The 72,089-nt window shown below is 45.7% G+C and overlaps 2 protein-coding genes and 1 long non-coding RNA gene across 4 annotated transcripts in view; all 3 read left to right on the top strand.

Moving 5' to 3' along the window:
• Nucleotides 1–3,860, top strand: part of LOC123395472 (LRR receptor-like serine/threonine-protein kinase FEI 1) — a 3,901-nt gene extending 41 nt beyond the window's left edge. The window contains exons 1-13 of the mRNA XM_045090477.1: nucleotides 1–147; nucleotides 271–412; nucleotides 642–713; nucleotides 836–907; nucleotides 1,056–1,127; nucleotides 1,215–1,286; nucleotides 1,382–1,453; nucleotides 1,652–1,758; nucleotides 1,880–2,062; nucleotides 2,138–2,470; nucleotides 2,583–2,837; nucleotides 3,069–3,202; nucleotides 3,336–3,860. The exon at nucleotides 1–147 is cut by the window's left edge and continues 41 nt beyond it. Coding sequence (XP_044946412.1) covers nucleotides 39–147; nucleotides 271–412; nucleotides 642–713; nucleotides 836–907; nucleotides 1,056–1,127; nucleotides 1,215–1,286; nucleotides 1,382–1,453; nucleotides 1,652–1,758; nucleotides 1,880–2,062; nucleotides 2,138–2,470; nucleotides 2,583–2,837; nucleotides 3,069–3,202; nucleotides 3,336–3,560 — 1,848 coding nt within the window. The 5' untranslated portion in view covers nucleotides 1–38 and the 3' untranslated portion in view covers nucleotides 3,561–3,860. The remainder of the gene's footprint in view (nucleotides 148–270; nucleotides 413–641; nucleotides 714–835; nucleotides 908–1,055; nucleotides 1,128–1,214; nucleotides 1,287–1,381; nucleotides 1,454–1,651; nucleotides 1,759–1,879; nucleotides 2,063–2,137; nucleotides 2,471–2,582; nucleotides 2,838–3,068; nucleotides 3,203–3,335) is intronic.
• Nucleotides 3,861–33,907: 30,047 nt separating this feature from the next.
• Nucleotides 33,908–34,959, top strand: LOC123452651. The gene is made up of 3 exons (XM_045129352.1): nucleotides 33,908–33,923; nucleotides 34,166–34,470; nucleotides 34,599–34,959. The coding sequence occupies exons 1-3, from the start codon at nucleotides 33,908–33,910 to the stop codon at nucleotides 34,707–34,709; spliced, it is 432 nt and encodes a 143-aa protein (XP_044985287.1). The 3' UTR covers nucleotides 34,710–34,959.
• A 2,524-nt stretch (nucleotides 34,960–37,483) lies between these two features.
• Nucleotides 37,484–41,842, top strand: LOC123396074. 2 transcript variants are annotated; one of them, XR_006609893.1, is made up of 4 exons: nucleotides 38,775–38,905; nucleotides 38,999–39,161; nucleotides 39,985–40,049; nucleotides 41,754–41,842. It is a non-coding gene; the product is annotated as an uncharacterized LOC123396074 (long non-coding RNA). The 2 variants fall into 2 exon arrangements; XR_006609892.1 differs by lacking the exons at nucleotides 38,775–38,905; nucleotides 38,999–39,161 and adding an exon at nucleotides 37,484–37,763.
• The last annotated feature ends 30,247 nt before the right edge of the window (nucleotides 41,843–72,089 follow it).

A 72,089-nucleotide genomic window follows, 5' to 3' on the forward strand; every position in this document is an offset into this window, starting at 1 on the left:
AAACCCCTCCATCCCATCCCAAACCCCAGCCACCCACCATGGCCGCCAACCCCGGGACCAAGAAGCATGGCAGCGGCGGCCATGCCGCCGGGGCCCTCCTCATCCTCCTCCTCTGCTCCACGGCGTCCATGGCGCTCACACCGGACGGTACGTGCATTCCGGCCCGGCCACGGCCAGTCCATCTGCTGAACAAATCTACATGGCTCATCGATGTTTGCTTCGTTTCCTTTCCTTCCTTGGCCGGCCGGCCGGTGTGTGTGTGTGTCGCAGGGGAGGCGCTGCTGGAGCTGAAGGTGGCATTCAACGCCACGGCGGGGCAGCAGCGGCTGGGGAGCTGGCGGGCCGCCGACGCCAACCCCTGCGCCTGGGAGGGCGTCTCCTGCTCCTTCCCCGACCTCAGGGTCCAGTCCATGTACTACGCTCCCCCCTCCTCCCTCTTCCCCCCTTCTGCATTCCACATCAGATTCATCACACACGCCTCCCTCCGCCCACCATTCTTCGTTCCTCTCCATTCGATTCGATTGGATTGTTGCTTGGGCTGCTGGCTTCTTGGATTCCTTCCTTCCTTGCTTGCTTGCTCGGACGAATGAACCAATGGATGAATAATCTCTCTCTCCCTCCCTCTCTTTTATGCGTGGCAGAAATCTGCCCTACATGCAGCTCGGCGGCATCATCTCCCCCAGCATCGGCAGGCTCGCCAAGCTGCAGAGGCTGTAAGTTCCCTTCATTCCTCTCACACCTTCACCACCAACAAAATCCACTCCGCCTAGATTTTCAGAGCACCGAAACACGCCTGTATTATCGGCCTCACGTACCCTGCTCCCTCTTCCTTCAGAGCTCTGCACCAGAACAGCCTGCACGGCCCCATCCCCGCCGAGATCAGGAACTGCACAGAGCTCAGAGCGATGTGAGTATACCATACAATCTCTCTGATTTGTACTACTACTAGTTCATTCGATTTCTTTGTTAGTTTCTTTGCTACGTTCTAGATTGGTGAATACCTGCTAAAATAAAATGTGGGCGTTCATTTCATTGTCTGCCTGTATCTTCTCCAGCTACCTGAGAGCCAACTACCTGCAAGGCGGCATCCCTCCGGGGATCGGCGACCTCACTCACCTCACCATCCTGTACGTTCCGCCATCCTCTCTGTTCCACGGCCTGGTGTGTTGTCGGGCCTCTGATGACGTATGTATGTGTGCCGGATAAAAATGCAGGGACCTGTCCAGCAACCTGCTGCGCGGCGCGATACCAGCGTCGATAGGGAGCCTAACTCACCTGCGGTTCCTGTACGTTGTTGCTCCTGTGATCTCCTTGGCGAATGTTTACAAGTTGGATTGGCAAGGATGACGCTGATGCAAAGCTTGAACCGTGACAAATGCAGGAACCTCTCCACCAACTTCTTCTCTGGAGAGATCCCGAACGTCGGCGTCCTCGGAACCTTCAAGAGCAGCTCGTAAGCTTAAGCCCAGCCCTGGCCTCGTCTCCTTCCAGTTTGTTGTGTGTCCTTCTTTCTTTATGATGTTGATGGTAGATGTTGCAAAATGTGAATGAATGAGTGGTATCTTTTAGTTTGTACCACATCTGTACTGTATCAGCTTCAGCTTCAGCTAGTGTGGCTTTAATGCGCTCTGGTGCGTTTCAAATGCTGCAGGTATGTCGGAAATCTGGAGCTTTGCGGGCTGCCCATACAGAAAGGTTGCCGCGGAACCCTCGGGTTCCCTGCGGTGCTGCCGCACTCCGACCCCCTCTCCTCTTCTGGCAAGTCTTAAATTCTAATGCTGCCTTTGCAATTGTGGGGTGGGGGACTGTTTTTTGAATTTTGGTAGGATCTGTGTGTGATCAACTGACTCGTGGTCATTTATTTCTGGTAACCATATAGGTGTTTCTCCAATCACCAGCAACAACAAAACCTCGCACTTCCTGAATGGCGTCGTGATCGGTTCAATGTCAACCATGGCCGTCGCGCTGGTCGCGGTGCTGGGCTTCCTCTGGGTATGCTTGCTGTCCAGGAAGAAGAATGGTGTGAACTATGTGAAAATGGACAAGCCAACTGTCCCGGATGGTAATGAAAAAAATCACACCAACCAAATACTCAGGCTCACTCACTAACTAACTGCGTGATGTCTTGACGACTTAGGTGCAACCCTCGTGACATACCAGTGGAACCTTCCGTATTCGTCGGGCGAGATCATTAGAAGGCTGGAGCTGCTCGACGAAGAGGATGTGGTTGGTTGTGGCGGGTTTGGTACGGTGTACAAGATGGTGATGGACGACGGCACGGCGTTTGCCGTCAAGAGGATTGACCTCAACCGGGAGAGGCGAGAAAAGACTTTCGAGAAGGAGCTCGAGATCCTGGGCAGCATTAGGCATATCAACCTTGTCAATCTGCGAGGATACTGCCGGCTCTCCACGGCCAAACTGCTCATATATGACTTCATGGAGCTGGGCAGCTTGGACAGCTACCTCCATGGTAGGACCCACTATATCCCTCTCTCGGCGCACTAACTAATACTATTGCATCATTGTGGTTGCAATGCCATCTTATGTTGACTGGTGCTTACTGTAACGTGTTACCAATGCAGGTGATGCGCAGGAGGATCAGCCATTGAACTGGAATGCACGTATGAAGATCGCCCTGGGCTCCGCCCGTGGTTTGGCGTATCTGCACCACGACTGCTCGCCGGGGATTGTCCACCGTGACATCAAAGCCAGCAACATCCTTCTAGACAGATGCTTGGAGCCGCGCGTGTCTGATTTCGGCCTCGCGAGGCTGCTGGTAGACAACGAGACCCACGTAACCACTGTCGTGGCGGGTACCTTCGGGTACCTAGCTCCAGGTACTCGTTCTCCCAATGCTATTTCACATTGTAACACATCTGTTAACTAATATGTATCCATTACTTTGAGGGAAGAGATGTGTCTTGTTAATTCCTGTAAATTACTTTGACGCCATGGAATTGTTGTGTAGCTTATTGTTGAGAAACTTGGCAAGTTCTGAACAATAAATACGCAGCTTACCTTTTCTTTGAAACTAATAAGTAAAGTTTATGTTAACTTCTTGGTGCCAGAGTACCTGCAAAATGGGCATTCGACCGAGAAATCGGACGTGTATAGCTTTGGGGTGCTTTTGCTGGAGCTGGTGACCGGAAAGAGGCCTACGGATTCCTGCTTCCTCAACAAGGGTCTCAACATCGTCGGCTGGGTAAGTATATATTAGTCTTGCTCCAAAGCTGTTGCTCCCAAAGCATGCAAGCAAGCAAGCAACTGCTCTGAAGAATAATCCAGTCTTGAGTCTGAACCACCTTTGCTTTGCTGTGGCATGCATGCACGTGCAGCTGAACACGCTGAGCGGGGAGCACCGTCTGGAGGAGATCCTGGATGAGAGGTCGGGCGACGCGGAGGTGGAGGCGGTGGAGGGGATCCTGGACATCGCGGCCATGTGCACGGACGCGGACCCGGGGCAGCGGCCGTCGATGGGGGCGGTGCTCAAGATGCTGGAGGAGGAGATCCTGTCGCCCTGCCTCAGCGAGCTCTACTACGAGCAGCACCTGGAGCTCTGAGCTCTCTCTGATGAGCAGGCGAGTGAGTGAGTGAGTGAACACTACCCCTTGTGCTGGTGCTGTGCCATGATCGATGATGATCTACCTGGATGGGAGAAGCTCAAGTTTTGTAGATACTTGATGATGAGATGAGATGAGATGAACCAGCTTTGGTAGGAGGAGCAGTTGTCATCTTTAAGTTGTGTTGTGTTGTGCCCAGGTTAGTGAGTGGTTCTTTGGTCAGAACCAGAACCAAATCAGTCAGGAATCGACTGTGCTTTTGTACATAGACATGGAGATCTTTGAGCTTTGTTTCTTTTATCCCTTTTCCATTTTTTTTGCTGTTGTTTCTCTGCCTAGTCGCTCCTTCCTTTCAGCATTTTCCTTTTTTCCTTTTTGGCATTTTGATTGCATGGCCAACTTCCTTTGAACCAAATCAGACAAGCAAGATAGGTAAAGTAAACTAGGTCAAATTTACCTTGAATGTTCATTTTTTTTTTTGCGAGACTTCTACACAAATACTACAACACAAGGTCAAATTTGTTTTCGAAAAAGTTTTAGATTTTTTCGACTTTTTTAAATTAGGCGCATATACACCGGAGAGCCAGCTAAAGGTTGTCATCAGACAATGGTGAAAAGGGGAGCACTATTATTCCATAACCGGCCAACTAGGAGTAGTCTCACCTTTGTCAACAGCTTAATGGCAGCTTAGGTGTAGGTATAGTGCACCATTAGACTTTATGATGATTAGTTTATGAGAGGCCGTGCGTGCATTAGGCTACTACACTAGTTTAGTTTATTATCAGAGAATCTGTTGCTGAGGGAGTGGCTCCAAATATCCCCTTCTTGGGCAGCATACACACTTGGAAAACCGAGCCCCTCCTATTCAAAATCGCCATCGATTTGGAGACAAAGGAGTGCGGCAGCTATAACTTGATGGGGAGTGAGATATGAATGAATGAACGAGGCCTTTTTGATTCGCAGGATTTTATAAACGCAGGAATAGAAAAAGTAGATGGTTGGAGTGGCATGTCCATTCGAACCCTACAGAATTATCAAGGAGTGTTTGATGACACAGGTAAAACAAAGGAACTGTAAAAACAGGTTGAAATGAATGTTTGATTTCCTATGAAATATAGTACAAATGATTTCATAGGAATTTTTATTCAAGTAGATGATTAAAGTTTCTTGGAACATATGTTTCTGTGTCTATACACATTGTAGGATTTCATATACACATGCAACATTTTTTGTACACATTTAAAACTATTTAAACGTATGATTATTTTCAAAAACTTGTTTTGATGACTATTTTTTCATACATATTTTTGTGTACATCAAAACTGTTTTTATACACGTTTAACATTTTTAAAATATATGACCAGCCTTTCTAGAAAGTGCGATGAATACTTTAAAAATCCTAAAACTGGTAACGGAAAATGAAAATGAAAATGAAAAACAAAACGGAAACTGATACAAAAGTAAAAACATAAAATATAAACCAAATAAAATAGAAATTGATACAAATAGAAGTTTTTAACCTACAAAATCAATGAAATTTTCAAACATGTCATCTTTGCGTTTAGGGTTGATGAATGCGACTATTACATTAAAAAAGAAGGTAATATATTTTTCAAAAAAAAAGGAAAGTAATATCGTCCCCCGGGAGAAAGTCAATTTGTTAAATACTTGGAGTAAAAGAAAGAAAGAAGGGGACTGCTTGGCATCCATCGATGGATTTGTAGTAACCATCCACCACCCTTTTAGCCGTCCAATGTATACGCGTGCATCCTCCGATCATCAGCTCGGTCGCCTCCGTCCACCACACAAAATCCTGAAACAATGCTCCAGTTGCGAAAACAAACACGCTGCTAGGTCGTCCGATTGACGGGTTAAAAAATGACTGACGGGTCTTTTGCAACATAGATCATGTTGCAATTTTGTTTGCAACAAAAGAGCATGTTGCGAAAACGTCAGTATATATATTTTTGAACCGGGCAACCCCTTTTCCATTACTCACATAACGGAAATACAAAGTTCAAAGTTTGAAAAAAGGAAACCAGAGAAAGGGGTGCGAGTTCAGAGCATTCTTGGAAAACCTACACATAGACACTCGTCATCGAGCAGCCTATCGCAGGGCAAAAACCCAAGAACACCCATACCACGCACAGACCATCTACAAAGTTTTAGGAGAACTGCAAGTAGATACTACACAGGTCATCGCCTGAAATCACTCCACGCAGGGAGGTCACCACCAAACCACTAAGAACCACCAGCTACAACCATCAACAACCCTCCTCTGGGGCCGCACAGATCCTTAGCATGTTCGACGGGTTCCTCTTCAGCATCTTCGCTCCCCGCTCCATCGCCAGTTTGTCTTCCTGTCACGCCCAAGATGCGACCCTATCCTCAATTTGGCACGAGGGCCTCGTCAGGGATAGAAGCGCATCTCGTCGTGTCGCAAGAATGGATATCGTTACAAGTACATGTACTGAAAAGAAGAGATATATGGAATTGGCTTACACTCGCCACAAGCTACATCAGAGTCACATCAGTACATTACATAATCATCAAGAGTAAGAGCAGGGTCCGACTACGGACGAAAATAAACGACAAAAGAAGAACGACGTCCATCCTTGCTATCCCAGGCTGCCGGCCTGGAACCCTTCCTAGATCGATGAAGAAGAAGAAGAAGCAACTCCAAATGAACAATCAACGCGCTCGCGTCAAGTAACATTTACCTGTACCTGCAACTGGTGTTGTAGTAATCTGTGAGCCACAGGGGGGACTCAGCAATCTCATTTCCAAAGGTATCAAGACTAGCAAAGCTTAATGGGTGAGGCATGGTTAAGTGGTGAGGTTGCAGCAGCGGCTAAGCATGTATTTGGTGGCTAAACCTACGAGTACAAGAATAAAAGGGGGAAGATCTATGCATAGCAGACGTGAACTACTGATGATCAAAAGAATGATCCTGAACACCTACCTACGTCAGACATAACCCCACCGTGTCCTCAATCGGAGAAGGAACTCACAAAAGAGATAGTCACGGTTACGCACACAGTTGGCAAGTTTTTAATTAAGTTAACTTCAAGTTATCTAGAACCAGTGTTAAACAAAGTTTCCACGTTGCCACATAACCGCGGGCACGGCTTTCCGAAAGATTTAACCCTGCAGGGGTGCTCCAAGTAGTCCATCACAAATTACCACAAGCCGCATAGAAATCCTCAATCACGAAGCTCGCGATCTCGTCGGATTCCCTAATGGAAAACCTCAACTCTGAGATTACCCAAAGCATCACCGGAATCCCAATGCACAAGATATCTCGTCAAAGGTAAAACTAATCCAGCAAGGCCGCCCGGCGTGTCGACGATCCCGATAGGAGCCGCGTATCTCGTTCTCAGGACACGACGGATGGAACTAGCTACGGGTGCCAAACCTCGAGTTACCCCGTGGTGGCCCCGCAGGCAGACCGTTTGGGACCAACACCATCAGCACTGGCCCCCCCTGTTTATGTAAAATTACTCCTCGGGTTCATGACGCCCTATGCATTTCAGTGTTAATAAAATTATTATGTTGGGCAATTGTAGAACCAATGTTGGGCCTTGCCGGACCAGCTTTAATCTAAAACGAATTATCAAGGGGGTCCCCATAACAACCCCGATCGTGTTAGGAGCGCTCATTTATGGAACATAACACCGGTAGCCGAAACTAAGGGGGCAAAGGTGGAACAAAACACCAGGCTAGAAAGGCCGAGCCTTCCACCTTTTACCAAGTATATAGGTGCATTAAATTAAATAGCATTAAATATGGTGATATGACAAGGAACCCATGTTATCACATGGAAGCAACTGCACCTGCAACTAGCAACGCTAACAACAGGGTTAAGCAAGCGGTAACATAGCCAATCAGTGGTTTGCTAGGTCAAACAGGTTGAAGATGATCATGGCATTGTTGAGAGGCTGGTATTTAACATGTGGTAGGCAACGAGACATAATCGGTAGAAGCGATAAATCTAGCATGGCAATGATAGTAATGATATCTGGGGAAATGGTCATCTTGCCTGAGATCCCGCTTGGAAGAAGAATGACTCGGCGAAGTCAGCAAACCAACGTAGTCGAACGGGTCCTCACATTCCGACACGCTTGCGGAACTCCATCGAGACGGAGGAAACCGGAAACAAACATCAACACAGATATTCACCACGGCAAATGCAAGACATGATGCACACCCTAATATGATGCATGATCAGTTCAATGATGCAAGGGATGGCATGGCAAAACACCTCACGCAAACACTACACATTAAATGAAGCTCGATATGCAACGGGTTGCATATCGACGAAACTCCTCATTGAATTATTTAGTTCATTCCCGTTAATTTACACGACAATATTTAAAATGTTGTTAACCTGGCAAGGGGGTGAAGCACAAATTAATCTACCTAGCTAGACATTTTAAATGATGTCGAAACGACATATAGCATCTCCGAAATGACCCCACGTGTTAAAACTTAATTCTGTCCAGATTTGTCCTAATCACATTTTAGGTTTGTTAAACGGAAAAACAACGTGGTTCACGTGATTCTACTCGTCGTTCTGGTCCATTTACATATATGGCACAACTCCAACGGAGCTACGGACAAATAGTTACGACCTAAACCGTTTTCAACACGTCGACATGTAAACCGATGCAAACATCACACTAAACAGTTCTAATTATGCATGAGAGTTGGAAAATATTACTCTACGTAAAATTCTACACGTTCTACATATATAACTCGTTCCGGTCCATTACACGGTTTAAAAGTTACGGACGGTTGAAGAACATGCTATTTCTGCAATCTAGCAAATTCGCCAGTTAATAGGACAAGCGTAGACAGCGAAAAAAAAATAGCTATGGACCGAATTCGAAGGCACAGTGCAGCCCAGTGATAGATCAGGCCCGAACGTGTGACAACAAAAATATAAAAAAAATACAAGGGAAAAATAAAATAAAATGGGGCAGCTGAGATTTGATCCCAGGACCCCTGGGTCTCACTAGAAGGCTCAAGCCAGTGTGCTAGCGCTATGGTTATGACTAACATGGTAGCACTGCGCCAGATAACAGGTCCTTAGCGAACATAAATCAACAAAAAAAACTAAAAGGGAAAATCGGGGAGCGTGGGATTCAAACCCCAGATCGCATGGGTCAAATACGTGGTGGTAACCAGCTCGGCTATCGCGGCACACTCGTCATTAAACAGATCCCTAATCTAGATGAACAAGAACCAGAGCGGACTGAACCTGAATAAAAACTGAATCGTAAGGATTTAACTGCACCTGAATAAAACTGCAGGTCGGCCTTGGCTCTGCTTGCGGCGGCGCGGCGCTGCAGGCAGCTCTCCGGTGCGGGTCTTAGGGGAAACGGCGGGGCTGACGGAGGCCGGGAATGGGCTGATCTACCAAGGGCCGACCGGATCCGTTGGGGAACGACGGCGGTCGGCGAGTTGCGAGGCGGCAAGGGCATCCATGGCGGGGCTGCAGCAGCCTTTGCTCAGTTCCTGACAGGGGAAAAACAGGAAGAGAGGAGAAGGATTAGATGAGGAAGGAGAGGGAAGGAGAGGTCGCAAGGAAGGAGCACGCGCGGGAACTCGATCTCACCGGCGTGGTTCGACATGAGGCGGAGCGGACGGGAGGCTGCCGGAGTTGACGGCCCTGACGGTTGCTGTTGCCTGAAGCAAACAAGACACACAAGAGGTTTCAGATAAGAAGGAAAGAGAGGGCAGGGAAGAATAAAGATAGAGAGAGGGCAGGGCACGACGCTCCCCTGCTAGACCGACGAGGCTGGGCAGCGGTGCTCGCCGGCGACAGTCCGGCGCTTGCACGGGCATCCACGGTGGCTAGCTCCAGCAGCTAGGGGAGGGAGCCAGGGAGGAGCTCGGAGACGAGCTCGTGCTCATGCGCGGGAGGCCGGCGCAGGGCTGCTGCAAGTGGATCAGGAGGGGCTCAATGGTTGGGGGATTGGATCTGGAGTGGATCCCGATGAAGACAGTGGCGGCGGACAACGGATGGATGGGACATTCGGCCTAGGATCTAGGGTTGACTGCTTAAATTAGGTAGGTGGGTTTGGATAGGGCTGATCTGGACCCTCCGATTCGATCGGACGGTCGAGAAATATAGGTTAGAGTATCCAAATGTAAAACCGGTGATGGTTTAGGGTAAAACGGGGTTGATCCGGATCCAACGGTCACATCCGCCCGGTTCGGGTCCCGGGAGGTTTTCAGACTAGGTTGCGTGTAGGGTCGGTGCACTGTGCAGAGGGGCTAGGCGGAGATGAGAGGGAAAACGGGCAGCCCAGCAACGAGATATAAAATACCGGAAAATGTCTGACGATAGACCGAATACGGTGCCGCTACGGTCGACCGTTCGGGTACCAGACGGACTCCGATCGCGACGAAATTCGACACGCGGCCTAGCTATAACTACTTACGACCGCATGCCAAGTTTCACCCTGATCAGAGAAAGCTTTGCGCACACTTTTAAAACAGGGTTCGAACGATGCCGCGGGCGCGTGCGTGTGCGGTCGGGCTCGGAACGGACAACGACGAGAACCGGCAACTACTAACGAATGCAAGTTTTGAAAACGGGCGGCAACGGGATGCTGATGATGCGCATGATGCGATGATGATGCGCATGATGCGATGATGATGCGATAAAAGAACACAGACACACGACGAAAACGGAAAGAAATGGGAATCTTCTGGAACGTCGGTCTCGGGCTGTCACAACTCTCCTACACTACAAGAGGATCTCGCCCCGAGATCCAAGAATGAAAGGGGGAGAGGATGAGAAAGAACAAGAGGTAAAAAACTTAGTCACTTCTTTGACAAACGAGTGAAACCAACGATCCTTGAAGGTTGCAAGGAGATGAGGAATGATATGGGAGAGAAGCAAGAATTCACGGAAAATTTCGGCAGCACTTCGGTAGGAAAATGGGACAAAAAAAATCGAAAAGGTAGGAGAATTAGACAATATTCACAACCAACAACTAAATATAACAAGGGAACACCATGATCTTGACAGAACAACATAATAGACCCAAAAGAGCAACATCACAATGCCTCCGGAACAATAGAATAGGAAGTAGCTCATACGGAAGAAGAGAATGAAGAGAGAATGACCACTACTAACTCAAATGAACTTGGCAAGCATCCTTGCAAGGAGAATTGAACGAAGTTGTTGGAAAACAACAACGAAAAGAACAAGATAGTAGTGGGCTTATGGAGACCTTTTCAAACAACGAGTTGACAACCAGCCACTGACAGAAACAAGGATTGATTGGGAGAAACAAGATATGAACAATTTCTTACACCAAGAGGATACATTGAGAACTCGGATTAATGACAAGCACCATGATAGCACAATCCATAGGAAAAGTTTTAGGTGAAATCCAAACCAAGATAGCTCAATGAAGAAATCATGGGTTGAAAATATCTCATGATCAAAGAATCGATGGATTTAATTATCTCATTCTTGAAAGGAAAACTCTTCGAGGCTCCTACACTAACAAGAATGCTATAATACCACCTCAAAGGATAAAGGAAGAACAGATGCACTGAAAATGGAAGAGAAAGAATACTTGAGGTATTCCAACAGGAATCTTGAAGAACACTTCAGAATGAATGAAATCTTGACGAACCACCAAGAAGGACCTCCGTATACAAATGAATGATGCAAAGATATGAAGGTAGAAAAGAATAAGAATATGACCTTGCCAAGATTTAGGTGAAGCCTCACAAAGAGATACTTAAAAGAACTTGGAACTCCGAAAAATAAAGATAAGCACACTTGAGAAAAGAATTGATATCATGAGTCCTCCGGAAGAAGAATTCAGATTACTATGAACATGAATAAGAATTATGTTATGCTTATCCTTCATCAAGTTTAATTGATGACAAGAAACGGATTTAGCATACAACTTATTCCTCTTGAAAGAATCTTGAGGAGACAGAGAGAAAAGCACCACTTGAGGCGTGATTGAAGGAAGCACCGGTAAGAATTCACTGTTGAATGGAAAACCAAGAATCAATGGAGAAACATGAGAACGAAGAGATCATGAGCCACCTGAGAGAAAAACTAGAACAAGGCACCCGAATAACAGAGAGATGAACGAAGAGACCACAATGGAGAAGAAGTGAGGATGAAAGCTGAAAGCTGAGAACGAAGAAGTCTTCTGAAATGATGGCCTTCGGAGGAACGAGAAATAAACACAACCCAGAAATGCACCGGATAGCAAGAAAGGGATTACTCACGATAGAAACAATTGAGAGGAAAACACGAAGCTGAGATGATAATCTTCACAAGAATGGAGCAATATTGAGAATGATGACGAGAAACAACCCACAAATAACGGAGACACTCCGGAATAAGAAAGAATGAAAGGTTGAGCCATATGAGAATTAATTCAAATAGGCCTTGAAGAAGGGATATGACTGATGAAATTTATACTTACGTCATAGTTGAAAAGAATTAAAGATCTCCGGAAAGATTACAAGAGCTATATAAGATCCTGGGACAAACCTGTGGGTTATGGGCCCACTCAAAGAAACCACCGTTGAAAAGATTGCTCAGAGAGAGAGAAATTGCACCGGTATAAGAGAACTAGATGAGGTTAGCACCTCGAAATAACTGAAGGATCGAGAATCAGGACTTCTGAAATATCTTCAACACTCCGGATAGAAAGAGAGAGGAATGAATAACAAGATAGGCTCAATGAATTCCCAACATAGGAAAGAATTACACGGATGAATGGATAAGATGACACGGACAACTAAGTTGAATTCACCGGTAAGGATGCCAAGAATGAATAAAGATGAACATGAAGCTCCTGAGAATCTTCCCAATGAATCACCGGGAAAGAGAGAAAGAACAGACAGCGGAAGCACAACGAAGAGAAAACGCTTGGATGAAAACTGAATCACTGAAGAAAAGGGTGGGAGGGTGGGGAAAAACAAAGAGAAATTGGGACAGATGAGATGAACTCCGGAATAAATGAGAGAATGATCTTGCAAAATTTTTTTTGGAGAGGATGGAATTACTGAACAGAAGCACACCAGTTGGAAAGGAATTGATATGACGACTCCGGTTGATAAGAAATAACAAGAGAATTGATTTGATCAAAAGAATTAGCATTCACATAAAAATATGAGAACACCACTAGAAAGATCTGAAATCACCACTTGACATCGAAGCAACTTAAATTACCATATTCCAACAAAACAAGGATGCGGCTTGCAATTAGCCAGAACAAACTCATGAGAAAGATTTCGTCCGATATTTTCGTGGACAGGATCGCACGGGCACGATTTACAGAAGCCATCAAGTGCAAGGCAGTGCACCTGACATACGAAGCGTCCCCGAGTCGTAGCAAGCTACAAGGACTCTTTAAGACACAACGTGTACCGCTGTAAGTCGACCGTGAACAAACGAATCCACTAGATGTCGAACCCCAACCTAACGTCATGCATTTGTTGGAAGATTGTCCTATAAGTAACTACTTGAATTCCCACCTATGAATTCCCGAAATATCTGGTCATGCAATCTGGTACATGGATACAAGGAGTAATATCACACAACTCCTATACTAACCCGTCACTTGTATCACATCCGTCAACACACGACCAGAATCTCGGACCTTCATCTACAACAGACCCTCGTGATCACAACGATACAAAGTATGGCAGTACCCCCGAACAATCTGCACCAGTACTGGGGACATCGGGGTTATCTCGCCACTACTAGTATTGAAGCAATTACGAACATCCTTCGTTCTTAGATACTAAGAAATCTGAATGATAACGATGTGCTCAAGAATCCCCTGGAGCTCAACTCCCCGGAAGAAAATCAAGTCAGACAGGAGGCACCAAGACAGAACTCCGTCACATCGGCATCATATAGATTCCAAAAATATCCGCGTGATCCTATAATATTTTGAGTGAGAGGAGGAGTAGAATAAATTATTACGTCAAGATTCCTCACCAGAGCATAGAAGAGGAGAAAAAAGAATCCTACTCTCCGATATATAACTAAGACTCAAATAGTTTTTCACTAGACTCGACTCGGCCATGTTCGATCAATCAAGGGGGCTCCTAGGTCGGTCCTTGCTCTGATACCAACTTGTCACGCCCAAGATGCGACCCTATCCTCAATTTGGCACGAGGGCCTCGTCAGGGATAGAAGCGCATCTCGTCGTGTCGCAAGAATGGATATCGTTACAAGTACATGTACTGAAAAGAAGAGATATATGGAATTGGCTTACACTCGCCACAAGCTACATCAGAGTCACATCAGTACATTACATAATCATCAAGAGTAAGAGCAGGGTCCGACTACGGACGAAAATAAACGACAAAAGAAGAACGACGTCCATCCTTGCTATCCCAGGCTGCCGGCCTGGAACCCTTCCTAGATCGATGAAGAAGAAGAAGAAGCAACTCCAAATGAACAATCAACGCGCTCGCGTCAAGTAACATTTACCTGTACCTGCAACTGGTGTTGTAGTAATCTGTGAGCCACAGGGGGGACTCAGCAATCTCATTTCCAAAGGTATCAAGACTAGCAAAGCTTAATGGGTGAGGCATGGTTAAGTGGTGAGGTTGCAGCAGCGGCTAAGCATGTATTTGGTGGCTAAACCTACGAGTACAAGAATAAAAGGGGGAAGATCTATGCATAGCAGACGTGAACTACTGATGATCAAAAGAATGATCCTGAACACCTACCTACGTCAGACATAACCCCACCGTGTCCTCAATCGGAGAAGGAACTCACAAAAGAGATAGTCACGGTTACGCACACAGTTGGCAAGTTTTTAATTAAGTTAACTTCAAGTTATCTAGAACCAGTGTTAAACAAAGTTTCCACGTTGCCACATAACCGCGGGCACGGCTTTCCGAAAGATTTAACCCTGCAGGGGTGCTCCAAGTAGTCCATCACAAATTACCACAAGCCGCATAGAAATCCTCAATCACGAAGCTCGCGATCTCGTCGGATTCCCTAATGGAAAACCTCAACTCTGAGATTACCCAAAGCATCACCGGAATCCCAATGCACAAGATATCTCGTCAAAGGTAAAACTAATCCAGCAAGGCCGCCCGGCGTGTCGACGATCCCGATAGGAGCCGCGTATCTCGTTCTCAGGACACGACGGATGGAACTAGCTACGGGTGCCAAACCTCGAGTTACCCCGTGGTGGCCCCGCAGGCAGACCGTTTGGGACCAACACCATCAGCACTGGCCCCCCCTGTTTATGTAAAATTACTCCTCGGGTTCATGACGCCCTATGCATTTCAGTGTTAATAAAATTATTATGTTGGGCAATTGTAGAACCAATGTTGGGCCTTGCCGGACCAGCTTTAATCTAAAACGAATTATCAAGGGGGTCCCCATAACAACCCCGATCGTGTTAGGAGCGCTCATTTATGGAACATAACACCGGTAGCCGAAACTAAGGGGGCAAAGGTGGAACAAAACACCAGGCTAGAAAGGCCGAGCCTTCCACCTTTTACCAAGTATATAGGTGCATTAAATTAAATAGCATTAAATATGGTGATATGACAAGGAACCCATGTTATCACATGGAAGCAACTGCACCTGCAACTAGCAACGCTAACAACAGGGTTAAGCAAGCGGTAACATAGCCAATCAGTGGTTTGCTAGGTCAAACAGGTTGAAGATGATCATGGCATTGTTGAGAGGCTGGTATTTAACATGTGGTAGGCAACGAGACATAATCGGTAGAAGCGATAAATCTAGCATGGCAATGATAGTAATGATATCTGGGGAAATGGTCATCTTGCCTGAGATCCCGCTTGGAAGAAGAATGACTCGGCGAAGTCAGCAAACCAACGTAGTCGAACGGGTCCTCACATTCCGACACGCTTGCGGAACTCCATCGAGACGGAGGAAACCGGAAACAAACATCAACACAGATATTCACCACGGCAAATGCAAGACATGATGCACACCCTAATATGATGCATGATCAGTTCAATGATGCAAGGGATGGCATGGCAAAACACCTCACGCAAACACTACACATTAAATGAAGCTCGATATGCAACGGGTTGCATATCGACGAAACTCCTCATTGAATTATTTAGTTCATTCCCGTTAATTTACACGACAATATTTAAAATGTTGTTAACCTGGCAAGGGGGTGAAGCACAAATTAATCTACCTAGCTAGACATTTTAAATGATGTCGAAACGACATATAGCATCTCCGAAATGACCCCACGTGTTAAAACTTAATTCTGTCCAGATTTGTCCTAATCACATTTTAGGTTTGTTAAACGGAAAAACAACGTGGTTCACGTGATTCTACTCGTCGTTCTGGTCCATTTACATATATGGCACAACTCCAACGGAGCTACGGACAAATAGTTACGACCTAAACCGTTTTCAACACGTCGACATGTAAACCGATGCAAACATCACACTAAACAGTTCTAATTATGCATGAGAGTTGGAAAATATTACTCTACGTAAAATTCTACACGTTCTACATATATAACTCGTTCCGGTCCATTACACGGTTTAAAAGTTACGGACGGTTGAAGAACATGCTATTTCTGCAATCTAGCAAATTCGCCAGTTAATAGGACAAGCGTAGACAGCGAAAAAAAAATAGCTATGGACCGAATTCGAAGGCACAGTGCAGCCCAGTGATAGATCAGGCCCGAACGTGTGACAACAAAAATATAAAAAAAATACAAGGGAAAAATAAAATAAAATGGGGCAGCTGAGATTTGATCCCAGGACCCCTGGGTCTCACTAGAAGGCTCAAGCCAGTGTGCTAGCGCTATGGTTATGACTAACATGGTAGCACTGCGCCAGATAACAGGTCCTTAGCGAACATAAATCAACAAAAAAAACTAAAAGGGAAAATCGGGGAGCGTGGGATTCGAACCCCAGATCGCATGGGTCAAATACGTGGTGGTAACCAGCTCGGCTATCGCGGCACACTCGTCATTAAACAGATCCCTAATCTAGATGAACAAGAACCAGAGCGGACTGAACCTGAATAAAAACTGAATCGTAAGGATTTAACTGCACCTGAATAAAACTGCAGGTCGGCCTTGGCTCTGCTTGCGGCGGCGCGGCGCTGCAGGCAGCTCTCCGGTGCGGGTCTTAGGGGAAACGGCGGGGCTGACGGAGGCCGGGAATGGGCTGATCTACCAAGGGCCGACCGGATCCGTTGGGGAACGACGGCGGTCGGCGAGTTGCGAGGCGGCAAGGGCATCCATGGCGGGGCTGCAGCAGCCTTTGCTCAGTTCCTGACAGGGGAAAAACAGGAAGAGAGGAGAAGGATTAGATGAGGAAGGAGAGGGAAGGAGAGGTCGCAAGGAAGGAGCACGCGCGGGAACTCGATCTCACCGGCGTGGTTCGACATGAGGCGGAGCGGACGGGAGGCTGCCGGAGTTGACGGCCCTGACGGTTGCTGTTGCCTGAAGCAAACAAGACACACAAGAGGTTTCAGATAAGAAGGAAAGAGAGGGCAGGGAAGAATAAAGATAGAGAGAGGGCAGGGCACGACGCTCCCCTGCTAGACCGACGAGGCTGGGCAGCGGTGCTCGCCGGCGACAGTCCGGCGCTTGCACGGGCATCCACGGTGGCTAGCTCCAGCAGCTAGGGGAGGGAGCCAGGGAGGAGCTCGGAGACGAGCTCGTGCTCATGCGCGGGAGGCCGGCGCAGGGCTGCTGCAAGTGGATCAGGAGGGGCTCAATGGTTGGGGGATTGGATCTGGAGTGGATCCCGATGAAGACAGTGGCGGCGGACAACGGATGGATGGGACATTCGGCCTAGGATCTAGGGTTGACTGCTTAAATTAGGTAGGTGGGTTTGGATAGGGCTGATCTGGACCCTCCGATTCGATCGGACGGTCGAGAAATATAGGTTAGAGTATCCAAATGTAAAACCGGTGATGGTTTAGGGTAAAACGGGGTTGATCCGGATCCAACGGTCACATCCGCCCGGTTCGGGTCCCGGGAGGTTTTCAGACTAGGTTGCGTGTAGGGTCGGTGCACTGTGCAGAGGGGCTAGGCGGAGATGAGAGGGAAAACGGGCAGCCCAGCAACGAGATATAAAATACCGGAAAATGTCTGACGATAGACCGAATACGGTGCCGCTACGGTCGACCGTTCGGGTACCAGACGGACTCCGATCGCGACGAAATTCGACACGCGGCCTAGCTATAACTACTTACGACCGCATGCCAAGTTTCACCCTGATCAGAGAAAGCTTTGCGCACACTTTTAAAACAGGGTTCGAACGATGCCGCGGGCGCGTGCGTGTGCGGTCGGGCTCGGAACGGACAACGACGAGAACCGGCAACTACTAACGAATGCAAGTTTTGAAAACGGGCGGCAACGGGATGCTGATGATGCGCATGATGCGATGATGATGCGCATGATGCGATGATGATGCGATAAAAGAACACAGACACACGACGAAAACGGAAAGAAATGGGAATCTTCTGGAACGTCGGTCTCGGGCTGTCACACTTCCCCTGTTAGGAGTCCTGCCCAATATGTCAGGAATTCACAAGCAGAGTAAACCACATCAAAAGGGGACCCCAACTTCTTCTTCTCAAATGTCGCACGATTGCGGCAATTCCACAATGGCCAACAGATAGCAGCTAGACCACAAGTATAAAACCTAACACCATTAGGCATATGGGCAAAGCACCAAGCATAAAATTGCCAAAGATTATCAGGACTATTACTGGTCCCAAGCATACATCCCACTATTCTCCATACCACTCTAGCCACAGGGCAAGAAAAGCACAAGTGTTGCGAGGTCTCCCTTTCTGAACAAAAGGAACATCTAGGGTTACCTTTCCATTTCCTCATACTCATCACATCTCGTGTTAGAATAGCATCTTGAAAAAGCTGCCATAAGAAAATTTGAATCTTAAGAGGCAACTTTGCACTCCAGATCCAACGAAAATCACATCCAACAATATTATTCTCCAAATTTTCATAAACAGATTTAGTAGAAAACCTTTTTCCACCCCAAACTTCCATCTAATCTGGTCTGGATCATCAGACAAGGCCCATTGGCCAACAACTGCATTCAACTCTGCCCAATAGCCCGCCAGCATAGGCGTCAACTGTCTCCTAAAAAGGTCACCACCCTCCCAGGATTTAAAATCCCTCACGGTAATGTCCTGGTTATTACATATATAGAAAAGCTCAGTAAGAACTTTTCAAAGGTGGGACAACATTCACCGAGTCATGCCACAGTCTAGTAATATTACCAGACCTCAAAATCACCTCTCTACCTGTTGGGGAACGTCGCATGGGAAACAAAAATTTTCCTACGCGCATGAAGACCTATCATGGTGATGTCCATCTACGAGAGGGGATTTCCGATCTACGTACCCTTGTAGATCGCACAGCAGAAGCGTTAGTGAACGCGGTTGATGTAGTGGAACGTCCTCACGTCCCTCGATCCGCCCTGCGAACCGTCCCACGAACCGTCCCGCGATCCGTCCCACGATCTAGTGCCGAACGGACGGCACCTCCGCGTTCAGCACACGTACAGCTCGACGATGATCTCGGCCTTCTTGATCCAGCAAGAGAGACGGAGATGTAGATGAGTTCTCCGGCAGCGTGACGGCGCTCCGGAGGTTGGTGGTGATCTAATCTCAGAAGGGCTCCGCCCGAGCTTCGCAGAAACACGATCTAGAGTTAAAACCGTGGAGGTATGTGGTCGGGCTGCCGTGGCAAAAGTTGTCTCAAATCAGCCCTAATAGCTCCATATATATAGGACGAGGGGAGGGGAGGCTTGCCTTGAGGCTCAAGGAGCCCCAAGGGCTGCGCCACCAAGGGAGGAGGAGTCCTTCTCCAATCCTAGTCCAACTAGGATTGGAAGGTGGAGTCCTTCTCTCCCTTCCCACCTCCTTTTTTTTATTTTCTCTTTGATTTTCTATCTATGGCGCATAGGGCCTTCTTGGGCTGTCCCACCAGCCCACCAAGGGCTGGTGCGCCACCCCCAAGGCCTATGGGATTCCCCGGGGTGGGCTGCCCCCCCCCCCCCCCCCCGGTGAACATCAGGAACCCATTCGTCATTCCCGGTACATTCCCGGTAACTTCGAAAACCTTCCGGTAATCAAATGAGGTCATCCTATATATCAATCTTCGTTTCCGGACCATTCCGGAAACCCTCGTGATGTCCGTGATCTCATCCGGGACTCCGAACAACATTCGATAACCAACCATATAACTCAAATACGCATAAAACAACGTCGACCTTAAGTGTGCAGACCGTGCGGGTTCGAGAACTATGTAGACATGACTCGAGTCACTCCTCGGTCAATATCCAATAGCGGGACCTGGATGCCCATATTGGATCCCACATATTCTACGAAGATCTTATCGTTTGAACCTCAGTGCCAGGGATTCATACAATCCCGTATGTCATTCCCTTTGTCCTTCGGTATGTTACTTTCCCGAGATCCGATCGTCAGTATCCGCATACCTATTTCAATCTCGTTTACCGGCAAGTCTCTTTACTCGTTCCATAATACAAGATCCCGCAACTTACACTAAGTTACATTGCTTGCAAGGCTTGTGTGTGATGTTGTATTACCGAGTGGGCCCCAAGATACCTCTCCGTCACACGGAGTGACAAATCCTAGTCTCAATCCATACTAACTCAACGAACACCTTCGGAGATACCTGTAGAGCATCTTTATTGTCACCCAGTTACGTTGCGACGTTTGATACACACAAAGCATTCCTCCGGTGTCAGTGAGTTATATGATCTCATGGTCATAGGAACAAATACTTGACACGCAGAAAACAGTAGCAACAAAATGACACGATCAACATGCTACGTCTATTAGTTGGGGTCTAGTCCATCACGTGATTCTCCTAATGACGTGATCCAGTTATCAAGCAACAACACCTTGTACATAGTCAGAAGACCCTGACTATCTTTGATCAACTGGCTAGCCAACTAGAGGCTTGCTAGGGACAATGTTTTGTGTATGTATCCACACATGTATATAAGTCTTCATTCAATACAATTATAGCACGGATAATAAACAATTATCTTGATACATGAATTATAATAATAACTATATTTATTATTGCCTCGAGGGCATAATTCCAAGAGTCTCCCACTTGCACTAGAGTCAATAATCTAGCCCTCACATCACCATGTGAATTACATTGTAATAAATCTAACACCCATACAGTTCTGGTGTTGATCATGCTTTGCCTGTGGAAGAGGTTTAGTGAGCGGGTCTGCTACATTCAGATCTGTATGCACTTTGCATATATTTACGTCCTCCCCTTCGACGTAGTCGCGGATGAGGTTGAAGCATCGTTTGATGTGTCTGGTCTTCTTGTGAAACCGTGGTTCTTTTGCTAAGGCAATGGCACCCGTGTTGTCACAGAACAAGGTTATTGGATTCAGTGCGCTTGGCACCACTCCAAGATCCGTCATGAACTGCTTCATCCAGACACCCTCCTTAGCCGCCTCCGAGGCAGCCATGTACTCCGCTTCACATGTAGAATCAGCTACGACGCTTTGCTTGGAACTGCACCAGCTTACCCCATCCTCATTAAGAATAAATACGTATCCGGTCTGTGACTTAGAGTCGTCCGGATCTGTGTCAAAGCTCGCATCGACTTAACCCTTTACGGCAAGCTCTTCGTCACCTCCATACACGAGAAACATCTCCTTAGTACTTTTCAGGTACTTCAGGATATTCTTGACCGCCGTCCAGTGATCCACTCCTGGATTACTCTGGAACCTGCCTGCCATACTTATGGCCAGGCTAACGTCCGGTCTAGTGCACAACATTGCATACATGATAGATCCTATGGCTGAAGCATAGGGGACGGTGCTCATATGCTCTCTATCTTTATCAGTTGCTGGGCACTGAGTCTTACTCAATCTCGTACCTTGTAAAACTGGCAAGAACCCTTTCTTGGACTGTTCCATTTTGAACCTCTTCAAAACTTTATCAAGGTATGTGCTTTGTGAAAGTCCTATCAGACGTTTCGATCTATCCCTGTAGATCTTAATGCCTAGAATGTAAGCAGCTTCTCCTAGGTCCTTCACAGAGAAACTTTTATTCAAGTAATCCTTTATGCTCTCCAAAAACTCTACGTTGTTTCCAATCAGCAATATGTCATCCACATATAATACTAGAAACGCCACAGAGCTTCCACTCACTTTCTTGTAAATACAAGATTCTCCAACCACTTGTATAAACCCAAATGCTTTGATCACCTCATCAAAGCGTTTATTCCAACTCCGAGATGCTTGCACCAGTCCATAAATGGATCGCTGGAGCTTGCATACCTTGTTAGCATTTTTAGGATCGACAAAACCTTCGGGTTGCATCATATACAACTCTTCCTTAAGGAAACCGTTAAGGAACGCCGTTTTGACATCCATCTGCCAGATTTCATAATCGAAAAATGCAGCTATTGCTAACATGATTCTGACGGACTTAAGCATCGCTACGGGTGAGAATGCCTCATCGTAGTCAACTCCTTGAACTTGTGAAAAACCCTTTGCCACAAGTCGAGCTTTATAAATGGTCACATTGCCGTCAGCGTCCGTCTTCTTCTTAAAGATCCATTTGTTCTGAATAGCCTTGCGGCCCTCAGGTAGTACTTCCAAAGTCCACACTTTGTTTTCATACATGGATCCTATCTCGGACTTCATGGCCTCCAGCCATTTGTTGGAATCTGGGCCCACCATTGCTTCTTAATAATTTGCAGGTTCATTGTTGTCTAACAACATGATTGACAAAATGGGATCACCGTACCACTTTGGAGCAGCACGTGGTCTCGTCGACCTGCGTGGTTCGATTGGAACTTGAACCGGAGTTTCATGATCATCATCATTAACTTCCTCCTCAACCGGCGTCGCAACGACAGGGGTTTCCCCTTGCCCTGCGCCACCATCCAGAGGGATGTGAGGTTCGACAACCTCATCAAGTTCTATCTTCCTCCCACTCAATTCTCTCGAGAGAAACTCCTTCTCGAGAAAAGCTCCGTTTTTAGCAACAAACACTTTGCCCTCGGATTAGAGATAGAAGGTGTACCCAACTGTCTCTTTTGGGTAACCTATGAAGATGCACTTTTCCGCTTTGGGTTCCAGCTTTTCAGGCTGAAGCTTTTTGACATAAGCATCACATCCCCAAACTTTAAGAAACGACAACTTTGGCCTTTTGCCATACCACAGTTCGTATGGTGTCGTCTCAACGGATTTTGTTGGTGCCCTATTTAAAGTGAATGCAGCTGTGTCTAATGCATAACCCCAAAACGATAACGACAAATCGGTAAGAGACATCATAGATCGCACCATCTCTAATAAAGTACGATTACGACGTTCGGACACACCATTACGCTGTGGTGTTCCAGGCGGTGTCAACTGTGAAACAATTCCACATTGTCTTAAGTGAGCACCAAACTCGAAACTCAGATATTCACCCCCACGATCAGACCGAAAGAACTTGATCTTCTTGTTACGATGATTTTCAACTTCACTCTAAAATTGCTTGAACTTTTCAAATGTTTCAGACTTGTGCTTCATTAAGTAGACATAACCATATCTACTCAAATCGTCAGTGAAGGTGAGAAAATAACGATATCCGCCGCGTGCCTCCACGCTCATCGGACCGCACACATCTGTATGTATGATTTCCAATAAGTCACTGGCACGCTCCATTGTTCTGGAGAACGGAGTTTTAGTCATCTTTCCCATGAGGCATGGTTCGCACGTGTCAAGTGAATCAAAGTCAAGTGACTCCAAAAGTCCATCGGTATGGAGTTTCTTCATGCGCTTTACACCAATATGACCTAAGCGGCAGTGCCACAAAAACATGGCGCTATCATTGTTAACTCTAACTCTTTTGGTCTCAGTGTTATGTATATGTGTATTATCAATATCAAGATTCAATATGAACAATCCTCTCACATTGGGTGCATGACCATAAAAGATGTTACTCATAGTAATAGAACAACCATTATTCTCTGACTTAAAAGAGTAACCGTCTCGCAATAAACAAGATCCAGATATAATGTTCATGCTCAACGCAGGCACTAAATAACAATTATTCAAGTTCATAACTAATCCTGATGGTAACTGAAGTGAAACTGTGCCGACGGCGATTGCATCAACCTTGGAACCATTTCCTACGCACATCGTCACTTCATCTTTCACCAGCCTTCGCCTATTCCGCAATTCCTGTTTCGAGTTGCAAATATGAGCAACAGAACCGGTATCGAATACCCAGGCACTACTACGAGAGCCAGTTAAGTACACATCAATAACATGTATATCAAATATACCTGATTTTTCTTTGGCCGCCTTCTTATCAGCCACATACTTGGGGCAGTTGCGCTTCCAGTGACCCATACCCTTGCAATAGTAGCACTCTGTTTCAGGCTTAGGTCCAGCTTTGGGTTTCTTCGTCGGATTGGCAACAGGCTTGCCGCTCTTCTTTGAATTACCCTTCTTCCCTTTGCCGTTTCTCTTGAAACTAGTGGTCTTATTCACCATCAACACTTGATGCTCTTTACGGAGTTCAGACTCTGCGACTTTCAGCATCGCAAACAACTCGCCGGGTGACTTGTTCATCCCTTGCATGTTGTAGTTCAACACAAAGCCCTTATAGCTTGGCGGCAGTGATTGAAGAATTTTGTCAGTGATAGCCTCTTGCGGGAGTTCAATCCCTAGCTCAGCTAGACGGTTTGAGTACCCAGACAGTCTGAGCACATGTTCACTGACAGACGAATTCTCCTCCATCTTGCAAGTATAGAATTTATCGGAGGTCTCATACCTCTCGATTCGGGCATTCTTCTGAAAGATAAACTTCAACTTCTGGAACATCTCATGTGCTCCATGACGCTCAAAGCGACATTGAAGTCCCGGCTCTAAGCCATACAAGACTGCACATTGAACTACTGAGTAGTCCTCCTTACGTGTTAACCAAGCGTTCTTAACATCTTGGTCAGCCGTAGCGGGTGGTTCATCTCCTAGCGCAGCATTAAGGACATAATCCTTCTTCCTAGCTTGTAGGATCAACTTAAGATTACGAGCCCAGTCTACAAAGTTGCTTCCATCATCTTTCAACTTAGCTTTCTCTAGGAACGTATTAAAATTCAGGATGACTGTCGCGTGAGCCATGATCTACAACACAAATATATTCAAAGTGGACTTAGACTATGTTCAATATAATTAGAGTTTAACTTAATCAAATTACTTGCTAAACTCCCACTCAAAAATTACATCTCTCTAGTCATTTGAGTGGTTCATGACCCACTTACACTAGCTCAAGTCCGATCATCACGTGAGTTGAGTATAGTTTCAGTGGTAAGCATTCCTATGCTAATCATATCAACTATATGATTCATGATCGACCTTTCGGTCTCATGTGTTCCGAGGCCATGTCTGCACATGCTAGGCTCGTCAAGCTTAACCCGAGTGTTCTGCGTGTGCAACTGTTTTGCACCCATTGTATGTGAACGTTGAGTCTATCACACCCGATCATCACATGGTGTCTCGAAACGACGAACTGTAGCAACGGTGCATAGTCGGGGAGAACACAATTTCGTCTTGAAATTTTAGTGAGAGATCACCTCATAATGCTACCGTCGTTCTAAGCAAAATAAGGTGCATAAAAGGATTAACATCACATGCAATTCATAAGTGACATGATATGGCCATCATCACGTGCTTCTTGATCTCCATCACCAAAGCACCGGCATGATCTTCTTTGTCACCGGCGCCACACCATGATCTCCATCAACGTGTCGCCATCGGGGTTGTCATGCTACTCATGCTATTACTACTAAAGCTACATCCTAGCAATATAGTAAACGCATGTGCAAGCACAAACGTTAGTTTAAAGACAACCCTATGGCTCCTGCCGGCTGCCGTACCATCGACGTGCAAGTCGATATTATCTATTACAACATGATCATCTCATATATCCAATATATCACATCATATCGTTGTCCATATCACATCACAAGCATACCTTGCAAAAACAAGTTAGACGTCCTCTAATTTGTTGTTGCATGTTTTACGTGGTGACCATGGGTATCTAGTAGGATCGCATCTTACTTACGCAAACACCACAACGAAGATATATGAATTGCTATTTAACCTTATCCAAGGACCTCCTCGGTCAAATCCGATTCAACTAAAGTTGGAGAAACCGACACTTGCTTGTCATTTTTGAGCAACGGAGTTACTCGTAGCGATGAAACCAGTCTCTCGTAAGCGTACGAGTAATGTCGGTCCAAGCCGCTTCAATCCAACAATACCGCGGAATCAAGAAAAGACTAAGGAGGGCAGCAAGACACACATCACCGCCCACAAAAACTTTTGTGTTCTACTCGAGATTACATCTACGCATGAACCTAGCTCATGATGCCACTGTTGGGGAACGTCGCATGGGAAACAAAAATTTTCCTACGCGCACGAAGACCTATGATGGTGATGTCCATCTACGAGAGGGGATTTCCGATCTACGTACCCTTGTAGATCGCACAGCAGAAGTGTTAGTGAACGCGGTTGATGTAGTGGCATGTCCTCACGTCCCTCGATCCGCCCCGCGAACCATCCCTCGAACCGTCTCGCGATCTGTCCCACGATCTAGTGCCGAACGGACGGTACCTCCGCGTTCAGCACACGTACAGCTCGACGATGATCTCGGCCTTCTTGATCCAGCAAGAGAGACGGAGAGGTAGATGAGTTCTCTGGCAGCGTGACGACGCTCCGGAGGTTGGTGGTGATCTAATCTCAGCAGGGCTCCGCCGGAGCTCCGCAGAAACGCGATCTAGAGGTAAAACCGTGGAGGTGTGTGGTCGGGCTGCCGTGGCAAAAGTTGTCTCAAATCAGCCCTAATAGCTCCATATATATAGGAGGAGGGGAGGGGAGGCTTGCCTTGAGGCTCAAGGAGCCCCAAGGGCTGCGCCACCAAGGGAGGAGGAGTCCTCTTCCAATCCTAGTCCAACTAGGATTGGAAGGTGGAGTCCTTCTCTCCCTTCCCACCTCCTTTTTTTTTCTTTTCTCTTTTTTTTTCTATCTATGGCTCATAGGGCCTTCTTGGGCTGTCCCACCAGCCCACCAAGGGCTGGTGCGCCACCCCCAAGGCCTATGGGCTTCCCCGGGGTGGGCTGCCCCCCCCCCCCCCCCCCGGTGAACACCCGGAACCCATTCGTCATTCCCGGTACATTCCCGGTAACTTCGAAAACCTTCCGGTAATCAAATGAGGTCATCCTATATATCAATCTTCGTTTTCGGACCATTCCGGAAACCCTCGTGATGTCCATGATCTCACCCGGGACTCCGAACAACATTCGGTAACCAACCATATAACTCAAATACGCATAAAACAACGTCGAACCTTAAGTGTGCAGACCCTACGGGTTCGAGAACTATGTAGACATGACCCGAGTGACTCCTCGGTCAATATCCAATAGCGGGACCTGGATGCCCATATTGGATCCCACATATTCTATGAAGATCTTATCGTTTGAACCTCAGTGCTAGGGATTCATACAATCCTGTATGTCATTCCCTTTGTCCTTCGGTATGTTACTTGCCCGAGATTCGATCGTCAGTATCCGCATACCTATTTCAATCTCGTTTACCGGCACGTCTCTTTACTCGTTCCGTAATACAAGATCCCGCAACTTACACTAAGTTACATTGCTTGCAAGGCTTGTGTGTGATGTTGTATTACCGAGTGGGCCCCAAGATACCTCTCCGTCACACGGAGTGACAAATACCATTCTCGATCCATACTAACTCAACGAACACCTTCGGAGATACCTGTAGAGCATCTTTATAGTCACCCAGTTACGTTGCGACGTTTGATACACATATCGCAGTCCTCCGGTGTTGGTGAGTTATATGATCTCATGGTCATAGGAACAAATACTTGACACGCAGAAAACAGTAGCAACAAAATGACACGATCAACATGCTACGTCTATTAGTTTGGGTCTAGTCCATCACGTGATTATCCTAATGACGTGATCCAGTTATCAAGCAACAGCACCTTGTACATAGTCAGAAGACCCTGACTATCTTTGATCAACTGGCTAGCCAACTAGAGGCTTGCTAGGGACAGTGTTTTGTCTATGTATCCACACATGTATATAAGTCTTCATCCAATACAATTATAGCACGGATAATAAACAATTATCTTGATACAGGAATTATAATAATAACTATATTTATTATTGCCTCTAGGGCATAATTCCAACACTACCAGCCATATAGTGTGGCTTAACTTTCATAATAGCTTTCCAGATGGGAGAATCCGAGAACTTACTAGAGATAGATGTCACATCAACTCTCCTAAAGTACTTAGCCATAATCACATCTTGCCACAACCCTTGTTGTGTCTCCAACTTCCACCACCATTTAGCTAGTAAAGTCACATTCTGCCTATGTAAGTTTTTCACCCCGAGGCCCCCTTTTTTCTTGGACCTACAAATACGATCCCACTTAACAAGATGATACCTCTTATTACCTTCGAATTCTCTTCAAAATAATTTCTTCCTGTGCTTATCTAGTTTGTATATGACCATCTTAGGGAGCAGAAACATAGCCATATAGTAATATACTATACTAGTTAGGGATGAGTTAATCAGGATCAGCCTACCCCCCGAAGAAGCGGCATTACCAATCCAGGATTCACAACATTTAAGAAACTTCTCATCCAAAAATAGCCAATCAATATTCCTGAGACCAGTACCACTTACTGGGACTCCTAGATATTTCATAGGAAAATGCCCAATCTGACAGTTAAACATGTCAGCATAGGTATTTAGGATAATATCATCACCACCCACACAGAACACCTCACTTTTCTCAAAATTGTTCTTTAAACCTGACATCAACTCAAATATATACAGTAAGAGTTTCATATTAACAACTGCAGCCACATCATGTTCAAAACAGATAAATGTATCATCTGCATACTGCAGAATAGCAACACCATCCTCAATGAGATCAGGAGCCAAACGTGTAAACAATTTCTCCTTCTGGGCATTTCTCACCATCTTAGACAGGGCCTCTACAGCAATATTGAATAAGAAGGGGGAGAAAGGATCACCCTGTCTAACTCCCTTATGACTTTGGAAATATGGGCCTTTTTCATTATTCAACTTAATACACACCGTGCCATCATACAAAATCTTTTTTATCCATCCACACCAAGTTTCTCCAAAGCCCGAGTTCCTATGAAACTCCAGAAGGAACTCCCAATTGATCTTATCGTAGGCTTTTTCAAAATCCAATTTTAGCACTACGCCACATCTTTTCTGATGCTGAGTATGATGTAAAACCTCATGTAAAGTTAGGATACCATCCATTATATTTCTATGTTTGATAAAAGCATTTTGATGTCTACTAATGAGCACATCACAGTACAGAGCCACCCTCTCATTTAAGACTTTAGTGATCAACTTATAAGGACAACGAAGCAAACAGATAGGTCTGTATTGTTCAATCTTCTTAGCTCCATCTAGCTTAGGAAATAAAGTGATCACCCCATAATTCAAACGAGCCACATCCAAATAATTATTATGGAAAACATCAAACAATCTCATCAGATATTTTTTAACAAACTCCCAACAGTGTTTATAAAATTCAACAGGGATATTATCTGGGCCTGGGGCTTTATTGCTTTCCATAGAAAATAAGGCCTTCTTCACCTCCTCCTCCGTAAAACTACTAGTAATAAAATCATCATCCTCAATACTGATTTTTCCCTACTGGGCCAAGTATTAGGATCCAGGTGGAACATGTTCCCATTAGTAGGACCAAACAACTCCTTATAAAAGTCAGTTGCATGTCTCAAGAGATTTTCAGTCCCCTCAATTACCACATCTCCATTAACAAGAGAATGGATTGTATTTTTCCTCTTTCTACCATTTGCCACTCTATGAAAAAATGTTTTGTTTCGATCTCCTTTTAACAGCCATCTCTCATTAGAATGCTGGAGCCAAAATAATTCATCATTATTAAGGATCTCAATATATTCAGCACACAACAAAGTTCTTTTTTCATAAATTCCAGGATACAAAGGTCCCATCTCCTCCAACTTCTCAATCTCTTCCAATTCTTTCTTAATCTCATCCTTCCTCTTCCTACTATGACCAAACTTGTTTGACCCCCACCCTTTAAAATACTTCTTAATACGCTTCAATTTTATATTAAGAATATCAATAGGATCATCTGCCCTAACAACTTGTTCCCAGATGCTCTTGGCCTTAGGAATAAATTCTTCATTCTTAAGCCAGGAAAGTTCAAATATAAATTCCCTATGCACAGGAGCACTCCTCTCATCCATCCCCGTTGACAACAACAAGGGGTTATGATCAGATACCTCCCTAACCAGCTTGCGGACAGAAACTAAAGGATATAGATCTTCCCAGCTAAAACTCATTAAAACCCTGTCCAATTTCTCCAAAGTAGGACGACGTTGTTTATTAGTCCACGTATACCTCCCCCCCCTCCCATATCAACCTCTCTCAGGCCCAGGGAGTGAATAACATCATTAAACTTCGCAACAAACTTGAGATTACCATGTTTCTTATTTTTCTCCTGCATCCCTCTAATGATATTAAAGTCCCCCCCAATAATGTAAGGGACATCAACACTACTACATGTGCCAAGCATTTCATCCAGGAAATCCTCTTTGCGGTCATCATGCGCCGCACCATACACCACAATTAACACCCAAACAGATTTGTTCTTCACATCAAATACACGAGCCTGCACCATAAAGTTCCCCAACTTCCAAGAAATCAACTCCAGGCTCTCTTTCTTAATCCCACAAAGGATACCCCCCGATCTCCCCACCGAAGGTAGACAATTCCACACAAAGGAACCACCAGGATCCACTCTACTTAAGTATTTTGCAGGAAACTCCTTTTTCTTGGTCCCTTGAATACCAACAAAATCAAGAGAATGATCTTTAATAATGTCTGCAAAATAGGAGGCCATCCCTTTCCTACCTTCCCCCCTACAATTCCAAAAGACCCCTTTCATATAATTCCTTTTGAAATTTTCCTCTCTCTGGGGCCCCTATTAGGAATCACAGTAGGGGTACCCACTTTCTTATCCAAGGATGCATCATTTTTCTGACTTCTAGTAACAGGTCTAGCTATCACAACATGTTTTTTAATTCTATTCTTTTTCCTAGACCTCACAAGTGTAAAATCATCCTCTTCAATATTACCTTCTTCCATCCAACCCAAATCTAAAGGAGTAGCTACACCATTAGCATTAATCAGAGATATATTACTTATATTCTCCTCAACTTCCACTACATCCTCTCTCTCCACCCTAGAATTATTATTCCTAAATTTCTCCAATTCCCTAATAATATCAATATTAACAAAATCATTATCAGGAATAATAACCCCCATCTTAGAAGGAGCTAACATCATGTTTTGATTGGACAAAGCATCAAAAAAGTTATGAGAATGTAGTGTACCTTCTGCATTCCTTTTCTTGACAGCAGCAGCAGCCTTCAACTGCACATCCTCCATCTTGCTCTGCACATTAGGGAGACTAAATCTCAAATTTTCCTCAGTAGCCAAGGGAGGAGTAGGAATCACCTCCACTTCTACAGCATTGTCAGGAGACTCCACCATATATTCCACCTTTCCAGCATCAGATTCCCCCCCTCTCAGCATCTACAGATACCACCTGAGGAGTAACTCTCACCACATCAGCAAAGGATTTTTTTCACTAACATGAGATTTCATTTTTTTTGTTCATATCATCTTCAAAACATTTAGCACTTACAAGTTTTTCTTCTTCCATAAACTCCATAGCCATAGAATCAATCAGCAAAGAGGTATGCAAGGAAACATGAGATTTTATGCTCTCTTGAGATTCCTGGATTTGTTCTTTTTTTCCCCAGTCTGCTCATTATCAATTTTTCCTCCACAGCCCCCGTGGGACTTGCATCAATTCTAGGTTTCTTATTTTTATTAGTATCCACATCATCATTCTTTTCCTTATCCATGTTTTTACCAGCACTAAGAAGTGATTCACCACGGTTAGGATCTCTCACCAGGATCTGATCCACCTCAAAGTAAAAATCATAAAAGTGCTCCCCTAGAACAACCTCAGCTACAGAAGGAGTCTCATCCACATTTCTGCATCCAACCTTCACTCTAGCAGAAGGAGGACGATGTAAAGTAGCACCATCAATCTCCAAGGGAACACCCACCAAGGAAGCCACATAAGCCATGTTTCTCTCACTTATTTTATCCAGAGGAACATTACTAACCCTAACCCAGGCCACTTCCATCACCCCCTTAGATCCAACAACAGAAGACCATTTAGTCACATTCACAACAGCACCACTAGTCTTAAGCACAATGCGACCCACATAACAGATTTGAGCAACAACTCTAGGGTTAGGAAATCTCACTACAAAAACACCTGGGCCAATAGCATGAGCCGAGCATCGCCATCCTGTGGCTAAATAGTCATTTAGATCGAGTTCCATCTGCCTAGTAGACGTCTCCCCCTCAACTATGCTCACAACAATATTATTTGATCTTTCCTTCATCAGATTAGCAGAGCATGAATCATGTATGTAATAAAACCCCTTTCCCCTTGATTGGAACGCACACATAGATGCAACACAACTCCAAGGTAAGAATTCACAGCAAACAGAAGCAAGATGCCCTAATCGACCACATCTTTCACAGAAAGCTTGAGCACAGAACGCAGGAGCATGCTCACGAGACTTGCAGATAAGACATGGGTCATGAACATTGTAAGGATTCACCTGATTTGCTTTGGACCCTTGATTGCGACGCAGAGGTGTGGAGATCTGGCGATCCGTTCCCTCACCCGCAGATCCGGAGGATCCCTCGCTCTTGGGAACCCAGACCCCACTCTCAGCCGTCTGCTTCCCCATCGCAGCTTCCTCCCAACGCGAGGTGTCATCAGATCCGGAGGCAACATTGGAGGTAGAAGAGTTGTTGTTGCCGCCGTCGTCCCGCTTCCAAGAAAACTTCCGGTCTCCACCACGGCCACCGCCCCGTCCAGGAGCAGGACCAGGCCCGCAGGCCCCTCGACCAGGCTCCCCCCCCCCCCCCCCCCCCCCGTCGACCACCGCGGAAGCCTCGGCCTCCATCTTCCATCGGAGAGGAAGACGCGGTCACCGCCGCAAAGGAACGTGCATCTCCCCCAACTTTCCCTCTCCACCAGCCAAAGGAATATCTCTCTCTCGATCTAGTGTTCCTCGTCGGCGCCGACCAGAAGTGGGAGAATGCCTCCTCTAGGTCAAGCCGCGGTGCGGCGGGGGGACTTATACCCCGTCCGAAGTAAGATGTGCGGTCCGATCCCTCCCCACGTGTCGGCCATCCGCCATTGATGCGCTGTTGGGAGCCGGACCCGCACCGGTCCCACCTGTCGGGCCACCATCACCACCCATCGCTCCCCACATCGAGCCCGACGCAGCAACCCCGGCCGCCCTCACCGGAGCTCCAATCTCCGGCAGCCGGTCCCGAATCCGCGCAAAAAACAGGGGAAAGCCACCATATCACCGATATCTAGGGTTTCCCCTTCCCGAAGGCATCTCGCATCGACAGTTTCCCCTCTCGCATCCCGTAGGACTAACCTGAGAGCCTCCCGTCGGAGGAGCAACTCGCCGTCGGCGAACCGGAGTTGCCGCGAGCCGATGTCGGCGGCGAAGGAGACGCGCCATCTCGTGTCACCTCCCTCGCTCGGTCTGCTCGAGCTCGCGCATCTCCCTGTCTCTCACCAAATCACATGTTCTAGCTCAATTTGTATATTTTTGTTGCAATAGAATTTGTTATAGAATATTTTCTGCAACAAGGATCGTGTTGCAGGAATTTTCAACAAGGGCTAAGTTGCACAAGTGCATGCTAGGTGAACGTACATAAGACAAGCGTTGCACGAACAAGAGTCGTCTGTCCTCAAGGGATTTAGATTTCAGATTCTGCAACATAAAATATGTTGCGGTACGCAATCTGCAACAAACGTTAAGTTGCAGAATGACAAACCACATGAGTCCAAATAAACACGCGTCGCACGGACGAGAAGGCGGACGCCCGCGTGTGATCCGCCGGATGGAGCACAACTTTTCCCAAGAAAAACGGGAGGAAATGAATGATAATATCGCGAGCTTGATTACCGGATCGGAGACGCACCCGCCTGCCTGCCTGCCTATAAAATGGGCTCCCCCTCTCATCCTCCATCCATCCATCGTAGATCCCTTGAAACAAACCATCAAAAACAAACTCGATCTCACTACTCCTCCTGATCCGGATCCGGATCCGGCCGGCCGATAGAGCATGGGGCGCCGCTCGGGTACGTTTCTACGGAAGACCTCCGGCCTCATCAATATCCTTATCCATATCAAATGATCCATGCGTACGTACGTGCGTCTATCATCCATGCCAAACTGAAATCTCAAGTACTTGTACATGCATGCATACGTATGCTAGAAATTCCTCTTATGATTGCATGCATGCGTGCGATCATAAGATTGTTCATTTGGTTTCCAAGGTGGCGTTGGATCTGATGAATTTCGCGTGCGTGCGTGAGTGCAGGAGGAGGAGGAGGCGGCGGTTTCCGCAGCGCGCCACGGGCCCCCAAGCCGGCAGCGGCCAAGCCGGCGGCGGCCAAGACGTCGTCCGCCCAGCCGCCGGCCAAGACCGACGGCAACGCCCCCACCTCCGTGTTCGGGTCAATGGGCTCCGCCATCGCCGACGGGGTCGGGTGGGGCGTCGGGACCAGCATGGCGCACCGGGCCATGGACTCCATAATGGGCCCGCGGACCATCAGGGTCGTCGAGGATCCGCCGGCCGCCGCCGCCGCCGACGCCTGCGGCATCCAGAACCAGGCCTTCAGCAACGTACGTGCACACATATCTTAGCTGCTGTCTCTCTGTTCACAAGAATTGTACCAGTTGCATGCCATCATGCATCGATCTAAATCTAATTGTATATGTATATATGTGTGTGTGTGTGTGTGTGTATGCAGTGCATCTACGGCAACGAGAGCGACATCAGCAGGTGCCAGAACTACTTCGACCTGCTCTGCCAGTGCCGCCGCTCCGGAGGAGGACAAGGAGGAGCGTCCACCATGGCCTAAACCCTAAGATTATTCCACAACCATATATATGTCCCAGCTACATGATCCTACTAGATTGTTTCCTTCCGATCGAGTCTTCACGTTTCCTCATATTGCTCGTCGAGTGATCAATCAGCCAGCCAGTCATCCAGTTGTCCGTCCTTGAATAACAACTTGGAGAAAGATCGATCGGTGTTATCTTTGTAAGAGAACATTTTAATTACATATCTTGTCTCCGTTCGCTGGATTTGTAAAATTTAGTACCGTTTGACGCGCAAGCTGGTTTATACTTTTTGGTTGTGCCTTTGCGTGGGTGGGTCGACCAATTAATAAGTTGACCAATATGATTTGTGATCCCCACATGAGTACGTTGCTGAAATGGTTTCCATCAAAGTTGGTGAAAGTTGAATCATTTAACAGTAGAATGGGGGTGGAAGTGAAGTCTGAAACAAAGGTCCTAACCGTAGAATGAGTCACAAATCTCTACTATCAGGATGTGCCGTCGTGATGGTTCAACCAGCGATGGTTCAACCTCCGAGCGATCCCACCTCCCACCTCCCACGTAAAGAAAATCGGCTCCCAGCGATCCCACCTCCCACGTAAAGAAAATCGGCAAGCGATAAATCTGGTTCACGGGCCAAAAAGCAACCGCTGCCCTCCTTCCCCCAACCCACCAGCCCACCCCCCGCTCCTCCTCCCCCGATTTTTTCCCTTCGACAGGTTCGTTCGCTCGCTCGCTCTTCCATCTCTTCCTCGCAGGAGCTCTTCGATCTCTTCCTCGCCATGCCTCCCTTCCACGATTGCCGCGGTAAGCAAGGGCCCCGAACTGAATTGGGATCGCCTGCCTGTTTGTTCCTTGTTTCGCCAAAGATCTGGAGGAATTTTCTGGTTCGGCGTACTGATTTTCTGTGTGTTTGTTTGTTCGTGTAGATGGCGGTCTGCTTGTCCTGGACCCGGCGGCGGCGGCTCTGTTCGGCGGCGTGCGACATCGGAAACACGCGCGCGTCACGGCCGTGCACCCCTCCGTCTTCTCCGCTGTGGAGGAGGCACTCCGGGCGGCGCCGGCGGCCAAGAGGCAGAGGTCCTACGCCGCGTGCAGGGCGCCCGCGCGTGGGGCGCCTCCTCCTGCGCGCTTCTCGGCGGCATCCGCGCCTTCGAGATCAAGCGGGCCCAGGCCCTCGCCGTGCCGGACCTCAACCAGGTCTTCGTCTGTGAGGACGAGGACGAGGCCGGGGCCGAGGCAGCCTCCGTGCGCCCGGGCCGCTCCGAGAGGACCCTCGAGGGCGAGGCCGCCAAGGACGTCGCCCTAACCGCGACGGATGGCTTCCGCGGCAGCCTGGAGAGCGTCGTTGTACGTGGGAGCCACCCGACGCCGACAGCGGGATCTCTGCGATCGCCGGTGGGTGCCCCTCGCTCAGCTCGCTCGCCTTGTGGGACGTGCCGCTTGTGACGGACGCTGGGCTCGCTGAGATCGCCGCCGGGTTACCCTCCCTCGAGAAGCTCGACATCACCGGCTGCCCGCTGGTCACCAACAAGGGCCTCGTCGCCGTCGCTCAGGGCTGCCCGGATTTGAAGACGCTCACCATTGAATCATGCTCTGACGTTGCCAACGAAGGACTCAAGGCCATCGGCAGGTGCTCCAAGCTGCAGGCGGTGAACATCAAGAATTGTGCGTATGTTGGTGACCAGGGAGTGTCTGGTCTCATCTGCTCCCCGACAGCCTCGCTTGCCAAGGTCTGCCTTCAGGGTTTGAGCATCACTGATCCTTCTCTTGCTGTGATTGGGTACTACGGAAAGGCGATCACAAACCTCACCCTCACTCGCCTGTCATCGGTCGGCGAGAGGGTTTTTTGGGTGATGGCAAACACCCTTGGCCTGCAGAAGCTCCGATGTATGAGCATCACCTCCTGCCCAGGAGTCACCGAGCTGGCACTTGTTTCTATTGCCAAGTTCTGCCCGAGCTTGAAGCAGCTTTACCTCAGGAAGTGCAGCCAAATCTCGGATGATCTTCTCAAGGATTTCAGAGAAGCATCCAAGGTTTTGGAGAATTTGCAGATTGAGGAATGCAACAGGGTTACTCTCACGGGCATCCTTTCTTTCCTCCTGAACTGCAGCCCAAAGTTCAAGGCTCTCTCTTTGGTTAAGTGTACTGGTATCAAGGACATTTGGATCACAGTTTCGTATTGTCCATCGAGTTGATGGTGCTCCAGACATCTCAAGCTGTCCAGCTCAGTGGTACCGTGTAATTTCTGGAGGCAACAGAGAGCTCATATCGGGTATGCAATCTGATAAATAGTTCCGAGAGCTTGGTAGACATCTTCCATGAGCATTGAAAGGAAAAGACTCATCCGGCAAAAAACTCTGCATTAAACCATGTTTCATGAGAACATCTAATACCTTTTTGGGTCATTGTTTTCCTTCATTTATATGTTAATGCATTTAATTTTCTGCTGCAGGTGCAATGAAACTTACTTATGCTCCAGAGCCATTTGATGTTGGCCAATTGTTGCAAGCAGAAATAATTTTGAAAGCAGATAAAGTTACGGTTCAGACAGACTACCCTATAAATTCTGGTTAGGCATTTCCCCACTTCTCTTTTAACATCAATTATCTGCCGAATTATGGGGAAAATAACTGATGTTGGACATATTTATATCTTCCAGAAAATAACTCTGTTGCTTTCCTTGTGCAATATCAAGCATTAGCAACTTCCACACATCCCAGACCTGTTATTTATAATTCCAACTTGGCCAGTCATCCTCTTCCTACATTTGAACCTCACACTGATTTTCTTCTTTTGGTAGACCTTAATAACACTAACATCTATTTTGACCTGACAAGGCATAGGCACCATTTGATTTGTGTTGTGGTATTATATGAATTAGCCTCATGCTACAATCTGCCAATGGCCCTGCTTGTTTAACTGCATGTTTTGTCACACTTTCTTATAACAGTAAGACATCGGTATTGGGTACAAGCAAGTGTAATGGCTGACTCTGTTGTGTACTTTGAACAGCTTCAGGACTGGAGCATTATGTGGAGTCGCTAATGAAAAGGGCAGATATTGAGTTCAATGTATGTATGCATCTTCTTTGCCTACATCCTATCAGTAATCTCTACTATTAAAGCAGAATGTTCGACCAGCGATAGTTCTACCTCTCGATCCAAGCACTCCCACCCACGTTCTCCTCCCACTGATTTTTTTCCAACCTTTCAAAAACCAAACGGCTCAATAAAGAAAACCAGATCCATAGGCCTCAACCCGCCCCCGCGCGCTAGCCGCTAACCCTCCCTAAGCTGGAACCGCTCCCCTCGCTAACCCTCCCTAGGCTGGGACCGCCGCCGTTCCCGACGCCGCCCCCGCCCCCGCGCGCTAGCCGTCGTTCCCGACGCCGCCCTCGCCCCCGCGCGCTAGCCGCCGCTCCCGGCGCCGCTCGGTCGACCGCCCTCGTCCTCGCCCCCGCGCGCTAGCCGCCGCTCCCGGCGCCGCTCGGTCGCCCGCCCTCGCCCCCGCCCCCGCGTGCTAGCCGCCGCTCCCGGTGCCGCTTGGTCCCGCCCTCGCCCCCGCCCCGCGAGCTCGCGGCCGCCCCCGTGCCGCTCGGTGCCGCCCCCACCCCCGCGTCGCTCGGTGCCGCCCCCTCCCCAGCGCGTTCGGGCGCAGCCTGCGTCGGGAGAGCTCGGTGTGGTCGCGCGGCAGGGACGACCTGTTCTCGTGGTCGTCGTGGGACGAGGACGACGAGGAGGCGCTGCGATGGGCGGCGCTGGAGAAGCTGCCCACCTACGACCGCGCGCGGACGGCGGTTTTGGCCATGCCGGAGGGGGAGATCAAGGAGGTGAACGCGGACAAGCTGGGCGCGCAGCAACGCATCGCCTCGGTCGGCGACGACCACGAGTGATTCCTCTCAAAGTTCAAGGACCTCGTCCACCGGTACCCCCCCAGCTTGAGCTTCTCACCTCCTCTAACATGTCAGACTCTCGACCTTGTGAACTTGTGATGCTCATTTGTCGTGTGCTGATGCAGGGTGTGGATCGAGCTGCCGACGATCAAGGTGCATCTTAATGGATCTTTTTTACGAGCATATGCTGTTGGATGGAATTTTTTTGCTTTTCGTGATTCCTGCGAAAACATAGGGGTAGCTTATCCTAGCACAATTGATTAATTTTGCTTGACCAGCTAAAGCTCACGCTCTGTCTGCAACATGATGTTCCTTAATTCGGTAAGACAACCTTATATTAGGCTAGAAGAGTCACGATTTCTACACAACTTTTTCTCTTCATAACTACATGAACTAGATGTTGGTTCCTGTCAGGCTGTCACTTGGATGACTGAAGACGGCTTGGCACTGAGCAAAGTTTCTCAGTCATTGAGCAGGCGTTCACAGAAAGCAAGGCACAATGGATTTTGTTTGGATGTGATCTGCTTGGAAGCTGAGCAGATCCATATATCTGGATAGTGTTTTCCTCTTGGTAAAGGTGCATGCATGCTATACCTTGGAATTGGATATTAAGATAAGCAACAAACACTTTTGGTTCAAATCAACTCCTAAACCTGGCCTAATAATATCCCAGGCCCACGTTGCTTGCACTTAAGTAGAATGACATTTCAGTTTCCCATCTGATGATGTGACCTATTTATCACCTGTTAGTTGAGTTTGAGCTCCGCGTGAGTAGGCTAAGCTGTGCAATAAGTTAATTATGCAGAATATTTTCCATATATGGCAACTTTGTTGTTGCGATTCTGAATAGGATGTTTTCAGTTATTTGATAGCCCCCTTTACCCCTCCAAAAAAAAAAGTTAAAGTAGCTTCATGAAATGATACCGTACTCTCAAGTGGTGCCTCATTCTTGAGTTTGGCACTCATCCAGAGCCACAAGTTCCTGATTCATCTCTTGAGCTCCTATTCATGCTTACTTCTCCTAGAAGATAAGTTCAGAAGTGATTAACAAGTTAAATGGTCTATCCATGCCTTTTGTTGATTTATAGTTGTCCTTTTATGTTTCTCTAATTCACTGAAACCAACTCCGTAAAGGCTTTCTTTCCAAAAAAAAGTGAGTTAGCTTCTGCTAATAGTCAGCATCCCTTGTTTTGTTTCTATTTTTTGGAGGTCGTATGAAATCTGTGCAAATGTTAAGCTGAAAGTCAGTTCGGTAATCAAACGAGCGAGCACAATTTTCATTGCTGTATAATATAATAAGTATACATAGCTGCACATGATTTCAAGCCTGAAGACACTGCTCATTTTCGTTTCTAATGGCTTGCTAAGGGAGCTGTAACCATGTTTTTAATCTTCTGCAGGTGGACTTGGGGATGTTGCTGGAGCTTTGCCTAAGGCTTTGTCAAAGAGAGGTCATCGTGTCATGGTATGTTTCTATAAGCCGCCTTATGATGATATTGTGAATAGAGACTCAACTAAGCTGCTAACAGTTGGTAAATGCCGCAAGTCAGCATGGAAGATAAGCAGATGATGTTGAAGCAGCTTATTAAACCGGTAAATGACCTAAAATTAGAAACTTATGTCGCCAATGAATAAAACTGGCAAGAGAAACTCATAGGTATCATGATGTTTGTGCCCAGTAAAAACTGAATGAATATTTAATGGGTAAACAGTTGTGGTAATCATTACATTTAGTCTCATGTAAAATGAGTCATTAACAAAAGAGTAAATTTCATATTTTACCCCTAATATAAGTTTTGGGTTCTTGACATATTTTTCCCAATTTAAAAGAAACTCCTCCATTTTACTCCATTTAACCCAACTCCTGCCACTTTTTACCCTTTCAAATTAAAGGGGATCTGACGTCGTGATGGTTCGACCACCCCTCACCTATCGCTGCCTATTGACAGGCCCTACCTTCCACCCACGTCCTCCCACCGATTTTTTCAACCACCCCTCAAAAACCAGAGGCAAGTCAACGAGGGAACCAAGCGGTAAAAAAAACTGCGACTATCCCGTACACCCTCGCTAGCGATCCAGCGACCCTCCATGATGCCCATGTATGATCCCAACTTCCATCACCGAGACCACCGGTAGCAACGCATCTAGAGCAGTTGCGTCTTCCGCCTCTCCCTTCCCCCTTCCATCCTCCTGTTCACCGGCGCCTCTCACATGGTCTTCTGCTCGCCCTAACTCTATTGGTGTCTCCCTCCATGAAGACGTCCGCGCGCACCCGCCTCCAAGGCCTCTCCTTCCCGATGTCGCCTCCCATGTGATGTGCCACGATCTCCATCGGCGTGGTGCCGGTCGAATAGGACGACAAACACACTCCTCCTTGGATCTAGCTGGCGACGTCGACCAGAGCAGTGGCTGGTGCAAAAGCTGGAGGAATCGAGAGATGCACAAGCCAGCAGAGGTGTGGGCATGGAGGTGTTCAGGGCCGTGGGCGCTGGCCGACGTGTCACTTAGAACACGGCGGCCTTCCCGCATGGTGGATGCGCCCGCGCTGGAGCCTGAAGGAGAGGAATGCAAGCGGAGCCTCCAATCTGGAGGTGCCTGGCCAGCCGCGCTTCATCTCTTTCTAAACCATGGAATAGTCAACCTCAGCTCCCACGTACATTATCCATCCATGCATGTCAGCTAATTTATCTTCAGAGTAATTTATACATTTCTGTCTTCATGTATTTGTTGTCGTCATGTTTTCTTTCTTTCTTATTTATGCTAATTGGACAATACATACAATATGGGATGCACCCGCCTCCAAGGCCTCTCCTTCCCGATGCATAACTACCAACCGTGTAGTAGTAACTACCAACCTTTAATCTATGTGTAGTTCAGCGTCCATTTTGAATTATCAAGGATTGATTTTATTGACAAAAGATTCTCTACCCGTTGTTTTTTGTTAGATAAAAACACTTATTGGTTGCTCATGTTATCTACAATAAGTTTTTTTTACACTCCTTTATGTAGAAATGGTCACATAATTTTGATTCAAACTAATCGAACTCTCTTAGCTCATTGAAATCATACAATTTAATTACAATATTTGTTTCGATAAAACATTGACACTCATTACCTGACTTCTATATTTTATTTGGCTCATGATGTCAATTATTTTGTGTCAATACAGTACAACAAAGGACTCCAGTTGGAGGATCCACATCACGTATGGGAGCAAGAGATCCGAAACTGGTAGATACATTCACTAATTCTATTTAGAGTTCCATTGAGATTATCAAATATTCGGATAGAGTCATATGGGTGGTCGAGCCACGTCCACAGGTGCGGCAGACATCGAGCATTAGGCCTGATTTGAATCCTCTTGGTCACATATCAGAGTATAACAGAGTCCCTTTTTTTATCATGAGCTACCTTTCCGAAAACAAGCGTCATATACTCAGATTAGTAGAAGTGAAATAATCTAAAGAATATCATGAGAGCGCATGCAGTTTTTGTTTATTCAAATAAAAGTGAACACAACCTTTTCCCAGCTAAAAGCAGGAGAATTCAGCAATGAATAGATATATTAAACCATTAGTCCAAGTTCCCTTTGTTATTGAGACTATGTAGAATGATACTATCATGTATGGTTCGAACAAATCAGTTTAATGGATATCTGCACTCTTAAAGTCGAAAATAATTATTGGATGTATACTACAGAATAACAGATATACATTCTTCAAAGTATCAAGTCAATGCTGCATGGCAACAACATTGTGTGGAGATACACCAAACACCATTACAATTTGGTAGATAACATGTTTGTGATTGAGTTTTCGAAACAATATCAAAGTAGTGTTAAACATGAAACTACCAAGTTATGTTTTCTGCTATTCTCCTTGATGTACGCACCAAATTTCCTTCACGCAACAGGATGATGAGTTTAGTGCAAGTCTTCAGGTTGTAGCGCTAATCATAGGCAAAGTATTCTGGCCTTCTATGGGTTTTCATGAACGACTTTGAAATAAAGAATAGTTTTTATCTTTTTTATTTTTGCTAGAATATAGCATCGCAAAACAGAGTAACACAGTATTGCTACGGAGGTAACCAGATGAAAAGACCTCGATGACGCCTAGAGGGGGGGGGGGTGAATAGGCTATTTAAAAACTTCTTCGGATTTGGCTTGAACCTAATGCGGAAATAAACTAGGAGGGTACTTGTCAATCACAAATCCTAAATGCACTAGGCACTGCAACGTGTATCGACAACACGATCTACCAAGATGGACACAATACAGTTACTAACAATCACAAGTAAGTTACACAAACTTACTTGAGCTATATCACATGACAAGTAGGTGAACGACACAAGATACTTGATCACACTATATCACACAATATATCAAAAGCTGCAAGTGTGAACGTGTGGATATAGAGGGTATGCTTGAATGATTAATCTTGTACAAGAAATAGCCAACACAATATACTGAGCACAACCAATATGCAATGTATGTATGCTCAAATAACACAAGTAAACCACAAGTAAGGAGTTAGGGTTAAGGATAACCAAGGTCACTGAGACGAAGATGTATCCCGATGTTCACTTCCTTGGAGGGAAGCTAGTCACCATTAGAGAGGTGCATGTTACCACGAAGGCACACCAACGCCACGAAGGCTCACCCTATTCTCCCTTTGAGATAACACCACGAAGGCGTTTCTCAACCACTAGTGGTAAGCCTTTGAGGTGGCTTCCAAACCCTCACAAACTTTTCCGGGGGAAATCACACGGATTGATTCCTCTCCAAAGAACTCCTACCGCCTAGGAGTCTTCAACCTCCAAGAGTAACAAGATCACGGGGAATGCTCAAAACTTGCTCAAATCACAAATAGCTTGGGTTGAGAGAAGGAGAGGGAGACGATCTATCTTTTGATTGGAACAACTCTCAAAGGGGCTCACAAATGCTCTTGGGATCTAAGATTTGGAGTGAGAAAATGTGTGTGAGGTGGAAATGTGTTCTTATGAGGATAAGGCTGTGTTGGGCAACCCTCTCACGAAGTGGGAGGGGGGGGGGGTATTTATAGAGGGGAGAGAAAAAGAGCCGTTGGGGACACTTTAAGTCACACAGGGTCCGGACGTCCGACAGTTGTCGGAAGTCCGGGCGTCCGCGAGGGGTCGGACGTCCGAGACCTGTAGATACGATTGAAACTATTTTGAATTAAACAGCGACCGGACGCCCGACAGGGGTCGATCGTCCGAGGCCTGAAGATACGACTGAACCTATGTTGAATTTATCAGCCACGGGACGTCCAGAGAGGACCGGAAATCCGAGTTATACAACTCAACTTCTACTGGTGGTAGGTTCCGGATTTCCAACGGGTGTCGGACGTCCGGCGCTCGGACGTCCGGAGGGAGCCGGATTTCCGAGATATAGAACTCAACTTCTACTGGTGCAGGCTTCCGGATTTCCGGGTCTTGGCCGGACATCCGGGCCTCGGACGTCCGGAGGAAGCCGGAAGTCCGAGTTATATGGCTCAGATTTCTCCGGTATAGGATTCCGGATTTCCGAACTAGTCGGTCGTCCGGTCCTCGGACGTCCGGAGAAAGCCGGATGTCCGAGGCACTCGTTTTGTTTTCAGATAACAACAAAGCAGTGGAGATGTAGTCTGAGCAGAAAGTGATGATGTAGTTTGAGCAAGTTCATCGCAAAACCTGTGATCCCCTCTTAATAGTGCGGGATCCCTAAGGACTCAAGAATCATAAAAGAGTGCTGATGATCCATACTTGAGTGTATACTTTTATTCGCTGATCATCACTCCGCACAACTAACGTCAAAGGAACTGATACCTTTGAGTTAGCCCTTTCACCTGAGCTTGATGTTGTTGTTCCTTCTTGGCTCAAGTTGAAAGCAAGACATGATGAAGTCTTCAAGTAGCTTTCCCATACACAATGCGAAAGCCTAGCTTATGTATTCATCTTCATTTGTCCACCATGTGAACATCCACAAGAATCAAGCATGTAGTGCTCAGGAATGCTTATCTTGATCTTGTCCTTGTTAGCACATGAGGTTGTCCTTATCAACATCCTTGTTAGCTTATGTTTCAATGATATATTCGTGCTGATCCACTTGAACTTGCACACCACAATCTTGATGACGATCACCACTTGACGTCATCCTTCATGGGTTGTATGAGATCTTCCTTTTGACGCAAGCCCAATGAAAGCACACCTAACCCCCACACAGGAGTCTCACAAAGACCATGGGTTAGTACACAAACACGTAATGGACAATGCTTACCATACCATGGGATCACTTGATCCCTCTCGGTACATCTTATACGCTTTGTGTGTTGATCATCTTGATTTACTCTTTGTCTGAGATCTTGATCAACCTAGTGTTTCTATGACCATTCTTTGGATAATACCTTGAATAACATCTTGGTCATCATATAAACTCCTTGAACCTAATAGGTGGACTTCAAGAAGTGCCTATGGACAAATCCTATAAATATAACTTAAGGCAACCATTAGTCCATAGGAATTGTCATCAATTACCAAAACCACATATGGAGATATATGCTCTAACAATCTCCCCCATTTTGGTAATTGAAGACAACCACTTCAAGAGAGTTTATGTAAAGAAATAAGCATAACCAAGCGCACACATACAAGGTAATAATGCATGTGTGCAAGATGTAAATGCTTACGCAATAAAAGCAAAACCCTCTAAACATATCCAAAGTAAACTCTCTAAACTTCTCCCCCATTGGCATCGATTGCCAAAATAGACGACAAGTTTAGAAAGCCAAAATAGTAGGTGGTCCTCCAAAAAGTGTGTACTTCTCAGCAAATGAGTGCAGAAAAATACACAAATACAATGATAAGTAGTTGGAGGAAAACAAACTATATTGAGGACCCAAAGATTGCAAATAAAAGGATTGTATGCCACAAAGACATACAAAGATGGAGGCAAGCAATCAAAGAATTCCAGATGGAACAAACAATCATATGGTCCTTCAAACCACATGAATAAAAGATATTATGATAGAAGCAAGCAATCAAAGAATTCCAGATGGAACAAACAATCATATGGTCCTTCGAACCACATGAATAAAAGATATTATGATAGAGGCAACATAGTGCTTTATCAAAAACTAGAGAAGCTCCCCATGATTTGTGCACTAATATGAGATTTTTGTATTTGACACAGGTGCACAAAATAGGATCGTTGCTCCCCTAGAATTAATAGAAACAGACAACGAGTGCAAGAAGATAGATGAGACAATAGGCATATCAATTGCACAAAACTAATGGTTGAGCAACATGTAAAGGAAGCAACTTAAGAATAAGCTCAACCAAATTAATGTGTGTGAGTCATGGCAAAGCACTTGAGAAGACTTAAGATAAGGATGAGCATTGCTCATCAACATAGTCTTGATGAATATGAGATACAAAGTGCAAGACATATCATTCCCACACACACATACTAGAAAATGGGTTCACAAGCTTACTAATAAACAAAATAAGAACCAACGCGTGTGACAACCCATTGTGAAGATAGGAAGTAAGAATCTTATCAAGAGGAGGGATACTAATTGAAAATGGCAAAACCCTCATCAAGACAAGCATGAGGAAAAATAATCTTCATGGCCAAAGAGTGCACCAAGATGTAGAAAAATAAGATACGCACTCAAAACAAATCCTTTCACGTTGCCACCAAAAACCGAAAAAGGAAATGCAGCGATGGACGTGAAAGAAAATAGGATATTAATTAGAGATGTAACTTCTCTCATGTGACCAAGATTCTAAGTAGAAGACAATCATGATGATATATATATCCACAAAGAAGGATGTACACACGAAATGGTTACAAGAAGGAAGAACACTAGATATCCAAAAAGGGAAGTCATAAATATATCAATGAGATCTTTTGCTTGGAAGCATAGCACATGGCCTAATATTTTCTTATTGTATAATATGAACTTCCAACATACGAACATCAAAGACATCCCAACTAGCAGTAAGACATCATCCTTCGGATGCTTTGAGAAAGCAAACAAGTACTACGAGAACAAATCAAGAGATTCATGCCATGATGTAACCTGGAAAAGAAAAGACAGGTTGGGTCCTTTGCAAGAAAAGAATGCATGAAGTGGATACTTGTTACCGAGACAACATTGGATTGATGTAGTACATAGTTGTTCTTTGATCATCCTAACTTGGCTCCAATAATCACATGGTCTCAACATCTTCCTTATAGGTGAGACGGGCATCCAATGCATCTCCAGTTGTTCCTGGAACAACAAAAACAAACAAAATGGTGCCCAAACTCATTGGGACCAAAGAGTTAGAAAACCAGCAATACATAGGACAAACTCCACACACATATGTGCATATAGATATGAATTTGAATTTCATGCACACCTTAGCCAATTTATGAGAGGGTGGAGTTTCCCTTATATATTGGGTCAAAATAGGAAAGCAAGCAAAAGAAGTTGTATATAGTAGCTAGATACGCATGCTCAAGACTCTCAAGAATCAACTCAACACAAAGTTGATAAGTCATCAAAAGAAAAGGTATCAAGTGATAATAAGATCCTAAAACAAAAGAACTATCATTTGAAGGATATCAATTAAAAGATACATCAAGGAATGAGATATCCATTGACACATGCCAAATAGAAGGCAACAAGAAACCAATTGAAGGAAAACAAACACGAGGTATCTAGTTTCCAAGAGAGAGCTAGGTTCCAACAAACAAAGCCCTCTACAAATTTTCATGATGGCACAAAGCATCATAAAGAGCAAGACTTGCCTCCCATCAACACACACTTGATGGGGATCAAATGATTTTATGATGGGTGAATAAAGAGAGTGTTTTTAAAGAGAATAGGATAGCTCCCCCAAGGGACGTGCATTATATAGAATTTGCATTTGAATACAAAACGCACACGATGGGATCATCACTTTATCTATATCTATAACCACACTAGACATGTTAAAAATAGATTCATAAGAGGCAAGAAAGACAAACAAAACACAAAATCCAATGTAAAGATGATTAGCAATTCCAATCACATGATGGGAATACCAATTGTCAAGGACAAGAACTATTTTTGAAATGATACTCATTGGTGGATCACAAATATATCCAAGATCATCTTTACCCATAAAACGCAAGCAAATGACACTTTTAGAGCTAACATGCCACCTAGGAACAAGATAATTTACAATATCAACATTAAGTGGCAATACGTCAAATGTACACATTTTCTAGGTTTGTAATATGCACATAGCATATTACTCCCCCATAAATGTGATAAACCAATAACATTAACAAGTGGAAAATTAAAACCAACAAGAGATACTTAATGGACCATATAGAATTTGAATTTCTCATGAGTAAGACATACCACATAGACACTAGATAATCTTGAAGCATCAAAACTAAGTGGTATTCCCCATGTATACACATTTATAGGATTGTGAGGTGTGCAAAGCACATCACTCCCCCACAATGGGATAGTCCATTAATCTCTCACAAGAGCCAACAAAAATACAGACAAGATGCAAATAGGCTCAATACAAGACTCACATGTACATGATGTGCAAACCAACATACACATACTCGATTACTCAAGATAAGCAAGTTGGAAGCACAACATATACAAACGCATGCAAGGTACAAAACCACAACATGCAAAGGGGCAAGCACCTAACAATGTAAACAGTTTAAGTATAAGTTACCGTAAGGAGGCACATTGGATATAAGATAGAGACTCGATAATCCAAATGACTTGGCTTGAGATAATATGAATGATGAAGACCCCTTAATTCTTCATTATGTATCCAAGTCTCTAATGTCCTCCAAGGTCACCTATTGATCAAGTTTGAGCTTGTTGGTCCCCAACTACGTTGGGTCTTAAGAGGTTAATCACAATAGGCTTGGCAACCCAAATGGTTCTTTTATTGACACATTTTTGAGTACCAACAAACTTGGCAAACACATTGCCAACCTTATCCTTCCCAAGGGAATATGTATCATCAATAGTGATTGGGTTGGATAAGTTACCTTTCGTGCAAGACGAAGCGACGTGACCCTTCTCATGGCATAAGTAGCAACATCTACCCTTTGTTTTCTTCCCAGTTGATTTCTCACATTGGGGAGTGTTGGCTTGGGTCTTATTGGGAAGAGGCCTTCCTTCAACTTGTAGTTGAATATGTGATTGAGTTTGTGGCCGCTTCCCTTGTTGCTTGTGACTTTGAGACTTCGTCTTCAGAGGGCAAGATCTAACATGGTGCCCTTTAACTTTGCACTTGAAGCAAATGATTTTGGCCGAATTCTTGACTTGTTCTAGGCCCCTCTTGTTCTTGTTTGAGTTTAATCCAAACTCATTTTTGTCATTCGGAGATGTTTGCTCACACAGGACGTTGTTGAGTGTGGGCATCCCTTCATGACACTGTTCCAAGTCTTTCTTCAAAGAAGTGACTTGGGCCTTGAGCTCTTTGATTTCCTCTGCACGGTTAGTATCAATGCAAGTACTAGAGGAAGTGTAAGCTTCAATGTTAGAGCAACAAGGCAAGGAAAGTAATTCATCACACGAGGTAGCAACATTATGAGTAGACGAATTACGAGGACTAGCACATCGAAATATAGTACTTTGACTAGAAGTAGTGCCATTGTCCACATGAGGCTCGCTTGATGTTACCTTGGTGATGATAGCCTCATGAGCTAACTTTTGCACATTAAGGGATGTTAGAAGATCGGCATGAGAGCTTGTGAGCATTACATGGTTTTCTTCCAACTTCCCATAATTGCTAGTTAGTAAATCAAGTTGAGCACGTAGCTCAACATTCTCCTTCAATGTTGATACTTCAAAAGAGACGGGGTTAGATGTACAATTATCATCAACAATATGAGAGGAGTAAGTAGCGATCAGAGACTTCTCATGAGTAGATTGAAGCTCCTCATAGATCTTAGAGGTTTTGACGAGCTCTCCCTTGACATTCTTGCATTCAAGGAGAAGGGCCTCAAAATCCTTCTTAAGTTTATCATGAGCAACTTCAATCTCTCCTTTTGAATATCTTAAGTCTCTACATGCTTGATGACTCTTCTCAAGTTCATGTTCAAGTTGTTCACTTTTAGCTTGTTCATGATTAAGTGAATCATTAAAATTTTCAAAGTAAGCAAGAACATCTTGAAATCTTTGAAGAGCGTTATTTTTAGCTTTATGAAGAATTTTACTGATCACATAGATATTTTCGGTCAAATCATCATCATCATCCTCATCGCAAATATCATCGTTATTGCACAGGGAAGATGATACCTCATTATTACCTCTTGCCATGAGGCACATGTGAACTGGAGGAGTTGATGATGATTCTTTTGGTGAATCAGATTCTTCATTAGTCAAAGGTACTTCATATTTCTTGATTTTCCCTAAATGATTAGTCATAGAACAACTAGGGAGAAACAAGATATTTTGATCAAGAGGACACGAGGAAGCAGGCATATCACCACAGACATTTGTCGAGGGATCTTTAGGTGAAATGCATGACCTATCAGCACAATAATTTACACTATGTGTGGTGCTGGATATGCTCGTGTCCATAGAGGCTATGACATTTTCATCAACATATATTTCTTCACTCACCATGTCATTACCTTGTGAGATTGAAGATGCTGAGGTGTGCAAGCAATCGGATATGGAAGTAGTGGTGGAATCTTTAAGATCGAAAAGAGTGAAGAGCTCATGCACCAACTCCTTCATCATAATACCGTCTTCATCAAGATTGGACCCACCATATATATCTTCAAGTCTAGTCCAAACTTCATGAGCTGACTTGCAAGTCGAGATAAACTTAAACACTTCAGGACTTATAGTTCGATGAATGGCAAGAAAAGCCTCACAATCAAGATACATCTCATTAGTAGATGAAGATGCATCATCCTTTTTGTCGGCAATCCCTACAAGAACAATTCGTAAAGTATTTTGGCCCATGGCCCGAAAGTGATGAAGCATACAAATTCTCCATAGGGTATAATTTGTGCCATCAAAGTCAAAGCTGCCATTGTGCACTAATCCAATAGTCGACATCGATACTCTCTAGGTCGTGAAACCTAATTAAAGAGAGACCTTACTCTGATACCAATTGAAAAGACCTCGATGACGCCTAGAGGGGGGGGGGGTGAATAGGCTATTTAAAAACTTCTTCGGATTTGGCTTGAACCTAATGCGGAAATAAACTAGGAGGGTACTTGTCAAGCACAAATCCTAAATGCACTAGGCACTGCAACGTGTATCGATAACACGATCTACCAAGATGGATACAATACAGTTACTAACAATCACAAGTAAGTTACACAAACTTACTTGAGCTATATCACATGACAAGTAGGTGAACGACACAAGATACTTGATCACACTATATCACACAATATATCAAAAGCTGCAAGTGTGAACGTGTGGATATAGAGGGTATGCTTGAATGATTAATCTTGTACAAGAAATAGCCAACACAATATACTGAGCACAACCAATATGCAATGTATGTATGCTCAAATAACACAAGTAAACCACAAGTAAGGAGTTAGGGTTAAGGATAACCAAGGTCGCTGAGACGAAGATGTATCCCGATGTTCACTTCCTTGGAGGGAAGCTAGTCACCGTTAGAGAGGTGGATGTTACCACGAAGGCACACCAACGCCACGAAGGCTCACCCTATTCTCCCTTTGAGATAACACCACGAAGGCGTTTCTCAACCACTAGTGGTAAGCCTTTGAGGTGGCTTCCAAACCCTCACAAACTTTTCCGGGGGAAATCACACGGATTGATTCCTCTCCGAAGAACTCCTACCGCCTAGGAGTCTCCAACCTCCAATAGTAACAAGATCACGGGGAATGCTCAAAACTTGCTCAAATCACAAATAGCTTGGGTTGAGAGAAGGAGAGGGAGACGATCTATCTTTTGATTGGAACAACTCTCAAAGGGGCTCACAAATGCTCTTGGGATCTAAGATTTGGAGTGAGAAAATGTGTGTGAGGTGGAAATGTGTTCTTATGAGGATAAGGCTGTGTTGGGCAACCCTCTCACGAAGTGGGAGGGGGGGGGGGTATTTATAGAGGGGAGAGAAAAAGAGCCGTTGGGGACACTTTAAGTCACACAGGGTCCGGACGTCCGACAGTTGTCGGAAGTCCGGGCGTCCGCGAGGGGTCGGACGTCCGAGACCTGTAGATACGATTGAAACTATTTTGAATTAAACAGCGACCGGACGCCCGACAGGGGTCGGTCGTCCGAGGCCTGAAGATACGACTGAACCTATGTTGAATTTATCAGCCACCGGACGTCCAGAGAGGACCGGAAATCCGAGTTATACAGCTCAACTTCTACTGGTGGTAGGTTCCGGATTTCCGACGGGTGTCGGACGTCCGGCGCTCGGACGTCCGGAGGGAGCCGGATTTCCGAGATATAGAACTCAACTTCTACTGGTGCAGGCTTCCGGATTTCCGGGTCTTGGCCGGACATCCGGGCCTCGGACGTCCGGAGGAAGCCGGAAGTCCGAGTTATATGGCTCTGATTTCTCTGGTATAGGATTCCGGATTTCCGAACTAGTCGGTCGTCCGGTCCTCGGACGTCCGGAGAAAGCCGGATGTCCGAGGCACTCGTTCTGTTTTCAGATAACAACAAAGCAGTGGAGATGTGGTCTGAGCAGAAAGTGATGATGTAGTTTGAGCAAGTTCATCGCAAAACCTGTGATCCCCTCTTAATAGTGCGGGATCCCTAAGGACTCAAGAATCATAAAAGAGTACTGATGATCCATACTTGAGTGTATACTTTTATTCGCTGATCATCACTCCGCACAACTAACGTCAAAGGAACTGATACCTTTGAGTTAGCCCTTTCACCTGAGCTTGATGTTGTTGTTCCTTCTTGGCTCAAGTTGAAAGCAAGACATGATGAAGTCTTCAAGTAGCTTTCCCATACACAATGCGAAAGCCTAGCTTATGTATTCATCTTCATTTGTCCATCATGTGAACATCCACAAGAATCAAGCATGTAGTGCTCAGGAATGCTTATCTTGATCTTGTCCTTGTTAGCACATGAGGTTGTCCTTATCAACATCCTTGTTAGCTTATGTTTCAATGATATATTCGTGCCGATCCACTTGAACTTGCACACCACAATCTTGATGACGATCACCACTTGACGTCATCCTTCATGGGTTGTATGAGATCTTCCTTTTGACGCAAGCCCAATGAAAGCACACCTAACCCCCACACAGGAGTCTCACAAAGACCATGGGTTAGTACACAAACACGTAATGGACAATGCTTACCATACCATGGGATCACTTTATCCCTCTCGGTACATCTTATACGCTTTGTGTGTTGATCATCTTGATTTACTCTTTGTCTGAGATCTTGATCAACCTAGTGTTTCTATGACCATTCTTTGGATAATACCTTGAATAACATCTTGGTCATCATATAAACTCCTTGAACCGAACAGATGGACTTCAAGAAGTGCCTATGGACAAATCCTATAAATATAACTTAAGGCAACCATTAGTCCATAGGAATTGTCATCAATTACCAAAACCACATATGGAGATATATGCTCTAACACCAGAGTACATGCTACTATTTTTATAGGAAAGAGCCTAAACGACCCTACCTATGAAATCTACAGATGTTGCTTGCGAAATCGGGTATACAACCATGTATCTGCAACCAACTATTAGTAACCTCAAGTTTGTGTTTGTATCTCCATTGCCCGCATCATTTCTTGATCATTATGTTATTTATTTTGTCATATTCAATCCTTTTTGCTATAGCCATACAATATCTTTTTGTTTAAGAAGATAATAATCCAGTTTCACTAAAGCATTTTGTTTCACGAGTCAACGACGGGCTTATGCTGGCCTGAACCATATACAAACAAAAATTAAGGGCCTAAGGCAAGAGTAGCAGTGCCATGTGTAGATCATTATTTGATTTTAGTACTTTGAATAGGTCATACCAAAAGATAAACTTTCAGATGCACAGTTCATGGTATCACCCTCACTTCTGATGGCACAAGCGCTCCATTTGACGTTCTTCAGAAATGTTCAAGATTACATTCAAGGAGAGAACAGCCATGGTGACACTCAATAAAGTGAAGCAACCGCTAGCCTGGCAAGAGAGAGAGTAGTCCGGGCCTATCGTACAATGTAAATATGTTAACTGTTGTTTGCAGAATCGCTACAAAATTCATGTTAATTTCCTGTGAATGAATAAGGTCTGATTTTTTGTATGTATTTCTATTTCGTGTTGTCTAGGGTTAGCAAGGTGGACATGACTAATACTATTGTAGAAATCATTGTAAATTTTGCCTTGAATGAAACAGGGTCTTTGGGTGAGACTGTGAGCACCCAAAACATTTTTGCTTGCTTCTTTTTTGAGATTCCAGTTATCCTCTATTTCCGGGCTTCATTTTTACTGGTTGTGAATCATTCGTTGATGTCACTAAATCCCTGTTGGAAAATCTTCATCGGTTTGACATAGGCACATTGATGAGAGTGCTTAAAGCTGCCACAGTTAAGCCAGAGCCATCTTATTTTCATTTTTATTTTGCTAGAGAATCATGTTGTCAAGTATGAATGAAAATTACATGACTTCATGATCGATGGATATTTATCAATTCGGGCAACTATTTTAGAACTATATTTTTAACCCGTGGCAACCGTAACTACCAACCGTATATTATAGGAAGAACCCGAGCATGATTTCCATATTTAATTTATCATGGCCACAACTACCAACCGTGTAGTAGTAGATGTTGCCGCCGGATGTCTAACCATTCATTATCCGTGTTAATGTGAGGTTCTTAGTACATGATCATATTATTAGTGTCCTACCTCAATACTCGACTGAGAGGAGAGTTTAAGACGAGATGACACATGATGCGTGTAGCGGAGATACATTGAGCATTTACAGTTGTTGTAATTTGATAGCTTATTACCTTCATAAATGTTTTTGTCCCGTGACAATGTATGGGCATCCAACTATTCAGTATAAAACTTCTTCAAACACTTTACTGTTGATGATTTTACTGCATTAACATTGGACCAGCTGTAAACTGCACAATCTTGTTATTTTGTGGTAGGAAATCCGTGCGCTTCGGTTACTGGATATAATTAATCGAGGCTTGCATATGTGCTGCTTTGTAGGTGGTCATCACCCAAATGAATGGGAATGACTACGCATCAAAATCCGTCCATGTATTTCATATTGGAAAGCTGAGAGTGAAGCTTCGAAAAGGAAGGTCTACAAAAGCAAGGGAGTCATATTCCACCACGATGAAGGTAAAGTGAAATCACGTTCATAGCACTTCTCTTGCACATCTGAGCCTAGAGGGCTGTAGTAAGATAACTGATGCAAGCCTGTTTGCCATTTCCGAGAGTTGCCCTGAGCTCGCCGAGCTTGATCTTTCAAACTGCATAGTCAGCGACTATGGTGTTACGGTGTTGGCATCCGCGGAGCAGCTCAAGCTCCGTCTCCTCTCACTCTCCGCTGTCTCAAGGTCACACCTAAGAGCGTTCCATTCCTGGGAAGCATGCCTACATCATTGGAGGGCCTCAATCTAATAAGTGGAAAACGATTCGTTTTTTCCCTTAAATCGCCGCCGCTAGCTTCTGGTTCATCAACCGTTATTGTCATTTGACTACAACAAGGGCACTAGCCAGTCTATTGGCTATGCCGTATCAATCCCGTCTGGGAGACCTGGGTTTCACCCAAGGTACTCCCCATTTCTTCAAGCCTTTTATCAAACCTCAAATATTTTACAGATTGAAGTTTTTTTTAAATATTCACATCTTTCAAACCTCAATTTCAAATTTAACATGTTATTTTTTCACAAAGGCCATCTCGCAAAATTGTCGCTTAATTGTCACCTTAACCCATTGTCAACTATCACCTATAAGTGATAAAAAATATTCATGATTTTAAATATGTTCATGATTTTTAGAAAATGTTATGATTTCTAAATTATTCATGATTTCACGAAATTAAGAGTGATAGTGTATCTCAGTGATGCAGTAAAATATGGCCATCTCCATTGGGAATTAGGAAAAAAATTCCATTGCAACGCACGGACCTTTTGCTAGTCTTGGAGTAAATGGCACCGACGGTTACAAAACTTGTTTGTTGGGTGCGCATTTTAGCCACACCCTACTTGAAAATTGGCTAAACAATTTTGGGTGCACATAGGATGCAACATAGTACTGGCTCTGTGTTTTTTTTTTTTTTGCAACATGGGCCACGGGTGTGGCCGTGGCAGGTCCGGCGTGTCGACGGGGTTCCTCTGTTGATTTCGCGCCATGAACTAGGTTAGTTGCAACCTAGGCCGTGATTTTAACGCGGCGCCAACCTTACATTTCGTCAAACACCCATGCGGGCATCTGGGACGCTAGGCTCTACACGTCAGGATTGAGCCCATGTCTTTACATGATTCCCTCCCGTTTTGCCTCAAAGTGGGGTCCAAAATATGTGCCAGATACTCCTATTTGTGAAGGAAGTGCCACATAAAAGTTATGTATTTGGGTGTCTTTACTCGTCACACCATCATTGTATACACATATTAGAGACACATGCATGGGGGAGAGGGGTTTCCGGCACTCCCTTCGGCCTCGTTCGATACGGGAGGGTTGGAGGGGATTTCAGAGGAAAATCCACGAGGGGCCCAGAAACCTGTAAAATCCCCGACGGCCTGTTTGGTAAACGAGGTTTGACGGCACAAACCCTCTCGAAACCCCGTTAATCACTCTCTATCCATGCGTCTACCGAGCCTCGAGGGCACCCGCGCGGAACGGACCGGGCGACACGCATCGGCAAGCCGAGGTGCGGGGAAGAAGAACCTACCCCCTCGGGGGCTAAGTACGGATCAAGATCCGAAAGGAAAAACAAAAAGAAGGGGGGAACGATGCAAAAGAAGGACAAAAGAAAACATGTCGGGTCAGATCCGAAAAGGCAAAAGATAGGGAGAATGGCAACGAGGCACCACAACCAACCCACTCGACGGCGACGCGCTCCCCGCAAAGGAACGCGCCACCGGCGAAACGGGAGGCCACGGCGCCATGTTCCTTTTCTCTGTAAAGAAAAACATAGGAGCTTCCGGTGAGGGGCTTGGCTACAGCACAAGCGAAAGGCAGGGTGGATGGCACCCCAACGCCACCCTTGACGGCGGCGCACTCTCCCTCGGGAGAGGGCGCGCACCGGCAAGAGGAGCGGAGGGGGCCGCCGCTGCATGACATGGTGGCCGGTCGGCAGATCTGACCCTCTCCGAGGGAGGGGGAGCAAGAGCCTCCACGCGAGAGAGGAAAAAGGTAGCCGGTCAGGGCTCTCGCTGGCGGGGCGAGACGCCGCCGCGCAGAGAAGCCCGAGCCGGCAAAAGGAAGAAGAAGGGCCGGCCGAGGCTCTCGCCGGCGGGGCAAGGCGCCACCGCGCACGAGCAGCTCAAGCCGGCCACGGGCGAGAAGAACTGATAGAGCGGCGCGGGGGAAAATGAGGGGTAGGGTTTCCCCTCCCCACCGGCCCAACCGTTTTGTTCCCCCGAGGGCCGCGGGGGACCGTCCGATCCGACGGATGGCCAGGATCGCCCCGGATGAAACCCTAGGCGCGGCTCGGGCCTCTAAGGCCGGCGGGAGGCAGGCCGGCCCAGGCCAGGCCGAAGTGGCGCAGCGACCTTAGGGCGCGCAAAGGGGAATGGGCCTTCGGGCCAAAAGCAGTAAAAGCCCCAGGGCCGGCTCCTTTTTTTAGGCTTTAAAGGATTTTATGTTACTGTCTATTTAGACAGATATAAAAGTGTTTTCTAGACGTTTTTTCTATGAAAATATGTTTAGAAAAATAGAAAGTAAAAATGTTCAAGTTTCTGTAATTTTATACAGAATTGCTATATTTTTTTTGTAAAGAAAAGTAAAAGGGTTTTTGAGAATAAAATAGCTTTCTCAGAAAAGGAATAGTTCATGAATTTTATAAAAGCATTAGTAAAGTTCATGAACTTTATTTTAAATGTCAGAATTATTTTCTGTTAAGTTAAGAGGCACATGAAATTTTATTTCACGTTTTCCGCTGCTAAAAGCAATATGGAATATGATCATGTTGTTATTCTGACCGACGTTGTTTAATCACACGGTCATATTGCATATTGTAAAATGAGGCATTTATTTCTATCATTTGCCCAACGGTAATGTAGATTAATATGCATAGGCAATTATATGATTATGTTAACCAACGTTATTTAATGCATATGATTGTCGTACTGACTTCGCTTATTTGGTGATTCTAGGAGGTTTCCATCTGATGAGCTGCCTCAAGGAAATTCCGACACTCAGGGGAGACAACTACTTTGAGTGGAGGAAGAAGGTGGACATGGCCCTCTGCATTGCAGAAGTAGACTGGGTGCTGGAGGAACCACAGCCAGCTGCACCTGCAGACCCAGTCAGAGAGGCTGATGAGGATGATGAGAGCTGGGACAAAAAGAAAGGAAATTATGAAAAAGAGGTGATGTCCCACTCCATCAGCAACAGGCTATGGTTAAATGCCAACAAGAAATGTTTGGCGTTTATAAAGAACACCATTGAGACCACTATCGTGGGATCAATTGCTGATTGCCCTACGGCAAAAGAAATGCTGAATAAGATAAAGAGTCAGTTTACTGGCTCTTCTAAGACGTATGCCACCCAGTTGATCAAACAACTGGTGACAGAGAGCTACCATGGTGGTGGCCATGGCATAAGGGAGCACATCCTTAGGATGAGCCACACGGCGGCTAAGCTCAAACCTATGGATGCGGATCTGGAGATAAAACCAGCTCTCCTTGTCCACCTGATGATGGCATCTTTGCCTAAGGAGTTCGAGACTTTTGTTGTCAACTACAACATGCAGCCCGAGACTTGGGACATAGAAAAGGTCATCGCAATGTGCACTCAGGAGGAGGAGAGGATTAAGGCCTCACATGGTGGATCTATCAACTATGTGAAGGAAAAGAAGAAGGGCTTTCCGCCCAACAAAGCTTCTCCCTCCAAGCCACAGGGCAATGGCAATGGCAATGGCAATGGCAAAGCTCGTGTCTATTTTCAGCATAGGCACATTCTAGTGGACAGGGAAACTTGCGTCCACTGTAAGGAGAAAGGGCACTACAAGAAGGATTGCCCTGTTTTTCTAAAGACCTTCTTGGCGAAGAGAGGTAAAGATATAGTTTCTTTTGTTAATGAATCCTTGTATACAAAGTTTATGAAATCTACTTGGTGGATTGACTCAGGAGCAACTGTTCATGTTGCAAATTCTTTATAGGGATTCAGTTCGACGATAACTTTGCCAAGAAATTCAAGAGGAATTGAAGTTGCGAACGGTGTCCAAGCCGAAGTTGAAGCTGTGGGTGACGTCTCCTTGGAGCTAGCCGGTGGTTTCAAACTTCTGCTTAGGGATGTGCTTTTCGTACCTTCATGTAATAGGAACTTAATAAGTGTTTCCTGTTTAGACAAAGATGATTATCAATGTTTCTTTGGACATGGCAAATGTGCCATTTGGTCTCATAATGATTATGTTGGGGATGCATTTCTTCATGATGAGCTTTATTTATTATCGCTATGTGAAAAAGCGCCCTATGTGTTGAATGTAAATGAAAAAAGTACTTCGTCGAAGAACGATCAAAAGAAAAGAAAAAGAACTCACGACTCCTCGAAACTATGGCACTGTCGATTGGGCCATATTTCCAGGGGGAGAATAGAAAGATTAATCAAAAATGAAATTCTTCCAAAGTTGGAGTTCTCTGACTTAGAACAATGCGTGGATTGCGTTAAAGGGAAATATGTAAAACAGATAAAGAAAGGAGCAAACCGAAGCACAGGAACACTGGAAATTGTCCACACTGATATTTGTGGACCGTTTTCGGTGAAAAGTGTGGACGGTTATGATTCATTCATAACGTTCACAGACGATTACTCCCGCTTCGGTTACATTTATCCAATCAAAGACCGACATGAAGCATTGGATAAATTCAAGATATTCAAAGCTAAAGTTGAAAATCAGCTTGATAAAAAGATTAAGATAGTGAGGTATGACCGTGGGGGGGAGTACTACGGTCGACACACTCCATATGGCCAAGTCCCTGGACCTTTTGCAAAATTCTTGCAAGAGACTGGCATTGTTGCCCAGTATTCCATGCCGGGCGAGCCTCAGCAAAATGGAGTAGCTGAAAGGCGAACCGTACTCTCATGGATATGGTGCGCAGCATGATGAGCTACTCAGACCTTCCGTTGGGATTGTGGATGGAGGCGCTTAAAACCGTCATTCACATTCTCAACAGAGTTCCAAGCAAGTCGGTGCCCAAAACACCGCACGAGCTCTGGACAGGAAGAGTGCCATCCCTACAACACTTAAGAGTGTGGGGATGCCCTGCGGAGGCCAAAATGTTTAATCCAAATCTTGGAAAGTTAGACCCGAAGACAGTGAGTTGCCATTTCATTGGCTACCCTGACAGGTCAAAAGGTTTTCGTTTCTACTGTCCAGACAGATACACAAAGTTTGTGGAAACGAGACATGCTATCTTCTTAGAGGACGAGATGATGAGGGGGAGCCGGGTAGCTCGGACAATCGATCTTGAGGAGAAAAGGGTGCATGCACCCATTCCGATGATTCAAGAGCCATTTTTCTCACTACCCGATGTAACTCCAACCATGACAACTGCGGGAGAAGACCCGGAACCTGTCCTTCAGGAGCCGACTGAACCCGTTGTTGATCATGAATTGGAAGTGCAGCAAGAAATAGTAGAAAGTGTGCCCGACAATGATGCACTTAGAAGGTCTAATAGAACAAGAAGAACCGCTATTTCTACTGATTATAAAGTATAAAATATAGAAATGGCCCACATGGAAGGTGATCCCACCACATATGAGGAGGCCATTAAAAGCCCTCACTCATCAAAATGGATAGAGGCAATGGAAGATGAGATGAAATCGATGAGTTCCAATCATGTTTGGGACTTAGAGATTATTCCTAAAGGAGCAAAGACAGTAGGCTGCAAATGGGTGTACAAAACAAAGTATGACTCTAATGGGAATGTAGACAAGTATAAAGCCCGACTTGAGGCAAAAGGATTTACACAAAGAGAAGGGATAGATTACAACGAGACCTTTTCTCCGGTCTCTTGTAAGGATTCCTTCAGAATCATAATGGCACTATTTGCTCATTTTGATTTAGAGCTGCATCAAATGGATGTAAAGATGGCGTTTCTAAACGGTGATTTAGAAGAAGATGTCTACATGAAACAACCCAAGGGTTTTATCATGGAAGGCAAGGAAGATCTAGGTTGCCGTCTAAAGAAATCCATTTATGGGCTAAGGCAAGCCTCTAGACAGTGGTACATCAAGTTAAATGATACCATTAAAAGATTTGGATTCCAAGAAAATGTTGAGGATAATTGCATTTGTGCTAAGTTTAAACATGGGAAATATATTTTCCTAATCTTGTATGTGGATGATATCTTGCTTGCAAGCAATGGTATTGGTCTACTACAAGAGACAAAGAAGTTTTTATCCTCACATTTCGACATGAAAGACCTTGGTGAAGCTTCATATGTTTTGGGCATTGAAATTCACCGAGACAGGAAGAATGGAGTCTTAGGACTCTCACAGAAAGCATATTTAGAGAAAGTTCTCCAAAAGTATAATATGCATAAGAGCAAAGCCACACCTGCTCCCATAGTCAAGGGCGATAGTTTTGGGAAATATCAATGTCCCAAGAATCAGTATGAGCTCAATGAAATGAAATCAGTACCGTATACTTCGGCTGTTGGAAGTTTACAGTATGCACAAGTGTGCACACGCCCTGACTTAGCTTTTATCACCGGAGTACCCGGTAGATATCAAGCAAATCCAGGCCAAGAACACTGGAAGATGGTAAAGAAAGCTTTGCGTTATGTGCAAGGCACAAAGGAAATCATGCTGACATATAGGCGATCTGATTCCCTAGAGATAAAAGGGTACTCCGACGCCGATTTTGTGGGAGATAGAGATGATAGAAAATCCACGTCTGGGTACGTGTTCACTCTCGCAGGGGGAGCTATTTCATGGAAAAGCTCTAAACAGACCATACTTGCATCGTCTATGATGCAAGCAGAGTTCATAGCATGTTTTGAAGCCACCGGGCAGGTGATATGGCTAAAGAAATTTATACCCGACTTGAAAGTGGTAGATTGTATCCACAAGCCACTAAAGATATACTGCGACAACCAGCCCGCAGTATTCTATTCTCACAACAACAAGTACAGCAATGCTGCCAAGACAATAGATATAAAGTATTATGTTGTGAAAGATAAAATCCAGGATCGAACTATAAGTCTCGAGCATATAAGTACGCAGTATATGCTTGCAGATCCGCTAACGAAAGGCTTACCATCCAGTGTGTTCAAGGAACACTTAGCCGGCATGGGTTTGATGGAAAGCCTATGATCCCTGGATAATAAGAGGCCCAGAAGTAAATGAATTTGTTTCAAAACAAAAGGTGTGTTGTGGCTGTATGATTCTATCGGCAATCAAGCTGTGACGATGAGACATGCTCTACACGCCTATATGTGATGGAATAAATAAAAGTATAAAGTCAAAGTGAAAGTTGAGATCAAGGGGGAGAATGTTAGGTTGATCTCTTCCGCGTGGGCCCAACGGCCCACCGGGCCCTTGATCTATGTGCCCTGATCGGGGGCGCCCAACCCGTTATGGTTGGTGGGCCCCTGTGACCTGTGCTATGTATAAAGTGGTGGGGGCCGGGGCCCATGGTACGAGGTTCACCGCGCCGCCAGACTCCCCACCTAAATCCCCTTCCGATCTAGGGTTAGCGCAGTACTCACGGGAAGCACCATCCACGACCACACCTCTTCCCTCACGCCACCGACGACTACACCGGCACTGATGGCCAGAGCAGGGAGTTCCTCGGGCTCGGGACTAGGTGAGTAAAAGGTTTCACCGGATCTATCTATGCCTAGTCGATCTACGGCTTCAACACAAGGCACATGTCAAACCAGGATTGAGCCCATGTCTTTACATGATCCCCTCCCGTTTTGCCTCAAGGTGGGGGCTTCGCACTCTTAAGTCCAAAATATGTGCCAGATAGTCCTATTTTGTGAAGGAAGTGCCACATAAAAGTTGTGTAATGGGTGTCCTTACGCGTCACACCATCATTGTATACATATTGGGTGTGCAATATATTCAGGTGGGGGAACTCATCAGATTGCGTGAATTAAGATCAAAACAATGTACTAGTGGGGACACGGCCTATAGTCCCGGCCCGTAAGGGGCTTTAGTCCCGGTTCACCAACCGGGACTAAAGGGGCGGGACTAAAGGCCTAACCTTTAGTCCCGGCCCTGTTCCAAGCCGGGACCAAAGGTGCTCCACGTGGGCGCCTCGGAGCGTCCTCAGGGGCAGACCCTTTAGTCCCGGGTCTTAACACGGACCGGAACTAAAGAGTTTCTGCAGATTTTGTTTATTTTAGGGTTTTAGGGTTTTAGGGATTAGGTGTTCGGGAGATTAACGTGATGCCTCGTTTGGTGTTCGGGAATTAGTTTTCATATAATTTTAAATATACATGTTTATGCATATATATATATATATATATATATATATATATATATATATATATATATATATATATATATATATATATAAGATTAACTTATCTTACAAGCGAGCATATATATACAATTATATGGAGATCTGAATTATCGAGACTAGAGCCCGTCTATTCGATTACATGGACCAACATCAGTAATGGCCCCTAGCTACACTAAATCGTCCTTTGTCATCTATAGCTTCCGTCCTCAGAAAGGTCGCAAGCTCCTCTGTAACAACAATCGCGCGTTGCTCTGGTAGGACCTTCTCCCTCATGGCCGTGTACTATATAAGAAGAGGAGATGAATATGAATATCAATCATGATAACAAAGAATGACGGGTAAAAATAGAGGTGTGAATGTTCATTGCTTACGTCGTATCTGTGATCCTTGTGCTCAGAGGTAAACGTGCGAATGGTCTCGCAAACATAGTATCCGCATAGATGCGTCCCCCGTGGCTGCTAGTCGCACTTTACGAGAATAGAATATATATAATCAAAATAATAATCTAGCATCATAAATGTATTGAAAATAGAAGTATATCATACTACTACTTACCTGAGCCGCTCTAAAGGTCAGCTTCTCAGGCTCGATACCGGGAGTCATGCAGTTGAACCGCTTCCAAACCCTGCCCGACAAGGATAATGATTTGCTAAGTTTTCATTAATTGATATATCAGAAAATCATCGAAAGAGACCGATAGAGCGCAAGAATGATTGAAATTAACCTTGGAGCATGTCCTGCAGGCTTTGGAACTGTTTCAACGGTCTCGATAATGGGTCGAAGGCATCAACTCTTCCCTTATCAATTTGAATGTCCAACAAAATCCAATGAAAGCTGCACATGTATATATATATATATATATATATATATGTGTGTGTGTGTGTGTGTGTGTGTGTGTGTGTGTGTGTGTGTGTGTGTCAGTAACTTATAATTACACTTATAAGTGAATGGACACAACAGAGTAAAGACCCTCACCTGAAGTTGTATGGAAACAGTATGTGGTCACAGAAATTTTGATCTGTTAGAAACCTTAGAAGGTTTTCCTCCGTCTCCTTGGGTTTATCAGTTACCGTCGCTATATGTATTTTATCTGGTTTAATAAACCCAATATTTAGGATGTTCCTACTTTTACATTCCAGAATCTTCATTCTGCATAATAGAGTACAAGTTATATGTAGACAATGAATTAAAATAACTAAACAAGTTATATGTAAGTGGTGCTCCGCCTTGGCCGCCGTTCTCCTGCCTGATGTGCTGCTGCTGTTGGCATGCTTCTGTTGGCGCCGCACCATGGTGTTCCGGCAGTTGTTATAGGCCTGCACATGCATGGTAAAAAAAATACAGACTGCACGTATGTACGTGCTCTGAGTAATATTTTCCACTAGTACTAGCTAAGTAGTGACATGCTGCCACAGATTCTTTCTCTTATCACCATGCATGCTTGAATGACATCATCAATTTTTTTTAATGTTTGAAATTCAAAAAGTTTTATCTCCAAAACCGTTAATTCGATTGATGATCTGTTTTCATCATTGACTTTCTCGTAGCGAGATCTTCGAAACTAGATCCCATGTTGATATGTTTCGACATTTTTTTCCGGTTCGTACTTGCCATATTTTTTCAATTCACTTGCCATATTATCAACCACGTACTTGTCTGACAAAAAATAGCTTAATTGCCATATTTTTTTATGTTGTTCCTGTACTAAGTTTGTTGGTGCTTATAATTCTAGTTGCCATAATGTTTTGATGTGCTTGTCATTTTAATTCTATCTAGTTGTCATGTTGTCTCATAAAACTTGTCAGTGGTTATATAATCCAGGTGCCCCAAATATTTTTTCGTGCTTGTCATTTTTATTCTACCTAGTTGTCATATTGTCTCACAATGCTTGTCAGTTATTATAAAAATTAATTGTCGTGGTGTTTTGTTGTACATACGAGTCTTAGTTCTAACTAGTTATCATGTTGTCTCATGAAAAGCTTGTCGATTGTTCTAAAAGGTAGTTGTTATGGTGTTTTGTTGTATTTGTAAATTTAATTCTACTAAGTTGTTTCATATAAGCTTGTCACTTGTTGTAAAATTTAAATGTCACATTATTTTGTAGCTCTTGCCATTTAAATTCTACCCAACAACCGGTTATTTTGTGTACTGTAGCAGATTGAAAATGAACTTTTTTTAAACAAATGAGTACTACTAGTACAGTAGCACGGCAACAGGTGCCCCTCTACGTCACTGCTCTCTCTTGACACCACCAATTCTATTCAGCAGTTTTGGTTTTAAAGATACATAGTACTATAACATTTTGCATAGCAAATGCTAGATGAAAAAAAAAGCATTGTACCAGCTGTAGACTGTCAGCTAGAGTCCCTATGTGAGAAAAGCACCTCACTGCGTACTGTAGAAAAATGCAACAACAACTTACGTCCATGCATGCGCGCATTGTCTCTAAAAAGAATCTCGTCGGAGCCGCCGCACGGAAGGGCGGCTGTGCATCCTACGCTACTTCGATTTTCCCAAGATAGAAACGGATTGACCCATCGACGGTTTTTTGAGGATCGATTCAGATTTCGTCACCGTGACCGTAACCGGCCTGTGATCGGTGCGCCTGGCTACCACATACAGTATATCGTACCCACCGCACCGAGTACCATCGATCGATCCATCGCCTGATTCATACACAACCAAGAGCGTCAATCCCATCTAATCTCGCCGCTCCTCCTCCGGCCGCAGCGCACCGCCGGCCAGTCATAGGACGCAGAGGAGGAGGAGGAGGGGGAGGCGCCCCCCGCGTCAGGACCCCGCCACCAAAGCCGGCGCCCAAGGCCCCGGCTCCAGCACCGGCACCCGCCGGCGGCCACAGCAACGTCGTGTCGGCCCTGGCGTACAACATCGTCGACGGTCCGTTTGATTCTCTATTAGTAGTCATCCGGCTTCGTCTACCTCCGGATTGATGCATGCATGGATCCATGATCTTTATCATGTCCTGACGTACGTAGTACACGTACGTGGTTGCATCTTGCATGGCATGGCAGGGCATCACCTGGGGCGCCGGCAACGCCATGGGCCACAGGTTGGTCGAGTTCTTCGCCGGACCACGCACCGTCCAGGTCGTCTCCGACGCCATGCCCCAGGCCGCCACCGCCGCCGCCGGTTCGTCCCGCGACTCGTGCGGCGCCCACAACAAGGCCTTCGTCGACGTACGCGCCCATCTTCTTTCTTCTTCTAGTATCCATCTATATCTCTATTTGTATGATGGCAGTCATGGGTTTCAATTGATTGTTTGGCTGAATTGTGCAGTGCCTCAACCACTCCCAGAGCGCCATCACCCGGTGCCAGTTCTACCTCGACCTTCTCAACCAGTGCCGCCGCGGCTCCTCCGGCAACGCTGGCCTCGCCGCCGCCGCCACCATCGCTTAGAGAACGAGATCCCGACTAAAATCGGCCGACTGCTAGTTTAGCTTCTAGTATCCGTTTACCCACCAAGATTAAATCCTGGTATTTGTACGTAGTAGCCATCTCGTCATCTCCTTGAATGTATGATGTATGAGAGTGGATTTTCAGCATCTGGATGCCTAGGCACCCTCTATGAACAGTAACATCAAAATAAATAAATAAAAATTCAAAAAAATCTGAAACTTTACAAGATCAAAGATGATCAAATTTTTTAGGTACTTGCAAGTTTTCGTGTCAAAAAAACATTTGAGGAGCTCTATGGAGGAAAAACTTTTTAGTACTTTAAATTTTGAGCTCTTTTAGCACTGAAATCTGAAACTTGTTAGTACACCTTTCTCTATATGATATTTTGGCATGAAAACTTGTAAGAACCTACAAAGTTTGACCATCTTATATGCTGCAAAGTTTTAGATTTTTTCAAACTTTTTTTTTTTAATTTTACTATTTATAGAGGGTGCCTAGGCACCCGGGTGTTGTTACACCTTTCTCATGATGTAGTACCCGAGATTGATTGATTTGCTCTGTCTAAATTTTGAACTTGTTTTATCAAAATCGTGTATATTCGATAAAGTGGTTGTTTGGTTGATCCTTCAATATCTAGCACACAATACCTGCTAGCTAGTGGTGAAAAATCAAAATCAGATTGCTCGGAAAACTAGGATGATATGCACAGAGCGGTGTTTTTCTCATTGGTGTAGATACACACGTAACATAGTGCAACACATGGCCCGTTTTCTCCAGCTGCAGAGAGGAGATCTCGTGAGCGGTTCCTGCCTTCTCGCCGGGGAGGGCGTTGGCTCCCCTTTCCTGCGCTCCGGCGGCAGCGGGAGGGTGGAGGAGCCCGGTTCCTTTTCGTCTGGTCTCATATCAGTTATATCCAACCTCTGCAACAACGCAATATCCTAATAGCATTACGGATGCACACATCCAAAACAAAAAGAAGAAGAAGCTAAAAACGAAAAGTTCCGTTACAGAGTTTCAGTCTTTACAGCAATAGTACAACCACCACCAAAATAACACCTGAGGTTCAAGTTCTTCAAAAGTGACGCCTCAAGGAAGAAAATAGGGCACAAGCGCCATCATCATCCGATCGTAGATCTTGGTTTTCACCATGAAGATTGTCCCCGCTCTAAAAAACAATGCCTTCAACAAGGTCATTGCCAGGCACAATCAATTAGGACCAGGCCTTGGATTTTCAACCTGAAAGGTAAGACCTTGAACATTCACATGTGCTGTCGCCCCCACTTACATACCATTGTTACAAATTCCGAAACTCCAAGCAAGTTCCTCACCGTCGTAGGCTCCAATCACCATTACCAGTCCTCCAACCTCGGCTTCCATGACATTCTCCGCCTGTGACTTAACCATGGAGCAAAACACAGCTCCTAGTGGCAACAAATGGCAGTGCTTCGCGCCGCTCCCTCTTTAACAGAGTACAAATGGGCACGACCGAATTCCACCCGATCCAGTAGTCTCCAGGCATAACAAGCCTATCGGACTTCGCCAGCGGAGCCTTCCAGAACCCGACACTCCGGCCAAATCAAAAAGACAGATGTCAGGCAGATCTTCGTCTTGACGTAAGAGGAACCCTAGGACCATGAACCGCCTTCCGAGCCTCTCCACCGGTCGGAAGCCCAAAAACCAACATCCAGCTAGCAAGACACTCCCGACCGCCACGGAGTCCGACCGAAGAGCAGCACATCCAGCCGGTTAAGGTTCCCATCCAGATCGCAAGGTCCCCAGCCAACCGGTGAAGGTCCACCGGAGTCTGCGGGCGCCACCAGCGTGAAGGCCGCCCTCGTTGCCGGTGGAGGCGGGCGGAGGGGGTGGGGTGGTTGGGGGCGAGGGAGGAAGGAAACGGCCCCGCCGCCGCCTTCCCAAGGCCCAGCGCAGGCTTGCCGACCGGCCCTCCGACGACGGCGATGCGGAGGTTGGGTGGAGGGTGTGACCTGGCCGGCGACTGGTAGGGTTTCCCCCGGGTCGCCCGGCTCGAGCGACGCAGGGGACGGAGGGGTCGTCTGGTCTATAGATAGGCTTATGATAGATATGTCGGGTGTCTGCGCTCGGTCCCCGACGTCGTCATCGCGAATAAAGTTTTCCAGGCCACCGACTCGATGACGTTCTTCTACGAGGTCGAGGAGCCATGGATTTGTGTTCGAGCGAGTTCCTCAAGACGTCGGTGTAGATCTTGCTCAGGTTCTTGTTTCTTCGGCTTCGTCCGCGTTACGTCGGCTGCGTCTCTAGCGTAGTCGTGGAGCCGAAAGTTTGTGTCTTGGAGTTCGCCGCCGTTACAACGCTGGTCTTGTCCAAGGGATAGTCCACATGATTAGCGGTGGAAAATGGTTGCCGGTTTTGAAGTTTTTCGATGGTTCTATCAGTCGAGACCTTCAAGACCGCAATTCAAGATGTGTGAAGTATTTCTTCGGCCGACGATCCACATCGACATGTGCATTGCCACTTGTGACGACGCCTGTTCAGAGGTTCATAACGCAACTTGGCTGCTATGGCATTATCTTGGATCTTGGCAAGTTAGAGGCCTATGTTTCTCTCCTTCCGCAAACGATTCGGCGTCGACGACGACTAGATTCTTTGGCGATGGTGATGTAATTTTTTTTGTGTGCTGTCTCTTTGGACTGTTTCAAAGAGAAGCCATATATGTTATATGTTGCTATTTTTATGAATAAATATATGATTTCTCCTTAAAAAATGTGTAGGTACACCCATTATTAAATATATCTATATAACATATTTTAAAATGTGAAAAAAATCCAAGCAATAATTTCGCATGTACATCCGGACATACTAAGTTCCCACACAAAATTTCGCAACGAAAAACCTTTTTTGTGGCATGTATATAAGAAGATTAAAAAAATGTATCATGAATAGTTATAATCAAGCATCGAAAATTGTCCTTTTTTACACAAGCCACAAAAAATTCCACAAAAAATGGAGTATTTAACCATAAACTATCACATTTCTGCCAAACGTGCCGAGAAACTACCACTTTACCTTTTTTTGCCAAAAACTATCACTTTTTCTCTGATCCATTGCAAAAAACTACCAAGTGTGAAACTCGCCCACTTCACCGCGGTTAAAAGCGTTTTTGCCAAGCCGGGCCCGTATTTCAGGTGACAACATGGCAAGTCGTTGACGGCCAGCCGTTAACGACCCCGTCGACCGTCGGTGGAGAAGGTGGGGTGGACCCCGGCCCTGCTCGCTCTCACAGTTCTCTCTCTCTCTCTCTCTCTCTCTCTCTCTCTCTCTCTCTCTCTCTCTTATCACGAGCTCTCCCCTCTCTTTGACCTAGGTGGCGGCCGACATGGCGTCGGTGAGTCCGTCCGGCGGAGGGGGCGATATGGGTGGCGGCGTGGTTAGTATTGAGACCGCGAAGTTGTTTCCTGCCTCCCCGACCTTGGCGATGGCGTTGGCGGTGACGACACAGGCGGCGGCGGCAACGACACATCAGATGGGGTGGGCTCTTTCTCTGAAGTCGATAACTGGCTGGGAAGCAACAGTTACGCGACGCAGCCTACTTTACAGGTGGCTTTGCAGCAGTCGGAGGTAGAGACTGCTTCATGTGACGACATGGATTGCAGGTAAGATAATACTCTGCTTCTTGTATTTACTTTGTTCTGGTTGACATGAATAAATCTTAGTAAGCATTATGTACTGTATTGTTGCTCCCCCACGCAATATTCGCTCCCTCCCTCCCAACCCTAGCCGCCCCTCGGCCTCACTCCCTCCCCTTCTCTTCCTTGCCGCCGCCTGAGGCAGCCGCCGGGCAAGCCCGGGGCGCCAAGGATGGTGGCGGCGGGCCCTAGGCTGCCTTGCCTCTGCGTGGGGAGCTCCCACTAGTAGAAAAGAGGGCTTTGGTCCACTTGATGATATCCCATTAGTCCCGGTTCACTCACGAACCGGGACCCATGTGGACATAGGTCCCGGCGCCAGCCGGGCCTCGTGGGCCATTTGTCCCGGTTCGTTTGTCACCTTCGGTCCCGGTTCCAGACACGAACCGGGACCAATGTGCCTCGCTCCTGGCCCACAACCAATAGTCCCGGTTTGTGGCTGGAACCGGGACCTCAGGTTGTCCTTTGGTCTTGGTTCCAGCCACAAAATGGGACCAACAGTTTGCCTACATGTACCCTGATGACCCACAAGTGTAGGGGATCTATAGTAGTCCTTTCAATAAGTAAGAGTGTCGAAACCAACGAGGAGCAGAAGGAACTGACAAGTGGTTTTCAGCAAGGTATTCTCTGCAAGCACTGAAATTATCGGTAACAGATAGTTGTGTGGTAAGATGATTCGCAGCAAGTAGCAAGTAACAATAGTAACAAAGGTGCAGCAAGGTGGCGCAATCCCTTTTGTATCAAGGGACAAGCCTGGACAAACTCTTATAGGAGGTAAAGCGTGTTGGGGAACGTCGCATGGGAAACAAAAATTTTCCTACGCGCAAGAAGACCTATCATGGTGATGTCCATCTACGAGAGGGGATGAGTGATCTACGTACCCTTGTAGATCGTACAACAGAAGCGTTAGTGAACGCGGTTGATGTAGTGGAACGTCCTCACGTCCCTCGATCCGCCCCGTGAACAATCCCGCGATCAGTCCCACGATCTAGTACCGAACGGACGGCACCTCCGCATTCAGCACACGTACAGCTTGACGATGATCTCGGCCTTCTTGATCCAGCAAGAGAGACGGAGAGGTAGAAGAGTTCTCCGGCAGCGTGACGGTGCTCCGGAGGTTGGTGATGACCTTGTCTCAGCAGGGCTCCGCCCGAGCTCCGCAGAAACGCGATCTAGAGGAAAAACCGTGGAGGTATGTGGTCGGGCTGCCGTGGAAAAGTCGTCTCAAATCAGCCCTAAAACCTCCGTATATATAGGTGGGAGGGAGGGGGCCTTGCCTTGGGGCTCAAGGAGCCCCAAGGGGGTTGGCCGAGTCCAAGGGGGAGGACTCTCCCCCCCAAACCGAGTTGGACTAGGTTTGGTGGGAGGGAGTCCCCCTTCCTTCCCACCTCCTCCTTTTTTTTTCTTTCTCTCTTGATTTTCTTCTCCTTGGCGCATAGGGCACTTGTGGGCTGTCCCACCAGCCCACTAAGGGCTGGTGTGTCTCCCCCAAGGCCTATGGGCTTCCCCGGGGTGGGTTGCCCCCCCGGTGAACTCCCCGAACCCATTCGTCATTCCCGGTACATTCCCGGTAACTCCAAAAACCTTCCGGTAATCAAATGAGGTCATCCTATATATCAATCTTCGTTTCCGGACCATTCCGGAAACCCTCGTGACGTCCGTGATCTCATCCGGGACTCCGAACAACATTCGGTAACCAACCATATAACTCAAATACGCATAAAACAACGTCGAACCTTAAGTGTGCAGACCCTGCGGGTTCGAGAACTATGTAGACATGACCCGAGAGACTCCTCGGTCAATA

The sequence above is a fragment of the Hordeum vulgare genome, chromosome 5H (genome assembly GCF_904849725.1).
Source record: "Hordeum vulgare subsp. vulgare chromosome 5H, MorexV3_pseudomolecules_assembly, whole genome shotgun sequence".
Classification (NCBI taxonomy): domain Eukaryota; kingdom Viridiplantae; phylum Streptophyta; class Magnoliopsida; order Poales; family Poaceae; genus Hordeum; species Hordeum vulgare.

Bases quoted from the DNA above. Each gene is read 5' to 3' on its own strand.
- LOC123452651 (XM_045129352.1), top strand. The intron at 34,471-34,598 runs GTACGTGCACAC...GTGTGTATGCAG, and splicing joins AGAACCAGGCCTTCAGCAAC to TGCATCTACGGCAACGAGAG.